This window comes from Lemur catta, chromosome X, assembly GCF_020740605.2.
Source record: "Lemur catta isolate mLemCat1 chromosome X, mLemCat1.pri, whole genome shotgun sequence".
NCBI lineage: Eukaryota > Metazoa > Chordata > Mammalia > Primates > Lemuridae > Lemur > Lemur catta.
The window spans coordinates 59307109-59365713 of NC_059155.1; the positions used below are offsets into that span (position 1 = coordinate 59307109).

The 58605-nt window shown below is 44.6% G+C and overlaps 3 protein-coding genes and 1 pseudogene across 9 annotated transcripts; 2 read left to right on the forward strand and 2 right to left on the reverse strand.

Moving 5' to 3' along the window:
* Positions 1-2086: 2086 nt before the first annotated feature.
* Positions 2087-6278, reverse strand: LOC123628260 (CXXC-type zinc finger protein 1-like). Its single transcript, XM_045537882.1, has 10 exons — positions 6114-6278; positions 5199-5378; positions 4953-5048; positions 4610-4809; positions 4084-4291; positions 3874-3984; positions 3510-3559; positions 3244-3340; positions 2311-2463; positions 2087-2233 (listed from the first exon to the last, which is right to left on the reverse strand). Exons 1-10 carry the CDS (start codon positions 6276-6278, stop codon positions 2087-2089), a joined length of 1407 nt encoding a protein of 468 aa, XP_045393838.1.
* A 792-nt stretch (positions 6279-7070) lies between these two features.
* On the reverse strand, positions 7071-32930 carry LOC123628261 (annotated as a pseudogene).
* On the forward strand, positions 32646-39666 carry UXT (ubiquitously expressed prefoldin like chaperone). Its single transcript, XM_045538477.1, has 7 exons — positions 32646-32744; positions 32923-33029; positions 34005-34086; positions 34221-34288; positions 34583-34690; positions 39323-39386; positions 39572-39666. Exons 2-7 carry the CDS (start codon positions 32929-32931, stop codon positions 39623-39625), a joined length of 477 nt encoding a protein of 158 aa, XP_045394433.1. The 5' UTR covers positions 32646-32744; positions 32923-32928; the 3' UTR covers positions 39626-39666.
* A 1234-nt stretch (positions 39667-40900) lies between these two features.
* On the forward strand, positions 40901-54690 carry ELK1 (ETS transcription factor ELK1). Of its 7 annotated transcripts, none has more exons than XM_045538485.1 (7): positions 40901-41032; positions 45449-45475; positions 48142-48385; positions 50908-51357; positions 52036-52467; positions 53122-53223; positions 53311-54690. In XM_045538485.1, exons 3-7 carry the CDS (start codon positions 48176-48178, stop codon positions 53407-53409), a joined length of 1293 nt encoding a protein of 430 aa, XP_045394441.1. In that variant the 5' UTR covers positions 40901-41032; positions 45449-45475; positions 48142-48175; the 3' UTR covers positions 53410-54690. The 7 variants fall into 7 exon arrangements, with proteins under 7 accessions (XP_045394441.1, XP_045394442.1, XP_045394436.1 ...); XM_045538480.1 differs by lacking the exon at positions 45449-45475 and adding an exon at positions 43058-43130 and having other exon boundaries at positions 40944-41032; positions 48112-48385; XM_045538482.1 differs by lacking the exon at positions 45449-45475 and adding an exon at positions 43058-43130 and having other exon boundaries at positions 40944-41032.
* Positions 54691-58605: the final 3915 nt, after the last annotated feature.

Below are 58605 nucleotides of genomic sequence, written 5' to 3' on the forward strand. Positions count from 1 at the left end.
TTATCAAAGTAAAATTCAAAGTCAAAAGCACTCGATAGACAAAAATAATATACTTTAGGATTCCCCTCCCCCAAAAAACACAGAACCACAAGGATAAATTTGTTTTAAAATATCACAACAGATTTATTCTACCTTTTGATAATATAGCAGCTGAAGTAGACAGAAAGACAAAAGAATGAAGAAACCTTAATCATCAAACTAGATTGAAAAGTTCTAATGAATAATCTGTACCTAACAAACATAATACAGTTTCGTCTTTCATATCCATAAATGTTTTATAAAATTCAGTTGAGTGTCTGAGCCACAGGGCAAATATTAAATCATGTTTACAAGCTCATATTCAACAGGCTACATGCTCTGATCATAGTTAAAAGTATAATTACATAAAAAGAAAGAAAAGACAACTAAACTACCTTAAGAAGTAAGAACCTAAGAAACTGTCCTCAATTCCTAGAATCAAAGTGAGAAGTCAATTCTGTAATTGCATATTTCATACCAGAGTGTTGGGGACACAGCTACACATAGAGGAACGTGTATAGCCTCAGTTCCTTTGCTATTTAAAAAAAGACTGAAAACCCAAAAATAATTGAGTTGGGACTCCGGAAATTAGAAAAAAGAACAAAAAAGTTAGTCAGAAACATGAAAATAAAAACAAAAAAGTAAGAAATGCTTATTAATAAAAATAAAAGTTTAAATAAATATATAAGTATAATATAAATATAAAAATAGGACAATAAGCTGATTCCTTCAAATGACCGATTAATTATATGGATTAACCTCTGGGAAATTTCATGAAATTGAAAGGAAACAAAAAACATACAACATTAGTAATAAGAAAGGAGATATTGCATCAGACAGGTAAGTAATATAAACTAGTCATAGTGGAAGGATATGTGTAAATCTAGAGCAACATACTTAAATATTCCGGGAAAACATGTGAGCTCTTAGGAAAAGAGTATGAAAATTCACCAAAAAATTCTTAAGGGATCAGTGAGCATAGGGAAAAACAGGAAAAGTAGTTCAAGTCTAGCATTTGAGACATACCAGTACCCACAGGCAGCCCTACTGCTCCACTGGCACAGGAGGCCTGGCCAGGGGCTGACAAAGGCAGATGTAGCAGAGGTCCCAGTCCTCTTCTACCAAGCTGATGGGTGTGAAATTAGCGTGACACGATGGGGAATCAATGAACAGGACAGGCCAGAGAGGACAAGGCAGACCCAGAGAAGGGTGGTGCAGGGAGGGAGCCAAGACGTGATGGGTAGATTAGACCTGGAAGCGACTGGAAGAGGCCAAGGCTGATGGACAGGGCTGGGACCTTCTGGGATGGCCACGGGTAGAGCAAAATGGCAGGGCAGGAAAAACGGTACCACTTTGAATTCTCTTCAGTGTCCCCAAGTGGAAACATCAGGGAGGACTATCCCATGCTCCTCTATCCCCAATCTAAGAGGTATCTAAAAGGGAAGATCAACCTTTTCAACATTTTTCCAACATCTCTGGCCTGGGGCATATTAACAATTACACAGGAGTGGGCAAATTGGCTGTGGAGTAATCATGTGTCAATTACATACCTGATGGCCCAGATGGTGGTCTGTGGGGAAAAAGGGTCACCGGCTCCCTTGACAGAGGAGGACCCACCGAGCACTAAGTAGGCATCAGCTCACACCCAGCCCTGCATGTGCACTGCAGCCCCTCCTAAGTACAACTGCACTGTCACCCGCCACTATTGGAGGTTTGGAATTGGGTTTACACCCAGAGAAACAGTTTTAGGGAACATCGAACGTATCAAAAACCTTATTCTTGCAAAATTCATTAACAACTATGGACAGTAGAGATGAGGGCAGGGCAGATCTCCTGGTCTCTCCCAGGATCAGGGAAGAAAGAGAAAGAGGGATGGAGGCAGGGACGGGAACAGGGAATTTTTGGACATCCCTCCTTCCAGGGCAGGTAGACAGAGGGACCGCAGACCAAGCGGTGGACAGAGAAGCACAGAGGGAAACTCCAAGATGCCCTGAGAAAAAGGTGGATGGAACAACAGGTGTGTGGGGCATTCTTGGGTGTGCAATACAAGACCTAGGTGAGGCAGGGCTCAGCTCTCTGGCCTGGAGCGCAGGTCAGTGGTGAGCGGGTCGTGCTGTACCGTCTGGTGAAGCATCAGGGCCAGCAGCCCCGCCCGGTTGGTCATAGCGTTGCGTATCTTGTTCTCCTCCTCACACAGCTCTTCCAGCTTGTGCAACTGTGGGAGGTGAGCATGAGAGGCGGATTCTAGGACCCTCTCCCGCATGCCACCCACCCCCTGGGCCTTGGGCCTACCGCACGCAGGCGCTCCAGGTCCACCTCAGCACGCCGCAGCTTCTCCCAGCAGTAGTGGCGGTCACACAGATGTTTGGGGAGGCAACAGAAATTACCCGTGAACTCAAAGACATTGTGCACTAGTGGGCAGCCGCATACCTCATCTTTTGATACCTGTGGGGAAGAATTAAGGGTAGTGAGCTATGGAGGAGGGTAGCCAGGGGTGTGATTGGGCAGGCATGGCGACAGCGACAGGGGAGAGGAGGGCAGGGTGGAGAAAAACTCAGAGGAGACGGATAAATAGGGCACGATCAGGCATGGAGGATGGAGGGGTGAGGTTGACCAAGTAGGGATGGACGGGTGGAGGGCTGGAGGTGATCGGGCAGGAAGGACAGACCCATGGAAAGAGATCAAAACAGGCAGGAGGGGCAGGAGGGCAGGGCTGAGGGGGGGCCCGGCAGGGGGAACAGAAGAGGGGGGTGTTGAGGCAGAGAGGAGGTGAGGACTGCAGCAGGGGTGTGGGGGTGGGGCTGAAGCAGGGAGGAAGAAAGGATGTAGGAGATGACAGGCAGAGAGAAGATAATTGGGGGCAGGAGACAGGGAGAATGATAAGAGTTGGAGAGTCAGAAAGTGGGGAAAGGAACTGAGGGTTCCATGCAGGGAGGAGGGGAGAGAAGTGGGTGGGACAGGAATAGAGGGTGCTCAGGCAGGGAGAGGAGAAGAATGTGGGGAGGTGTAGGCAGTGAGGACGGGTGGGACCACCCGGAAGAAATGCAGGAGGTCAGTTGGGAAGGTATGAATAAATATGCACAGCCAGGCAGAGGAACATGAGAACAGAGGGCAGTCAGGCCGGGAGGAGGGGACACCCAGGGCTGGTCAGGAGATAGGGAGAGAGGTCAGGCCGGGAGGACTGGAGGAGCAGAGGGGCATGAGGTGGGGAAGGAAAAGTCTCACCTTGGGGTCCCGAGAGTGCTCAGGGCACAGCACTTGAAGCCGCTTGCAGTACCTCTTGCCCTTTGGGTCATAGACATCACAGAAGAGCCGAGTGGTCCTGGGGGGGAGGTGGAAAGTGAGGCGCTGAGGGTCAAGGAGGCCTCACCTCAACCCTGCCGTACCCTGCCCCTAACCACACCCACCATTGCCCCTGAGCCCACCCACACCCTGCCCTGACCTTGCTCCCCCTTGCTCCCGAGCCTGTTGCACATAGCACCCAAACTCACCCCTCAATGGAAGTAGGGTACAGGGACCCAAAGGACGATTGGCACTCATACTGGGAAAAAGGAGCACAAATGTGGACATATGCTACATTCCCTCCCATGATAAAGCTCCAAACAACACATCTTTCCCCTGTGGACCTCTATGCTCCTGTCTGCACAGCCAACGTCCCCTACTCCCACCACTGCAGGCTAATGCCCCGACTTTGACTCTCATACTGGGGATGGAGGAAGAGCACAAATGGGTAGAGCCATGGACGTGTGCTGCGTTCCCTCCTGCCAGTACCCAGGCAGCAAACTTACCCCTGTGGACCCCGTGTCGCCCCTCCACCCCACCCAGCACCATCTGACCTCCAGTTGATGCTCCAACCTTGGCAAAACAGCGCTCCATGTGGCGCAGGGCCATGCGCATATTGATGGATTGCCCACAGGAGACACAGAAGATCTTCGGGTCTGCTCTGTCCTTGTTACCTTTGTTGCTCTGCACCAGGCAGTGGAGAGACCAGTGAAACAGTACAGGGTGGGAGGGGCGGGGCAAGATCCCAGGTACCCTTATTCTCCACCCACTCTGCCCTTTCACCTCCTCATCGTTGCACACAGCCTGTTGCTTGCCACGAAGAATGATGGCCTCAAGTTCATGGAACTGGCACTCCAGGCCTTTCAGGCGGGTGTAGGTGTCCTGCTTCTCACGGTGGATGCGCTCGAGCATTTTCTTGCCTTGCTCATTAGCAATGCAGGGGCTTGTCTGCCACTGCTGGATCCGCTGGGGGAGGATCTCATAGATACGGCTGGAAGGGGAGACAGCAAGAAATGAAATGGGTAGATGAGGGCATCAAAGGAAGAAGAAATCGATGACTTAGTGAATGGTGAATGTACAGAGTACTGAATGGTGGCTGAGAGAATGTTGGTGAGTGGGTGACTGAATGGTGGCTGGCTGGCTGGGTGGAAGTGCTGGTAGGTTAGTGACAATAAAGATGGATGAGCGGGTTGGTGGATGGAATGCAAATTCGTGGTTATGTGAGTCGGTGGTTGGGGGTCTGGAGTTACAGATGGCATAGATCCCACCCTACTTCACCTTATGTCCCTTAACCTCCAGATGCACTCACTCAGCTGCCAGCTTCATGCCACAGTCATCCGAGCAATACTTGGACCCTGGCCGGGTGGGATAGACACAGCCAGGGCCCAGGCACTGTGGTGGTGGGGCAGGGTCCTTGGCATGTGTCTTCTGCTCGAGTTTCCCCAAGTCTATGTGCTTCTGCTTCTGCTTCTGCTTCTGCATCTGCTTCTGCTTCTGCTTCTGCTTCTTCTCCATCTGGGGGGCAAGAGTGGCCAGGGCAGGCCCAGGAGAGTTGGTGTCAGCCCCTAGTTCTGCACCCCTGCCCTGCATTGCACCTCCAACCTCTGCCTCCATGCCCCCTCTCCCACCATTTCTGCCACCTTCCACTCCACCTTTTCCTTTAGATCCTCCATGTGCTTCGCACTCACTGCCTGCTCCTGCGGCATGGGATCCAGGAATGGGAGCTCCACAGTGTCACTCACCCAGGGCTGCAGACCAGGAAAATAATGACAAGCTCCCCACATCAGGTGTCTCAAAAAGGTCTTTGGACACTCCCTGCCCCCTCTCACCTCATTGCTGACCTTCACTGCCTTTGTTGTCTCCATCATTCCACCCCTGGGCCCTGTCACATGCTCAACAGGCTTTGATTGCCAAAAATCCCCTCTGCGAGAGTCCTGGTATAGGTCAGCATCCCAAGACATGTCCTCTTCAGACAACAACTGGGGTGTGGCAGTTGTCTCAGGTGCCTCCTTTGCTGCCAGCGGCACCTCTGCCATCTGGTGCTTCTGGGCCAGCCTGGACTTCTGAGGTTGGGGCAGCTGTAAAGTGGGGAGGGACCGTAGCAAGGTCTCTGAGGTGGTTACAGGCAAGATCTGAGGGGGTTACAGGTAATACCTGAGGGGCAGGCCGGGCACGGTGGCTTACTCTTGTAATCCTAGCTCTCTGGGAGCTCAGGAGTTTGAGACCAGCCTAAGCAAGAGCGAGACCCCGTCTCTACTGAAAAAAAAAATAGAAAGAAATTACCAAGACAACTGAAAATATATCTAGAAAAAACTAGCCAGGCATGGTGGCGCATGCCTGTAGTCCCAGCTACTCGGGAGGATGAGGCAGGAGGATCACCTGAGCCCAGGAGTTTGAGGTTGCTGTGAGCTAGGCTGACACCACGGCACTCTAGCCTGGGCAACAGAGTGAGACTCTGTCTCAAAAAAAAAAAGAGATCTGAGGGGCAGACCCTCAGCATGAGCCTCACTCCCCATCTACCCCGTGGCCTGGACTCACCAAAGACCAGAGATTACAAGTAGGATTCCCTTGCTGGTGGGAGGAGGGATCTTGGTCAGCCCTAAGTGGGTGGGGACAGGCCCACCCAGCCCCAACACTCCTGCTTTATCCTCTGGCCAACCTGGCCTGGGGCTACTGCACCTGCCTGGATACAGTAGACCCTGCCTGCCTGGGAATGACTGGTACCACCAGGTCCTGTGTGCCCACTATATCCAGACATACCTGGACACATCTGGCCCCACTCTGCCTACCTGCATGCATTAGGCCCTACTTACCTGCCCAGAAAAGCTAGACCTCACCCCTTCAGACTTGCTTAACTCAGCCTGCCACACCTCTTCCTCCAGGACACATATGCTACCCTGCTTGCCCTGCACCATGGACCCAGACAAGCCCACCTCTGCCAGCCTGCCCAAACACACTTGGGCCCACTCCTCAGGCATGTTCGGCCCACTCACCTGCCTTGCTCTAGTGTCTCTACAGGACCCCTGTCTGCCCAGCCCTGCCCTCCTAGACACAGTTGGTCTCACCTTACCCTCCCAGCCCTGTGGGCCCCATACATGGCACCAGGACATACCCAGCCCCACCCCCTGCCAGACTCTGCCCCCCACTGCCCCTGCCCACCCCACGCCACCCCTGCCTGCCCCTGCCTCCCACCCCCCAGACTCCTTCACCCCACATGCCCCTCCCCACTTCCCTGACATACCTGGCTCTGCCTCACCTCCCAACATTCTGAAATATGCCAGACCCTATACCCCCTCCCGAGCATATACCAGACCCAGCCCTGCCTGTCCTGACCTACCCACCTAGAATAATTTCACAATCTGTATTCTGGAAAATACTCCTACTTGGACCGAGTATCACTACTTAAAATATAGAAATATACAAATAAATATGTTTGTGTTCATACATAGACACACATGAGAACAAATCGCTACTATCAGTGATTAAGAGAGCATGAACACACAGAGGCAGAACATGCGTCTTGAACAAGATAATCATCAGTTGAAGAACTCATACTATCTTCAAGCCAGAGATGCAATTTTTTTTTTTTTTGGAAACACGGAGAAAGTCCCCTTCGTAAAACCAAAGACGCCTATTATCAACCCCAAAACCCTCTTCAATAACCCTACACCCACCCTCCAGTCACAAAACCCAAAGTCTGTCATCGAACCTCTTTCAAAATCGTAGCTCCGGCGGGCCAAGGGCGCTAACCCTTAGAGCCTGTGGCAGGTTTAGCTAACGACTAGGCAGTTCCAGCTCTGGTAACGACCCCGGCCACGCCCCTTGGCGCAAGTGTTGGCTTGGCGCTTGCTCAGGAGCCCCGTGGAGTGGCTGTACCTTCAGAGATTCGAAGTGTACAGTTAGAGAAATGATGCGAGACTACGTGCATGGCGCCATCCCTCGGAGCGCCGCCTCAGGCTCCCCTGTACACGCTTGTCTCTTCTGCCACCATTGTCACCCTGCTTTACATATTGGAAGTGATTGATCATTGCGTTGTTGCGCATAGCAGGAAAATTGCTTCCTTTATCATTTCCAATCATTTTCAATAATTTTTTTTATTTTTATTTTTCTCTTTTGAGACAGAGTCTCACTCTGTTGCCCGGGCTAGAGTGAGTGCCGTGGCGTCAGCCTAGCTCACAGCAACCTCAAACTCCTGGGCTTGAGTGATCCTCCCGCCTCAGCCTCCCGAGCCGCTGGGACTACAGGCATGCGCCACCATGCCCGGCTAATTTTTTCTATATATTCTTAGCTGTCCAGATCATTTCTTTCTATTTTTAGTAGAGACGGGGTCTCGCTTTTGCTCAGGCCGGTCTTGAACTCCTGACCTCTAGCGGCCCACCTGCCTCGGCCTCCCAGAGTGCTAGGATTACAGGCGTGAGCCACCGCGCCCGGCCTGGAGATACAATATTAATAAAACTGACCCTTGACTTAGCCTTAAAGAAAGTCTAAACACATTCCAATCAATAAGCATCGCACGCCGCACAGATAAATTGCATTAGAAATGAATGCAAGGCTTAAGTTTGGGAAAATAACAGGCGCGTCGAGATAACTTCCGGTAAACAGAAAAATAACTGAAATCAGAAAACACTTAGAACTTAATAATTACGAAAACAATACCTACCTAACTTGTATTCTCAAATTGGATCCTAACGCCAAGAATATGAGAAAATAAGAGAAAGGCAAGAAATGACCGATCGATCGATCGAAGCATTCAACTCGCAACATTGGACTCGGGGCATTCAACTCAAACTGAGAGAAAGTCCCCTTCGTAAAACCAAAGACCCCCATTATCAACCCCAAAACCCTCTTCAATAACCCTACACCCACCCTCCAGTCACAAAACCCAAAGTCTGTCATCGAACCTCTTTCAAAATCGTAGCTCCGGCGGGCCAAGGGCGCTAACCCTTAGAGCCTGTGGCAGGTTTAGCTAACGACTAGGCAGTTCCAGCTCTGGTAACGACCCCGGCCACGCCCCTTGGCGCAAGTGTTGGCTTGGCGCTTGCTCAGGAGCCCCGTGGAGTGGCTGTACCTTCAGAGATTCGAAGTGTACAGTTAGAGAAATGATGCGAGACTACGTGCATGGCGCCATCCCTCGGAGCGCCGCCTCAGGCTCCCCTGTACACGCTTGTCTCTTCTGCCACCATTGTCACCCTGCTTTACATATTGGAAGTGATTGATCATTGTGTTGTTGCGCATAGCAGGAAAATTGCTTCCTTTATCATTTCCAATCATTTTCAATAATTTTTTTTTTTTTATTTTTCTCTTTTGAGACAGAGTCTCACTCTGTTGCCCGGGCTAGAGTGCCGTGGCGTCAGCCTAGCTCACAGCAACCTCAAACTCCTGGGCTTGAGTGATCCTCCCGCCTCAGCCTCCCGAGCCGCTGGGACTACAGGCATGCGCCACCATGCCCGGCTAATTTTTTCTATATATTCTTAGCTGTCCAGATCATTTCTTTCTATTTTTAGTAGAGACGGGGTCTCCCTTTTGCTCAGGCCGGTCTTGAACTCCTGACCTCTAGCGACCCACCTGCCTCGGCCTCCCAGAGTGCTAGGATTACAGGCGTGAGCCACCGCGCCCGGCCTGGAGATACAATATTAATAAAACTGACCCTTGACTTAGCCTTAAAGAAAGTCTAAACACATTCCAATCAATAAGCATCGCACGCCGCACAGATAAATTGCATTAGAAATGAATGCAAGGCTTAAGTTTGGGAAAATAACAGGCGCGTCGAGATAACTTCCGGTAAACAGAAAAATAACTGAAATCAGAAAACACTTAGAACTTAATAATTACGAAAACAATACCTACCTAACTTGTATTCTCAAATTGGATCCTAACGCCAAGAATATGAGAAAATAAGAGAAAGGCAAGAAATGACCGATCGATCGATCGAAGCATTCAACTCGCAACATTGGACTCGGGGCATTCAACTCAAACTGAGAGAAAGTCCCCTTCGTAAAACCAAAGACCCCCATTATCAACCCCAAAACCCTCTTCAATAACCCTACACCCACCCTCCAGTCACAAAACCCAAAGTCTGTCATCGAACCTCTTTCAAAATCGTAGCTCCGGCGGGCCAAGGGCGCTAACCCTTAGAGCCTGTGGCAGGTTTAGCTAACGACTAGGCAGTTCCAGCTCTGGTAACGACCCCGGCCACGCCCCTTGGCGCAAGTGTTGGCTTGGCGCTTGCTCAGGAGCCCCGTGGAGTGGCTGTACCTTCAGAGATTCGAAGTGTACAGTTAGAGAAATGATGCGAGACTACGTGCATGGCGCCATCCCTCGGAGCGCCGCCTCAGGCTCCCCTGTACACGCTTGTCTCTTCTGCCACCATTGTCACCCTGCTTTACATATTGGAAGTGATTGATCATTGCGTTGTTGCGCATAGCAGGAAAATTGCTTCCTTTATCATTTCCAATCATTTTCAATAATTTTTTTTTTTTTATTTTTCTCTTTTGAGACAGAGTCTCACTCTGTTGCCCGGGCTAGAGTGCCGTGGCGTCAGCCTAGCTCACAGCAACCTCAAACTCCTGGGCTTGAGTGATCCTCCCGCCTCAGCCTCCCGAGCCGCTGGGACTACAGGCATGCGCCACCATGCCCGGCTAATTTTTTCTATATATTTTTAATTGTCCAGATAATTTCCTTCTATTTTTAGTATAGACAGTGTCTTGATCTTGCTCAGGCTGGTCTCGGACTCCTGACCTCATGCAATCCTCCCACCTCGGCCTCCCAGAGTGTTAATATTACATTCGTGAGCCACGGCACCCGGCCTAATATCTTTTTTGATTATACTTTTTTTAATTTCAGAATATATTACAGGTATACAAACTCTTTGGTTACATGAATTGCCTTTGCATCGCCAGAGGCAGAGGTACAAGCGTGCCCAACCCCCAGACAATTCGCACCGCACCCATCAGGTGTAAATTTACCCACTCCCTCATCCCCTTCCCACGTGCCCGATGCCCTACCAATGTTACTTCCACATGTGCAAGTAAGTGTTGATCAATTAGTACTAATTTAATGGTGAGTACATGTGGTGCTTGTTTTTCCATTCTTGTGATACTTCACTTAGAAGAATGGACTCCTGCTCCACCCAGGATAGTACACAGGTTATTAGTTCATCATTTTTTATGGCTGAGTAGTACTCCGTGGTATACATATACCGCATTTTATTAATCCATTCATGTACTGCTGGACACTTGGGTTATTTCCACATCTTTGCAATTGTGAATTATGCTGCTATGAACATCCGAGTGCAGATGTCTTTTTTATAGAATGCCTTTTTTTCCTTTGGGTAAATACCCAGTAGTGGGATTGCTGGATCAAATGGTAGTTGTACTTTCAGTACCTTGAGGTATCTCCATACTATTTTCCATAGAGGTTGTGCTAGTTTGCAGTCCCACCAGCAGTGTATGAGTGTTCACATCTCTCTGCATCCATGCCTACATTTGTTGTTTTGGGACATTTCCATAAAAGCCATTCTAACTAGAGTTCAGTGATATCTCAGTGTGGTTTCGATTTGCATATCCCTGATGATTAGAGATGTTGAGTATTTTTTCATATGTTTCTTGGCCATTAGTCCTGTCTTCTTTTGAAAAGTTTCTGTGCATGTCCTTTGCCCACTTTTTAATGGGGTTGTTTGATTTTTTCTTGCTGATTTTCCTGAGTTCTATATAGGTTCTCGTTATCAGATCTTTATCAGATGTATAGCATGTGAATATTTTCTCCCATGCTGTAGGTTGTCTATTCATTCTGATGACAATTTCCTTGGCTGTGCAGAAGCTTTTTAATTTGATCAGATCCCATTTATTTATTTTTGTTGTTGCTGTAATTGCTTTTGGGGTCTTCTTCATAAATTCTTTGCCTAGGCCAATATCTAGAAGAGTTTTTCCATCATTTTCTTCTAGAATTCTTATGGTTTCATGCCTTAGGTTTAAGTCTGTTATCCACTGTGAGTTGATTTTTGTCAGAGGTGAGAGGTATGGATCCTGTTTCAGTCTTCTACATGTGGCTATCCAATTTTCCCATATTATTACCATTTTGCTATCTGCTATTATTTTAATTATGAGGTAGGCAACAAGAAAAGCAAACAAAAAAACATAAATCAACTTTGAAAACTCAAGGAAGTAGAAAAAGATTTATAGAAAGGGCAGGAAAATAGAAAGCAAAATGTAAGAAGGTAGGAATAAATTGATATTTGAACTTCATACTTTACTATATAATCAGTAATTTTTAAAATGTTGTTAATGGCCTAAACTCTCCAGTTAAATATTGTCATTTTGGATGAAAATTAACAAATTCAGCCATATGCTGTGTATGTCAAACCTAGCAAATCATAAGGATACAGGGAAGTGTGAAATAAAGGGATAGAAGAAAATTCTCCAGGCACATGCTAATCAAAATAAAGCAAGGTCAGTTATATTAATATCAAACTGAAAAGACTAAGACAAAAAGTATGAACTGGGATTGAGAGGGTCATTTCATAATGATTTGATTCACAATGAGTATGTAAAAATTTCAATCTTATATATATTTAATAAAATGGTGTAAAATAAATATCAGGAAAGATATATAGGCTTCAGGATCACTTGAGGCCAGGAGTTTGAGATCAGCCTGAGCAAGTGCAAGACCCTTTTTCTACAAAAAACAGAAAAATTAGCCAAGCATAGTGGCGCAAGCCTTTAGTTCCAACTACAGGGGAGACTGAGGCAGGAGGATCGCTGGAGCCCAGGAGTTTGAGGTGGCAGTGAGCTATGAAGACACCACTGCACTCCAGTCGGGGTGACAGTGCGAGACTCTGTCTCAAAAATAATAAAAAAGGAGGGGAGGAGAGGGGAAGGGAAGGGAGAGGAAAGGAGGAAGGAAGGAAGGAGGGAAGGAAGGAAGGAAGGAAGGAAGGAAGGAAGGAAGGAAGGAAGGAAGGAAGGAAGGAAGGAAGGAAGGAAGGAAGGAAGGAAGGAGGAAAGAAAGAAAGAAAGAAAAGAACAAAAGGTAAAATGGGAAAGAAAAAGCCTATCATTGTAGAAGGTTACAGCCATACTGCTCTGCTAATTCCTGCTCACCCTTCAAGACTCACCTTTGGCATCACTGTGTGGGAAGCTCTCTTTCCTTTCTCTCCATCTGAGTGACCAGTCTTTCTTCCGAATGAATTTAGGGGCATAGAATTATAATAGCAAGTGCTGTTTCTTTTAATCTTGAAATTAAGAAGAAAATGTGGGTGTTGCCTGAACCTCTCACACCTGTTTTGTGTCTGTCTTCCTCACTAGAAATGAGAACAGGGACAATGTTAGTCTTGGTCACTGTTAAATGCCCAGTTTTCTGCCTGGCACACAGGAGGTGTCCAGTAGCCACTGGTGATTCAAGGAATGCATCAGGGGTCATGACACTTTGGTGCTGTTGCAAAATGGCTCCATATTGTTTCTTACAGATAAAAGCAAATACATGCTGTAATTTACACTAGAGTTACATTTAACTAACCATTGACAAAGAAAATCAAAGTTCAAAAAATGTTAAGGTCATTCTGTTAAAAAGGTATTTATTTTCCCTGATTCAAGCGTGGCATCTAATGACAATGTTCCCAACTAAATCTAAGTCTTCACAGCTTATATCAAACTCAGTTCAGGGATTGGAGCAGGACGTGAGAAATCCGAGCTGAACTCAGTACTCTGTGAGCTCTAAAGAATGTGTTACCTTGGCCCGGGGCAGTGGCTCATGCTTGTGATCTCAGCACTTTGAGAGGCTGAGGCAGGATTGCTTGAGGCCAGGAGTTCAAGATCAGCCTGAGCAACATAGTGAGACTCACTCCCCTAAACTTCGTCTCTACAAAAAATTTAAAAATTAGCCAGGTGTGGTGTGCACACCTGTAGTCCCAGCTACTCAGGAGGCTGAGGCAGAAGCATCACTTGAGCCCAGGAGTTTGAGGTTGCTGTGAGCTATGATGATGCCACTGCACTCCAGCCTGGGTTGCAGAGTGAGACCCTGTCTCAAAAAATAATAGTAATAATTTTAAAAAAAATTTTAAAAATATGTTATTTCTCTGTGGCTGTGAAAGTTGAAAAACACTACTTGCAGTGTCCAAGCTAATATAGGTTTTTAACTTTCCTCTGAATTATTTTTCATCACTGTGGCCCTCTCAGATGTGTCATCAACAGCTTTTGGCTCCTCTTCATCTCTGACTTCAGACCTGCTTCTCCAACACCTCCTGTCTCTTTACTGCTATTTTTCTTTCATTCCTAATTCCACAGCCCTAGCCCAGGTTTTCAACATTTTACAATGAACTCCCGCTTCCAAGATGTGACTGGCAAATCCAGTTTGCCTCCAGAATTTTCTTCCCAAAGGGCCACAGATTAAGAAATATGTCACCATCATCCTTTGGAATCTTCCCTGAATTTCCAGAATGTTCAGGATCAGGTCTCCACTCTATGATGTGTCTTTCAAAGTTCTCTATGACAGGGCCCTGCTTGCCTGTGCCAGACAAGCCTTGTTCCCAGGCCATCTAAATGTTGAACACTCAGGGAGTGTTCTCTCTGGTATCAATCCAGCATGGGCTTCCGTGTTCAGGGTCTTGGCTCAATCTCATTCATCCTCCTTTTTGCTAATTTCTGCTCAGCCTTCAAGACTCAGTTGGCATCATCATCCAGGAAGCCCCCTCTATTTCCTTTACAACTGGGTGATCTGCCTCTCTTCTGAATTATGTGAGCATAATTATAGCAGTGAGGGGTATTTCTTTTATTTTAATCTTGGAATTATAAAGGGTTGGGGAGTGTTGCCTGAACCTCTCACAGCTGTTTGTCTATTTTTACCTGTTGACATTCTGCTTATCTTTCAAGGCTGTTCGTAGCTGAACAAAAGGCGCTGGGAAGCCTTTTCCAGACCTTTTGCCCCTCCTTCCTCGGTCTTCCCACAGCACTTCTGTCATTATGCTCAGTGTGGCTGTGTGGTTTGCAGGTTTCTCTCCTCCACCAGACAGTTAAGGCAAAGCTAGAGTGTGAATGTACTTGCTCCCAGCCCAGTGTTCCTACAACAGTTGCTGGTGATTGCTAACTTACGGCTTTGTTCTCTCCTGACTGCCCCAATACGCTAACCGCTAAGTGCTTAGTCAGCAGAGGAACACGTCCTTAGAGGCCAATGCTAGATTGGCCACCCTGATGGGATGGAACAAGAACATGGAACCGTCCCAGGAGAAGATACTCTAACTTTAACCTTTCTCTGCAGACTTTCTGTATATATAATTTTGATTTTTATACTGTCCAATGTATCAGTATTTTTTTTAATGGATCATGCTTTGGGTACTGTTAGGGGGTGAAGTCCCTACGCAGGGGGAGAAAGAATTCACAGACAGTAATTAGGATATAAAAAAGTAAAAGCTTATTTATTTTCCCGAGAGAGAAAGAGAGAGAGGGAGAGTGGCCATGACACACAGAGGGGGCAAAGAAATGTCAGGTGGCAAGGAAAGTTGTTTGGTGCTTTTAAAGGGTAGAAATTTTTTTTTTCTTCTCTGTTTCAGGAGACTGATAACAAAAGCGGCTGTGAAGCTGCTGTGTTGGTTTTTTCTGTTTCTCACGTAGCAGATTGATAGCAGAAATTAGTTTCTTCTTTCTTTTTGATAGCGGGAGGCATCTGGTGCTGTCTCTACATGAGGAAGCAGAGGAAGCTCGCGGTCCCACTGTCCACTCAGGAACTTTTTCAAGGCTGAGAAAGAACTCAGAGATGACAAGTTAGGCCACACATGTTTTAACTAAACAAAGGGTAGTTGTGTTGTGAGTTTATTTATCTTACTTTCTGTTTGATACTTTATTTTCCTCTGTTACATAGGTTATCAGTAAGACCACCTTTCAGGTATCATATCTAAAACTCTTTGCCTAACCTAAAGTCACAGAGATTTTCTCCTATGTTTTCTTCTATAAGTTGTATATATATATTTTTTTATTTTACCTATAGGTCTATGATCTGTTTAAATAAATTTTTGTGCAAAGTGTGAGGTTGAGGTTTGTCCTTTTTTTGTTTATTTCTTTTTTGGTTGTGTATATGGACATCAAATCATTCTAGCATCATTTATTGAAAAGACAATCTTTTCTCCATTGAAATGACTTTGCACTTTATTTAAAAAGTTCCTTGACTAGAGGAAGATTCTGGGAAGATGGCAGAGTAGGAAGTACCAGGAATCTGTCTCTCCAGCTAGACAATAATTGCACTGGAAGAATCTGTCTGATATAACTATTTGGGAACTCTGGAGTCTATTGAAGGTCTGCAACTTCCAGGGGAAGTTTTCTTGACTATGATGGGTCATAGTGCACAAAAATTTCACTAAGTTCCATTCCAAAGAGTCTGGAGAAATCAAGCAACTATCTTGGTGTCTTCAAAACCCATCTGAGTGAAGAGCACATCCAGATTTCTCCCAATAATTTTTTTCAGAATCTGGTACTTGTGATTGTAATTTGCTTAACGTTTCATAGAAGTGATCCAGAGTTACCAAGTCATCTTTAATGTGGTGAACTAACTGAATTTGAGAGAAAGTCCATGGGGAGGAGAAAGACATCTAGAGAAGCTCAAATTTGCTCACTTTGCTTAATGAGAGTACCAGCAGAAGTTAGGAAATCCTATTGTTGCCATATCATGTGGAAATCATAAATCACATGAGGTATATCTGGGGTATATATGAGGTCTGTGTATATGTTAGATCTTCTATCCCTTGCTAACTTCCAGGTTTACATCAGGCCTATAATCTCACTTAGTTTTGCTGACTTGACTACAGGAAGGGGATTGAATTTAATAAGATCTTAGGAACTGATGACAGCAGACCCAGCTTGAAAATATCCTTGTTCCGTTGTAGATATTACTCACCTACAAAGAATGCTAAGTCTGGGTCTTGCAGGGTAGTCTCAAGGAGATCAGAATGAGTCATGGAAAGTTCTTTTATTACAGTTAAATGATTATGATGTTCTCCCCACTCTAGAGGAAGTAACGTAGCTGTATTAAGAGGTATGACACCTTTGTATGCTAATATGAGCTGGGAATAGAAGCAGCAATTCATAGATAGTGAGAATAACTTATTAATAAAATATAGAGAAAATATTTGAGGATATATTTCACCAAAGAAAATGTACAGATGGCAAATAAGCACATGAAAAGATGCTCAACATCATTAGTCATTAAGGAAATGCAAATTAAAACCACAATAACACTACACCTATTAGAATGACTAAAATTAAAAAGACCAACCACACCAAGTGTTGGCAAGAATGTAGAGGAGGTAGAAGTCACCTACACTGCTGGTGGGAATGTAAAATGGTACAATTTTGGAAAACAGTCTGGCAATTTCTTTAAAACCTTAACATATACCAACCACATCATTTAGTCATTTCACTCCTAAACATTTATCCAAGAGGAAAGGAAATATATATCCATACAAAGACATGTACACAAATGTTCATAGCAGCTTTATTTAGAATAGCCAAAAACTAGAAACAACCCAAACACCCATTAATAGGTGAATGGATAAACAAATTCTAGTATATCCATACAACGGAATACTATCCAGCAATAAAAAGGAATGAATTATTGGTATACACAACTTTGATGAATCTTCAAATAATTGCGCCAAGTGAAAGAAGCAGGTCTCAAAAGACTACATACTGTATGACTCCATTTTTACACTTTTCCAGAAAATGCAAACAAATCCATAGTGACAGAAAGCAGGGAAGTGGTTACCTGGATATGGGGAGATAGGAAGGATTAAGAAGGGGTATGAGGAAACTTTTTGGGTTGATGGATATGTTCTTATTTTCACTATTATTATGGTTCTACATGTATATACATATGAAAAAACTGATCAAATATACTTTAAATATGTGAAGTTTATTATATGTCAATTATATCTTTAGAAAGATATAGAGGTAGAGATACAGTCACTCCAATGGGATGGTAGGCCCTGTAAGGGAAACCACATCAAGGCATAGCATAATGAAATTGTAGAAACAAGTGATAAAAAAGGAACTCTTTAAAGAAACCAAAGCAAAAAGACCCATTATCTACAGAGGAACATAGATAAGAACAACAGGCTACCTATCAGAAAAAATGCAAGCCAGAGGACAATGGAGTGACATTTATAAAGTATTGGAAGAAAATAAAGCTAGAATTCTATACCTCAGAAAAATATCTGTCATAAATTAAGATAACCAGCATTATAAAAAATAATAAATGAAATCAGAAGCAGAAGAAAAATGTTAAATGGAAATATTAAATATGTGAGTATCTTAGCTCAGGTAGCTATAACAAAATACCACAGACTGGGTGGCTTAAATAACAAACACTTATTCCTCACAGTTCTGGATGCTGGGAAGTCCAAGATAAAGGCATTCCAGTAGATTCAGTGTCTTCCTGGTTTGTAGACAGCTGCCTTTTTGCTGTGTCCTAACACAGTGAAGAGGGAGAAGGGGAGAGGATGGGGAGAGAGAGAAGGAGGCGAGCAGAAAGTGGGAGAGGGAGGGAGAGGGGAAGGGGGAGCTCTCTTCTTATAAGGGCACTAATCTCATCATGAGGGCTCCACCCTCATAACCTATTATTACTTCTCAAAGGCCCCATCATCAAGTACCTTGAGGGTTAGGGCTTCAACATATGAATTTGGGGAGAACGCAATTCACTCCATAGCAATGGGTAAATATATAAGACATCTTTATCATTTTAAAAATTCCTTTAAAATAATTGATTGTTTAAATAAAAAATGGTAACCATGTTTTATGCAGAAATTACACTCCTGGGTTAAAAAGTTTATAAGTCTCCTGTCTCAGATTCAATAAGTAACACATGGACGTAGAAATAAAGAATCATCAGTCTACAAAAATAACCATGTATGTGAGCTTGGTGCCACAAGTTACCCACAAAATTGTCTTTAAAAATCCAGTTCATTACTAAATTCAATACAGACAATCCTCAACTTACAATGGCTTGACTTATGATTTTTCACCTTTACAATGGTGCAAAAAAGTGATACGCATTCAGTAGAAAGTATATTTCAAGTACCCATACAACGATTATGTTCTTCACTTTCAGTGCAATATTCAATAAATTGCATGAGATATTCAACACTTTATTATAAAATAGCCTTTGTGTTAGATGATTTAACCCAACTGTAACCTAATGTAAGTGTTCCGAACATGTATAAGGTAGGCTAGGCTAAGCTACAATGTTCAGTAGGTTAGGTGTAGTAAATGCATTTTTAACTTATGATATTTTCAACTTACTATGGGTTTATTGGGACATAACTTCCATGGTAAACTGAGGAGTATCTGTATTCAGTATATGTCCTCTTTCCCCATGAAGCTTGCATTTTTTTCTCTTATGTGTCAATATGTTTATATGTGCTTCATGGAGCACTGGTGTCCATTGCTCTAAAAACTAAATTCCAACCTCACTACATTTCTAGGAGATATAATTTGTGCATTAATTTCAAGTTTATGGAAAAGTAACGGCTGGGCGCAGTGGCTCACGCCTGTAATCCTAGCACTCTGGGAGGCAGAGGCGGGAGGATCACTCAAGGTCAGGAGTTCGAGACCAGCCTGAGCAAGAGTGAGACCTTGTCTCTACTAAAAAATAGAAAGAAATTAACCGGACAACTAAAAATATATAGAAAAAAATTACCCGGGCATGGTGGCACGTGCCTGTAGTCCCAGCTACTCGGGAGGCTGAGGCAGAAGGATTGCTTGAGCCCAGGAGTTTGAGGTTGCTGTGAGCTAGGCTGACGCCACGGCACTCTAGCCCAGGCAACAGAGTGAGACTCTGTCTCAAAAAAAAAAAAAAAGTAACAAGAGTAGTATATAAGACTATAATATATTCTTTACCTAAATTCACCAATAATATACATTGTGTACCATTTGCTTATATATATATAATTTTTTCTGAACCATGAAAGTAATATATTATTCCCTTTTATCATAAATATTTGAGTGTATATCTCCTAATAACAAGAATATTCTTTTAACATAAACACAGTAAAATTATCAAAATAGGGAAATTTAACACTGACACAACATTATTACTTAATCCATATCCCATAATCAAATTTTGCAAATGTCTCAAATTTTCCTTTATACCTATTTTTGTACTATTAAACTAGGCCTATTGTTAAATACCCAATGCCATAAAAACAAGCAAGAGAAAAATGAAGTTGATAAAGGTTAAGGCAGAAAATCAGAGAATGAAATTCCACACATAAAACTAAGGAAAATTCCTCCTGAATAACAATCATTAATCAGAAGAAAACTAGATCAACACAACAAACAGAATGAAACCATGGGTTTTGAGTCATGATGGGAAAGTTTGTAACTATAACTCAAAATCCAGAGATGAAGAAAGATTTATATATTTGACTACATAGAAACGTTTTAATGTGCATGGAAAAATACACTATAAACAAAGTCAAAAGACAACTGATTGGCCGGGTGAGGTGACTCACACCTGTAATCCTAGCACTCTGGGAGGCCGAGGTAGGGGGATCGCTTGAGCTCAGGAGTTCAAGTCCAGCCTTACCAAGAGTGAGACCCCGTCTCTACTGAAAATAGAGTCTCTACTAAAGAGACACCGTTTCTACTAAAAATGGTGTGGTGGCACAGGCCTGTAGTCCCAGCTACTCAGAAGGCTGAGGCAAGAGGATCACTTGAGCCCAGGCATTTGAGGTTGCAGTGAGCTATGATGATGCCACTGCACTCTAGCCCAGGCAACAGAGCGAGACTCTGTCTCAAAAAACAAAAACAAAGAAAACCTCTGTTTTCAATGGCCTGGGACACTCACAAGTCCCCCATAGAAAAGCAGAGACCTGCTGGGCACCTAGAAGGGTATGGAGACTTTCAAAGGGAGATTCCTCCTGAACCTTGTCTTCTGATCTAGGCAGAAGCAGCTAGGGAAGTGATGGGGGGAAGCCTTCCCCACTACATCCCCAAGGGGTAGGGATTTTTATTGCCATTTTACTGATTAGAAGACTGTGACTTAGAGAGTTTCATTCAACATGCCTGAGTTCATATAAATTCTGCAGTAGAGTCAAGTTTCCAACCCAGAGTTCTAGGCCCCAACTCATCTCTGACCCAACGATGGTATCTATAAGTGCTGTAGTGATACCTGAACGTGCTCACTAAAGACATAAAATCTGAGTTGTCCCTCTACATGCTAACAAGTGCAACGATATCTGAGAAGGGTCATATGTGGTGTCACAATAGATTTCTCATTTTTTCTCCTAGTAGTTCTATCAACTTTTGTCTTGTATGTTTTGAAGCCATTATATATTCCATGCATATGATCTTAGCACTAAAACTTCTTAATTAATCAAACTTTTTATTATGTATTCATTTTTCATATTTTTAACCTTAAAGTCTATTTTGTCTACTATTAATATAGCTACACCATCCTTTGACTTTCAACTTTTCTGTTCTTATCCTTTAGATGTCTCCTATAAACAGACTCTAATTTACATTTTTTAATCCAGTGACAATATTTTTCTTTTAGCTGATGAGTTTAGTCTATCATTTATTATGATTATTAACATATTTGGATTTACTTCTATTTTATTGCATGTTTTCTATTTGTCCTATTTTTTTTTCTATTTTTGTTTGTTTGTTTCTTCCTTTCTAGCCTTTTTGTTTCATTGGCCAAAAGTTTTTTTGTTCTTAATTTTCTCTCATTCCATTTTCCCCTGCTCTAACTTGTAAGTTGTTTGTTCTAGGTCTATTCTTGTAAAGGCTACTTGAACTTTTTCTTAATTTTTTTTATTTCAAGATATTACGAGGGTACTAATGTTTAGGTTATGTATAGTGCCCTTGCCCCACCCTTACCCAAGTCAGAGTTTCAAGTGTGTCCATCCCCCAGACCGTGCGCACCACACACATTAGGTGTGAATATACCCAACCCTTACTCCCCCCTGCCACCTGCCTGACACCCGATGAATGTTATTACTGTATGTGCACTTAAGTGTTAGTTAATACCAATTTGATGGTGAGTATATGTGGTACTTGTTTTTCCATTCTTGGGATACTTCAGTTAGTAGAATGGGTTCCAGCTCTATCCAGGATAATACAAGAGGTGCTAGATCATCATTGCTTTTTGTGGCTGAGTAATATTCCATGGTGTACATATACCACATTTTATTAATCCACTCATGTATTGATGGGCACTTGGGTTGTTTCCACATCTTTGCAATTGTGGATTGTGCTGATATAAACATTCGAGTGCAGAGGCTACTTGAACTTTTAAGCATCTATAACCACATAAACATTTGTGAATAATTTTGCCCATATCAAAATGGTACAAAGGACTAGAAAATCTTAAATTCTATGGTAACTTTTCACCTGTTTACAAAATGCACAACAAAACCTAAAGTCACAGAAAGATTGAAAGAATGAAAAAATGTAAATATGGTTAAATTGATAAATCTTGTTAGGTATATTTTACAATAAAAAAAAGAATCAATGGCTGGGTGTGGTGGTGCATGCCTGGAGTCTCAACTACTTGGGAGGCTGAGGCAGGGATTGCTTGAGCCCAGGAGTTGGAGGCTGCAGTGAGCTGTGATGACACCATTGCACTCTAGCCTGGCTGGGCAACAGAGTGAGACTCTGTCTCAGAAAAGAAATAAAATAAAAACATTGAAAAGATATACCAAATAAAAACTAACCCACAAAACTAATAGTTATGTTAATATTAGACAAAATGGGCTTTATGGGCAAAAAGAAATGGTGTTTATCCTCATTGTCTTCAATTCCTATCCTTCCACTTTCTCTCCAATCAAGATTTTGCCCCTCTCACTATTGAATCAGCCTTTCACAAAGTCACCAATGACCTTCATGATGTGAAATCCAAAGGTAACTCTTCATCTTACCTGACTTATCAGCATTTGATACAGTTGAACCCTCTCTCTTCCTTTTTTTTTTTTTTTTTAAGAAACGGGTCTCGGAGTCTCACTCTATCGTCCAGACTGGAATGCAGTATCGTGATCGTAACTCACTGCAACCTCCAACTTCTGGCCTCAAGTGATCCTCCAGCCTCAGACTCCTCAGTAGCTAGGATTACAGGCACATGCCACCACGTCTGCCTAATTGTTTTTTTTGTTTGTTTGTTTGTTTTTTGTAGAGTAAGACCCTGTCTCAAAAAAATTCTAAATATTATAGCCATAATAATGATCCTTTAAAAATATAAGTGATATCACTGATATCTCTTCTCAAAGCCCTCTAATGCATCCCACCTCATTGAAAGTAAAAGACAAAGTACTTACAATGACCTTTAAGGACTTACATGATCAGGACCCGCTACATCTCTGATTTTACCTTCATCCATTCTTGCCTCTGTTTCCTCAACTTCAGGCTCACTGGCCTCCCTGCAGTTGCTGGAATACCCCACGCACAGCTTCAGAGCCTTTGCTCTCTCTCAACTCATTTGGGTCTCTTTTCAAATATTCCTTAACTGAGAGGTTTTCCTTATCCACCCTCTACAGAATAGAAACCCTATCCTCCACACTCTATCTCCTTGTGCATGGTCTCCCATCACACTTGCTCAATGGTTTACCATCGATCTTCTCCCACCCCACCCCACCCCGCCGCACTCCAGCCACTAGAACGTAAGCACCATGAGGACAAGGACTTTGTCTGTTTCACTACTGTAGACCCACTGCTTTGAACAGTGCCAGGCACAAAGGGATTGTTCAACAAACTGCACACTGGTTAAGAGTATGGACTATGGGGCTAGAAATCCAGCTAGGATCCAAATCTGAGATCAACTACTTAGTAGATTGGCCTCGGTCAAGTTGCCTGAACTTTCTCAGCCTCATTTTCCTCATCTGTAAAATGAGGATCACAATAGTACTTACAAGGGTTTTTTGAGAAGATTCAATGAAATAATATATAGAAAGCTCCTGGAACAGTACCTGGCAAATGCTTTGTTTTTATAAATGAATGAAAAGTTATTGTTAGTGCAAAAAGATGATTGCTATATAAGAATAAAAGGAACATTAATCAGAAAGAAATACAATCTCTAAATTTCTATGTACTTAGTAATATCACCTCAAAAAATAAAGAAAAATATGTCAGGATTATTTAAAGGAGGATTATTTAAAGGAGAATTTAACCATCCACAATCATTTGAGAAGATTTTAACGTATGCCTAGAAGTAAATGACAGGTTGAAATAAAAATTCAATAGTACATAGGACACTTGAAAATAGATTTAATAAGCACAAATGAATCCACATATATATGAAACCTTGTACTAACAATTATAGAATATACCTTTTTATCCAACCACACATGGAAAATTTTTCAGTTTTATTTTATTTTTGATTGACACATTTTGACATGTATTAATTGTATATATTTATGGGGTACAGTGTGATGTTTTGATACATATATGCCTCGTGTAATGATCAAATCAGGGTAGTTAGCATATCTATCACCTAAAAAAGTTATTATTTCTTTGTAGTGAGAACATTCAAAATGCTCTCTTCCAGCTCTGGGGAGGAGCCACAAAGTAGCCGGGTGTGGTGGTGCATGCCTGCAATCCCAGCCACTCAGGAGGCTGAGGCAGGAAGGAGGATTGCTTGAGCCCAGGAGTTCAAGACTAGGAGCATTTCTGTGTAGTCCCTTCCTACCCACAATCAGCCCAGAGACTTGGCATAATTGAATATTGATCCTTACCTTAATTACATCTTAAAAGACCCTTCTTCCAAATATGATTACATGCTGAGATTCCAGGTGCTCATATATTTTGGAAGCCGCTATTCACACCCACTACACAGATATAAGATAATAAGGACATTGACCTAAATTTGAATCAGAAGTATCAATTATAAAGATGTATTCATAACTTAGTTTGAAAAGCAGAAAATCAGCAGACTGATTAATAAGCATACATTTCTGCTATGCAATAAACCCTATGGTTTTTACACTATATGTCCTGGGTTCTAAATTATCCCATTTATATTATCCATTAACAAATTTGCTTTCAAAGAATGTTTGCCAGTAATCTGAAATATTTTACTTTATAAAGTCAAATGATCACTATTTTTATGTTTGTAAAAAAACTGAATTTTAAAAATAACTTGACAAAGTCAAATTTTCAAATGAGAATACTGGCAGACATTTTAAAAAAGCAATTTTTGATGGATTGTTAATTTTTCTACAGTGCTTAGTCTCAAACATAACTAACAAAAATATAAATAAAAATAACAAATCAAAAAAAGTATTTGTGCATAACCATTACAGAGGGCAAAATAACAAAAAGGAAAACAAATCACAATTCATTTTTAAGATCATAAACTGAGATTTTATCCACAAATAATGTTCATCAAGGTATTTTCAGAACTTAAACATGTTGAATAAATATTATAGAATCTTAAAGGAAAACAGAACTTAAGGTTCTTAAATTAGTTAACTCTGAATTTAAAATATTCTAAGATAGATAAGAAAAATCTGAGTCCGATACTTACGGTAACAGGAATAACATTTCCCTTCTATAAAAACAAAACTTATTTTCATTCTATATTACTAGGAAAATCATTTTAGACTAAATCATCTTAGAACAAGTTTTAACATTAAAGCCTTAAAATTTTCAAAATATACAATTAATGGAATGTCACACTGATTATTCTTACAATTTACAGAAAAATAAAACCACAAAATTATTCCTGGTACCTAACCTAAGGTATGTAGTGCAGGAAGCTTAAAGTGATGTCTAGTTTCTTTATGTAAGTATGAATATATTTCAAACACTCTTTGACTGTGATTAAGTCTGTCAAGTTACATCAATGGATTAACCACAGATGTCTATGATAAGGAGGCAATATTTCGTCTGCAATGAGGGACGTTAAAGAAGAAATACATTTTTTTCTAGAAGTGAGAAAAGAACATTAAACAGAAATGACACATGAAAAAAAAAAAGACAAAGAACCTGGTCCCTGAAATAAAGGCATGATTAATAGGGAGAACAATAGTATTACTCATTCATTGCTGCTTCAAGCTGTTATCTTCTACTGTTGGAAATAATGCAATACCACTTCTTTCTTATATGTCACGATCATCACATATATATGAACACACACATAAAAATACAGATACTGTGGGTTGACTAAGCATTTTTGGAACAAATCAAGAGTCTAAGTCATAGCATGCATAAATCATTTCTATCTAAACTGCTAATTTATACTGGTACAAATTTTCATTGAGCATACTAACACTTTTTAAATGATGCAATCAAAACTTGAGTTGTGGCCAGGCACGGTGGCTCACGCCTGTAATCCTAGCACTCTGGGAGGCCGAGGCAGGAGGATAGCTCAAGGTCAGAAGTTCGAGACCACCCTGAGCAAGAGCGAGACCCCGTCTTTACTAAAAATAGAAAGAAATTAACTGGACAACCAAAAATATATAGAAAAAATTAGCTGGGCATGGGTGGCGCATGCCTGCAGTCCCAGCTACTTGGGAGGCTGAGGCAGGAGGATTGCTTGAGCCCAGGAGTTTGAGGTTGCTGTGAGCTAGGCTGACGCCACGGCACTCTAGCCAGGGCAAAAAAGCTAGACTGTGTCTCCAGGAAAAAAAAAAAAAAAAAAACAACTTTAGTTGCAAGGAAGGGAGAGACTTCAGAAATGGCTGAGGAAAGGAGCTTGGCAAATCCTCTCCCCAAAAAGCAATGACAAAAGTGGACAAAACTGCCAAAAACAACCAGTTAAAGACTCTGGAAATTGTACTCAGCTGATGGACACCCTAAATACCCTGACTTGATCCCTATGCATTATAGACATGTAACAAAATTTTACACATACCCAATAAAATTGTACAATTTTTTTTAAATGGGAAATTAAAAAAAAAAAAACCTCTGGAGGTTGATCAAGGTTATATAACAAATTGAGAATTGCTTGTTCAAGAAAATCTACTGAATTCCAGTAAGAATGGTAGGAGTCTATGGTGTTTTAACCTGGAGTTGTTACTATCCCCTCCATCTCTAAGGCACAGAAGTTCCACCAGGAAAGGGCAAGCCCAAAGGACCAGCAGCTCTGCTTGCTGTAGGAGGGCGCTGACTTGATTTAGAGCAGAGCGAGGGAAATTCTATGCCTAGGGGCATCATCTAAAACAACAGTGATCTCCTAACAACAAGGAAAGTGCAACATCATAGACATTCTGATGTCTTGATACTGATTGGGGTAGGAAGGCAATAAACCAAAAGGTCAGTAATGAATTGAACAAGGAGACCCAGGGAATGAGACAGACAAAAAAGGGCCTTGACAAGATCCTATGTATCCCTAGTGGTCTGGAAGACTGTGTAAATGAGCAAATCTGCATGCACGTTCAGGAGAAACTGCAGAGGGCCTGCCATGGTCTTAATGTGTCCCCCAAAATTCACATGTTGGAACTTAATCTCTAATGCAACAGTATTAAGAAGTGTGGCCTTTGGGGGGTAGTTAGTTCATGAGGGCTCTGCAGTACAATAACTGATTGAGTTATTCCAAAACTCAATGGATGGGTTCAAAAGCTGAATGGAGAGGAAACAAGAAAGAATCTGTGAATATGAAGGCAGAACAATAGAAGTTAATCTGAACAACAGAAAAAAACAGACTGAAAAACAATAAATAGAGACTCAGGGACAAGTGGAACCAAAAATTCTATCATTTATATCATCAAAGTCCAGGAAAGAGAGGAGAAAGAGGGCAGGGCTGGAAAATTATTTAAAGAAATAATGTGTAAATTTTCACCATATTTGGCAAAAATATGAACCTACAAATTCAAGAAGCTGAGCAAACCCTAAACAGGATAAACCTAAAGAAACCCATGCCAAGACACATCATAGTCAAACTTCTGAAAACTAAAGACAAAGAAAAATTCTTGAAAGCAGACAGAGAGAAATAACATCTTATTTACATAGGAAAAATAATTTGAATGACAGTGACTTTCTCATCAGAAGCCATGAAGGACAAAAGGAAGTGGGCATATCTCAAGTGACAAGATTTTTTTAAAAAATGCCAACCAGGCCGGGTGCAGTGGCTCATGCCTGTAATCCTAGCACTCTGGGAGACCGAGGCAGGTGGATCATTTGAGCTCAGGAGTTCGAGACCAACCTGAGCAAGAGCAAGACCCCGTCTCTATTAAAAATAGAAAGAAATTAGCTGGACAACTAAAAATATATAGAAAAAATTAGCCGGGCATGGTGGCACATGCCTGTAGTGCCAGATACTCGAGAGGTTGAGGCAGGAGGATCACTTGAGCCCAGGAGTTTGAGGTTGCTGTGAGCTAGGCTGATGCCACGGCACTCTAGCCTGGGCAACAGAGTGAGACTCTGTCTCAAAAAAAAAATGCCAACCAATTCTTCTTTTAACCAGCAAAAATGTCCTTTAGGAATGAAGGGAAAATCAAGACATTCTCAGATGAAAGAAAATGAAGAGAATTTTTTACCAGCAGTCCTGCCTGGAAAAAACAGCTAAAGAACACTGTCTCGGGGGTAGACACGCTTGAAGCTCTGACTCAGGTGGGACAAGGGCAATGTATGTAACCTAAACATTTGTACCCCCATAATATGCTGAAATAAAAAAGAAAAAAAAGAAAAAGAAAAACCTACAGCTTAACATCATACTGAATGGAGAAAAGTTAAAAGCCTTTCCTCTAAGAACTGGAACAAGACCAGGATGCCAACCTTCACCACTCCTATTCAATATAGTACTGGAAGTCCTAGCCAGAGCAATCAGGCAAGAGAAATAAATAAAAGGCATGCAACCTGGAAAAGAGGAAGTTAAACTGTCCCTCTTTGCTGATGATATGATCTTTTTTTTTTTTTTTTTTTTAAGACAGAGTCTCACTCCGTTACCCTGAGTAGAGTGCTATGGCATCAGCCTAACTCACAGCAACCTCAAACTCCTGGGCTCAAGAGATCCTCCTGCCTCAGCCTCCCTGGGACTACAGGCACGCACCACAATGCCCAGCTAACTTTTCTATTTTTAGTAGAGACAGGGTCTCGGCTCTTGCTCAGGCTGGTCTTGAACTCCCGAGCTCAAGCAATCCTCCCACCTCGGCCTCCCAGAGTGTTAGGATTACAGGTGTGAGCCACCGCAGCTGGCCCTGATGATATGGTCTTATAGCTAGAAAAACCTAAAGACTCCATCAAAAAACTCTCAGATTTGAGAAACAAATTTAGTAAAGTTGCAGGATACAAAATCAATGTACAAAAGTCAGTAGCATTTCTATACACCAATAATGATCTAGCCAAGAAAAATCAAGAAGACAATCCCATTTACAATAGCTACCAAAAATAAATAAATAAAATACCTAGGAATACATTTAACAGAGGAGGTGAAAGATCTCTACAAGAAAAACTACAAAACGCTGATGAAAGAAACTGAAGATGACACAAACAAATAGAAAAACATCCCATGCTCATGGATCAGAAGAAATAAAATCATTAAAATGACCATATTGCCCAAAGCAATCTACAGATTCAGTGCAATCCCTATCAAAATACCAACGTTGTTCTTCACAGAATTAGAAAAAACAGTCCTAAAATTTACATGAAAGCAAAAAAGAGCCCAAATAGCCAAAGCAATCCTGAGAAAAAAGAACAAATCCGGAGGCATCACATTACTTGACTTCAAAATATATTACAAGGCAAAAAAAGAATGGCCAAAGGAAATCCTTGTAACAGAAAGGCAATGATACAAGGAGTCTTAGAACATTAGAAAGGAAGACAAAACAACAGGAGTAAACATAGGAGTAAATAAAATAGACTTTACTTCTTGATTTTTCTAAATGGTGCTTAACAGTTGAAGCAAAAATAATAACATTGATGTGCTTTTCAATGTATATATAGGAAACATTTAAGAGTTAATATTTAATATTATAAGAGGGGGAGGACAGAGGGACTTAAAAGGAGGTAAGGACTATTACATTTTACTCAAACTGGTAAAATGGATAAACAAAATGTGGTATATATGCAAATGGAATATTAATCATCCATAAAAAGGAATAAAGTACTGATGAATGTTATAACATGGATAAATGAACCTTGAAAACATTATGCTAAGTGAAAGAAGCCAGACACAAAAGGCCATATGGTATATGATTCTATTTATATAAAATGTCTAGAGTACACCAATCTACACAGATGAAAAGTAAATTTGTGGTTGCTTAGGGCTGGGGGAGGGGAGTGGATTGAGGAGTGGACATGGGAGTTCTATTTGGGGTGATGAAAATGTTCTAAAATTAGATTGTGATGATGTTTGCACAACTCTGAATATACTAAAACCACTGCATTATATACTTCAAATGTTTGAATCTTACATGAATTATATCCCAATAAAGCTGTTTTAAAAACAGATGGATTTAAATGTAAAACATAAAACTACAAAACTTTTAAAATAAAATATAGGAGAAAGTCTTTGGGAGCTAGGGCTTGTGAAGAGTTAGTTCTTAGACATGGCACCAAAAACATGATTCAAAGAATTTTAAAAAGTATACTAGACTTCAAAATTAAAAGTGTTTGCTCTACAAAAGACCCTGTTAAGAGGACAAAAAGACAAGCTATACACTGGAAAAAAGATTTGCAAACCACACATCTGACAAAGAACTCATATGTACAGTATGTAAGGAACTCTCAAAACTCAGCAGTTAAAAAAGCAAATAATCCATTAGGAAAATGAACAAAGAATATGAAGACATTTCACCGAAAAGGATATACAGATGACAAATAAGTACATGACAAGATGTTCTATAACATTAGCTACCAGGGAAATACAGACTCACCTGGGCCTCAATCGTTTCTTGCTGTTCTTGGGAAAAGGCAAAGACAGAGATACATAAGCCAGAGCAGGGGGAGGCAGGGGGGTAGGAAGTTGGATGGGAGGGAGAGAAGATACAAATGGAGATATGAGAGACAGAGTCCATTTTGCATCTTGGGCTGAGTCTGGAGACAGGTTGACTGTGTCTCTGTATCTTCCCAAAGCACCAACCTGAAAATAGCCACCCATAAGCCAGGTAAGAGGTCACCAGTGGAAGCTAGGGAGGCCCATGTGGTTATAGCTCCAACATTAGTATTGGTGACTGACATTGTGTAGAGTTGGAATTGGCAAACTTTTTCTGCAAAAGGCCAGACAGTAAATACTTTAGGATTTCCAGGCCATATGGTCTCTTTGGCAACTACTCAACTCTGCCATTGTGGTGTGAAAGCAGTCACAGACAATACGCAAATGAGTAAATGAAGGCATGGCTGTGTGCCAATAAAACTTTATTACTGGACACTGAAATGTGAATTTCATATAAGTTTCACATGTCACAAAATATTTTTTCTTCGTTTTACTTTTTTCAAGCACTTAAAAAAATGTGAATAGTATTCCTAGCTCACAGGCCATAAGAAAACATCAAGGGTCAACAAACCAAGGGCTATAACTTGCTGATCCCTGATGTAGAGCTTAGATGAGGTTTGTTTTGGGGAGTATGTGCACGATTCTCATTTAATAGTTGATCTACAATGCAGAGACTTCCCTTAGATCCATAAATTCTACTTCTAGGAATTCATCAAAAGGAAATAATCATGGTTGTGCACAAAAATTTGAAAGCAAAGACTGTTATCCCATCCTGGACTATAACAATGAAAAAAACTTGACATATTCAAACATTCACTGAGGCTATCCAAAGCATGGAATGCTATGCAGCCATGTCAACAACTATCCCGTCGTCTGGAAAGAGAGAAAGCAAATGTGGTCAAATATTAATAATTGGTGAATCTAAGTGAAGGCTATATGGGTGTTCACTGTCAACTTTTCTGTAGGTTTGAAATATAAAAATAAAGTTAGAAGCATATTTTTAAAAGTAAAATTTTTTGTGAAATGTAAGTTAACAGACTTGCACAGATCCACCTCTAGCCCATCAGAACTATGTTCTTCCTGTTAACGAAGATAAGTGTTTTCTCTCTTTTCACAGGAAAACGGTATGGTATAGATTAACTAGGTAATATTTATCTAACTACCTAGTGCCTGTTTCAATCACACTAAATGTAATTTTAACTATATTTATCATGAGATTTGCAAAAATATGTTTTTAAAAAAATCAGTGTTTCCTTTACAATCATCTTGTTCTAAGGGCAAAGAAAAGCTTAACTTGCTTCAGTTTTGAGCATTAAAAAAAACCAAAAAACTTGCTTTCAGGGGCCAGGGCCACGTGAGGTGGCTTATGCCTGTAATCCTGGCACTTTAGGAGGCCAAGGTGGAGGATGCTGGAGTTTGAGACCAGCCTGGACAACATACTTATTTTTTTTCTCAACAAAAAAATTAAAAATTAGCCAGGCATAGTGGTGCTGACTTGTAATCCTAGCTACTTCAGAGGCTGAGGCAAGAGGATTGCTTGAGCCCAGGAGTTCCAGGATACAGTGAGCTATGATTGTACCACTGCACTCCAGCCTGGGAAACAGAGTGAGAACCTGTCTCTTAAAAAAAAAAAAAAAAGCCTGCTTCTACACATGAAAAACACAAGTCATCTAGGAAGACTTCCCCGGTAGGGGTAGATACTCTCTAGGCTCTACAGGTGGAAACAGCATTTGGAGGATCCAGGTGTCTGGGATCTCCTTCAGGGTCAGGCCTGGGCTTGCTGGGTTAGATGCTCTTGTTTGAAAATCTAACAAGGGAAATAAGTTCACTCAGTCACTCAAGTGCATAAAAATAAATTCACAAAAAGCTTACACATTTAAATAAAAACATAGGAATTATTCCTAACTACAGGATAGCCAATCTTTTGCAGTAGACTTCAGGGACTCTCCATTTGACTATTAAATGAGGTGATTAAACAACAGCGCGTTGTCAATCTCCGCTTGAGCCCCAGTTATGCATTGCGGGTCACAGAGCTGAAGTCATCAAAGAATTTTAGAAAATCTGTCTCCGTTTAAAAATGTTTAAATGCTCACAGCATTCCCATTACCAAGAGTGAAATCCAAACCTCCCGTGTGAAAAATCAATATCTAGGCAGACAGATCACACGGGATATACTCCCTTCCTCACAGACCAGAACCATAATCAATTCTTGCCCGTCTGCTTCCGAGGCCCTACCTTTTAAATACTTTACCTCTACCTGTGGGTCTTGGCTACCCCAGCACCTGCCAAATCCCATTAAACCCCACCCCCACTAGCTACGCACGGTCATCATAGGCTCTGCGTGCCGCTTTCGCAGTCCCCCATTGGCTATTTATTGCCAGATAGTCCCTGCTCCTACATTCCGCTGTCTTCCGCGATCTCCTGGGATTCCGCAAAGCCCCGCCCTTCTCTTCTCCCCTTTGGCCCATCTTCTTTCATTCAGGACTGCCCCTCCCCACCTGGCTATTTGGTTGGCCAGCGCGCTTGGTACTACGTCATTCACCCGCGCCACCCGGAAGCCGCAATTCATACCAACCGTTCTTTTTGCCGGCGGCCCTGAGGTAAGGGCCGTGTTTGGGTGTCCCTGGGTGGCCAGGTCCCCGAGTTGGGAGGGGCGGAAAACTGAACCCCCATCATGAGCCGGATGAGCCCATTTCCAACGTTGAGAAAGTGGAGATGAACTCTGCATGAGGCCAAACTGGAGTGGTCAACGTGGTCTTCCCCTTCCCCACTCCCCAGGAGCCCATGATGGCGACGCCCCCTAAACGGCGGGCGGTGGAGGCCACGGGGGAGAAAGTGCTGCGCTACGAGACCTTCATCAGTGATGTGTTGCAGCGGGACTTGCGGTGAGTGACAGCGCAGGGGGCGGGACGTTTGGAATATTCACGTGGTGGGTGGGGTGTTCGGAGTCAGAGCCAAACCTTCGGATTGGTGGGCAAGTTCGGAGTCCAGCCCAGCGTTCGAGCGTGAAGTTGGGGGCGGGGGGCGACATCGGCCGTGCGATTTGGCTGAGACGTGGCGTTGGTTGCAGAGGATGTGTCCGCGCATGCGCGGCCTTAATGTTTAATGGATTAGCGCTAGATTTCTGAAGCCCTGGTTCTTGAGTTCGCATCCTGCCTCAGCCACTTCGCCATCCTTATGAACACGTTGTACCTTGCCTCGCCTTTCTGTGCCTTATAAACTTATCTGTGAGATGGGGAAGTTTATGGAACCTTCCTCACGTGGTGGTTTTGAGTTTTCAACGTGTTCAATTTAGCATGTAAAGAATTTAGCATGGATGCCTGAAACATACTAGAGGCTCAATGAGTATGAAGAGCTATTATTATTATCATTATTAATCCAAGCAGAAAGTAAGGTGTTCAGAACTAAGACTATTCCAAAAGGGATAGAAGATTTTGTAGAGTGAAGATGGAACATTCTGATTGGAGGGAGGCACTGGTAGTAGAGTGTAATAATAGTAATAAACAATAGCTAACACATATAGAGAGAGCTTACCATTTAGCAGGCATTATTCTAAGTGCTTTGTAGTAAGTATTTATACAATCCTAAGGACTCTATGAGGTAATATTATCATTCCTATTTTATAGTTGGGGAAACTGAGTCCCAAACAGGTTACTTACTTGCCAAAGTCACACAGCTAGTAAAAAGTAGAGCCCAGATTCAAACCCAGACAATCTGACCTAGAGTCCAAAATTTTAACTTCTGTACTGACATGTCTTTTTAGGGCATGATGAAGTGAGGGTCGCAGAGGGTCATGATATGAGGTATCCCAGAAGGGACAGGGCTGCCTATTGGTCACCATTGTACTTTCGTCCCATCAGAAAGGTGCTGGACCATCGAGACAAGGTATATGAGCAGCTGGCCAAATACCTTCAATTGAGAAATGTCATTGAGCGACTCCAGGTAAAGACTTCAGGGTTAGGTACCTTTTTTGTGTGGACAAGGGTGGGAGATGGGAAGAGACCCCAGACCAAAACCTGTCACCTGACCTAAAAGTTGACCACTGACCCCCTACCTCTTTTTCCCTGGCCCCACAGGAAGCTAAGCACTCGGAGTTATATATGCAGGTGGATTTGGGCTGTAACTTCTTCGTTGACACAGTGGTGTGAGTGTCTACCCACCCCTCTGAGCCCACAGGGTTCAGCTCCCTCCTTCCTTCATGCAACAGATATTTTTTTTAGTATCTTCTATGTACCAGACACTGTACTAGGTTTTATATCCCAGTAGGATTTATAAGCTAGGTGCTGGGGATATGACAGTGAATAAAATAGGACAAAATCCCTGCCCTCCCAGAGCCTTAATTTGGGGAAGGGGCGGTTGTAAAAAAAATCTTAAACTGTATGGTATGCTAAACAGTGATAAGGACCATTCCCACTTCCTCTAACCTCTCTTTCCTCAGCCCAGATACTTCACGAATCTACGTGGCCCTGGGATATGGTTTTTTCCTGGAGTTGACGCTGGCAGAAGCTCTTAAGTTCATTGACCGTAAGAGCTCTCTCCTCACAGAGTAAGTCCATTCCATGAGGATAGTGTCTTAAAAACACCACCATTTTCAACACTCTTCTCCCTTCTCCCATGGTTGCCTGGGATGATACTTTTAGAGATCCATCTCCCCTCCTCCTCAGAGCTGGGGCTGAAGAAGTGGGGAGGCAAGACTCAGCTCCCAGTGTAGCACATAATAAGCACCCAAGTGGTCTTTGTATTGTTGATTCACACAAACATTTGGGGGGCATCTTTTGCATGCCAGGTAGTGTGCTTGGTGATGGGTGTGCAGCAGTGAACAAGACAGAAGAGTTCCTTGAAGACTTACACACCTAGAGGGACTGTACTATAGACATAAATACAATTATGACCAAATCAGTGCAGTCTCATCCTGGAAATCAGTAATAAAACAAGTTACCTCTGACTTCACCTCCTGCTAGTTTTCCTGTCGATTCACTGTGCTCTCACCACACTGACCTTCACATGCTTCTTTCAACACCCCAGGAATGGTCCCCCTCAGGGCAGTTGCAGTGGCTGTTCTCCCTGCATTATTTTCCCCCCAGTACTCATGTGGCTTCCTTTCTCCTCGCTCATTGTCCTGCTTAAGTGTCACTTCCTCAGCAAGGTCTTCCGTAACCTAACTTTAAAATTGCTCCCCCTAGCACTCTTGATTCCCTTCCCTTATTCTACTTTTTCTTTTTTTCCCTAGCACTTATCAGCCCCTAATATTTACTGTGTAATTTATTTCTTTCTCATATTAATTGTCTCCTCCAATTAGGATATAAGCTTTACCACGACACTCTGTGTTTGTTGAGTGAATTTAAAATGGTATGCTGGAAGAAAATTGAAGTGGATTGAAGCAGATCTATGTTGGTGGTGATGGGGAGAGAAAGTGGGCTCCAGTTGAGTTGAAGGTTTTGTTCAGAGAAGGGCAATTGGGAGTGTAGATGAGGGGTTTGACATTTGAGCTATTTGATTGAACAAGCCATGGGGCTATCTGGGGAAGAGCCTTCCTGGCAAGGGAAACAGTGCCAGCCATATTAGAGAAACTGCCAAGAGAGGCAAGCATGGCACGGATGGAATGAGTGTGGAGGCACTGAACCATACACTTAGATTAACATCTCACAAGTGTGAATACCACTGATCTAAACTTCCTTCTTGGTTATGTTTATGTTTATTCCTACTTTCATTACTTCCAAAGTTGCCTCCCTAAAGGCTTCAGTAATTTTTCTGTCTTCAAACCTGTCCAGGATCTCAGTGTTAGTAGACCCAAAAGAACTCACACCTACTGAGATTTCTAAATCTTGGTCTACAAACCAATTAGCAAATAGTTTGATCGAGTGGCCTGCGTTCATGGTCAATACAATTATGAACTGGTGTGGATTTAGACCAAGTTCAGTTTTTAGAAGAAAGCTTTTCTTTTTTTTTTTTCCTAATTTTTTCCCCAAAATTCATATGTTAAAAAAAAGCTTTTCTTATGTCACAGGATTCCCAGGACTTTCAAATAGATTTTTACTTTTTGGGACTGATGTCTTTCCCCAAAATAGGTTTTTAAAAGTTGTCAGGCTGGGCACAGTGGCTCACGCCTGTAATCCTAGCACTCTGGGAGGCTGAGCTGGGAGGATCACTTGAGCTCAGGAGTTTGAGACCGGCCTGAGCAAGAGTGAAACCCCGTCTCTACTAAAATAGAAAGAATTAGCCGGGCATGGTGATGTGTGCCTGTAGTCCCAGCTACTTGGGAGGCTGAGGCAGGAGGATTGCCTGAGCCCAGGAGTTTGAGGTTGCTGTGAGCTAGGCTGATGCCACGGCACTCTACCCAGGGTGACAGAGTGAGACTGTGTCTCAAAAAAAAAAAATGTTGTCAGTGCCTGGCCCCTTGCCTGGTCTTTTGGATATATTGACCTGGTCTATTAATGTGATGAAAATGAGGTTGACTTCTATTGCTTTTTTGTAATTAGTAGGACTGTTGAGAAGTTTAATCCTTCTAGGAGATGAGGATGTGAGTCTGTGTAGCTGGCTCTCCGGCTCTCCTCTTTAAAATACTTGGTTAATTGGGACACACTTTGAACTAACTTTCCGGTAGTTTTTTTTTAGAGACAGGGTCTCACTCTGTCACTCAGGCTGGAGTGCAGTGGCCCAATCATGGCTTACTATAACCTTGAATTCCTAGGCTCAAGCTATCCTCCTGTCTTAGCTTCGTGAGTAGGCCACTGCACTCCAGCCTGGCAAGAGTAAGACTCCACCTCAAAAAAAAAAATAAAAGATAAAATAAATAAATTGTCCCTTAGGAACTGATTGGAGTTCATTCTTCTGTTCTTTGAGCACTATCCCAGAATATTTTTTAATGTATTCTTGATCTCTGGCAACAACACCATGTTTCATTTATTTCCTATCCCTGAACATAGACTAGACCATCTTTTGAGGACTTCCTTGGAGTGGAGTAGTCATTCACTTATTCATTCCTACTCTGTGCCATACACTGCTGTAGTTCCTGGGGATACAGCAGGGAACAAAAAGACCAAAATCTCTGCCCTCACACAGCTGACATTCTAGTCAGCGGAGACAAACAATAAACAAGTGAATAAATGATGTAGTATGTCAGGTGTTGCCAGTGCTGTGGAGAAAGACCATATAATGGAGATCAGAAGCATTGCCTGGGGTGTAGTTATGGTTTTAAATAGAAGGGTTGATTGGATGTGAAGTGTGAGGAAAAGAGAGGAGTCCAGGTTTTTGGCTGAGCAACTGGAAGGATGGAGTTGCCATTATCTGAGATGGAGAAAATAGGGAGGAGCAGATTTGGAGGGGAAGATCAGGAGTTTCATCTGGAACCTGTTAAGTGTGAGGAGCTTATTAGATAACACTGACGTGGATTTTTTGAAGATGTAATTAAAACTCCCAAGTCAAGTTCAGGAGAGAGTTCTGGGCTAAAAATATAAATTTGGGAGATGTTGGTACATAGATGGGTTCATGCTACTTGTTTTTTTTTTTTTCCAATTTAGCATCCTGTCTGATTGCCATCTACTTTTCATGTAGTACTTAGTTTCATTTACCCCTCAGGCTGACTTCTACAATGACAGCTCAGCACAAAAATCCACATTCTCTGTCATGATACCAAGACCTGCATGATCTAGCCCCTTCCTACCTCTTGAACCTTATTGTACACCACTTTCCTTCACTATTCACTTAATTTCTAATACTTTGAGCTGACTGCTCCTCAAACAGCTCTCTCTTGCCTCTTGGGCTTTTTGTGCAAAAGGCCCTCCTGCTTAACTCTTACTCATTCTTCAGTTCTTTCTCATTCTTCATTCTTCAGCAAGGCCTCCCTGGACCCTTTGTATCAATTAGGATTCTTTGGGTGAGACCTGATCCAAACTGCCTTAGATAAAAGGAATTGAGTAGTTTATCCAACTAACAGGCCAGGGCCAGGGTGGATTCAGGCAACTCCAGCTTTCCATCTGTGGCGTCTTCCTTGAGTCCTCTCTCTCACCCCCAAATCCAACCTTTTGGTAAATCCTATTGGCTCTGCCTTCAAAATATATCCCAAATCCAGTCCTTTCTCATCACCTCACCTGCTGCCACTGCAGTCCAGGCCTCCATCTCCCTGAACTATCACAGTAGCCTCCTCACTGGACTTGCTGCTTGCACACTGGCTCTCCTTGTCGCTAGTCACACTTGACCCAGTAGCCAGGTAGAGCCTCTTAAATCCTGTTAAGTCACCTTCCTCCTCTGCTCATGCCCCTCCTCCCCTGGCTCCATCTCACTTAGAGTCAAAGCCAGGGTCCTTACGGTGGCTTTATAGTCTTTACACATCTGCCTCCCCCCTTACCTCTCTGACCTCACGTCTTCCAGTCCACCTTGGCTTATTCTTCTCCAGCCACACTGGCTTCTTTGCTGTGCCTCAAACATGCCAGGCGTGCCGCCACCTCAGCACCTTTGTGTTTGCTGCCCTTTGTATGTGGAACTCTCATCTTCCATGTAGCCACACTACTTGCTTCTTCGCTTTAAGTCTACTCAAATGCTTCTCAGTGAAGCCATCCCTGAGCACTCCGTTTAAAATTATGGTCCCCATTCCCATACTCCTTATCCTCCCTCATTGTTTTAATTTTTTTCATTGTACAGTTGACACTTGAACAGCATGGGTTTGAACTGCATGGGTCCACTTATACATGGATTTTTTTCAACCAAATTTGGATAGAAAATACAGTATTTGTAGGATGTGAGGAGGTGAAACCCTCATATATGAAGGGCCAACTGCCAGACTTGAATATGCATGGATTTTGGTATACATGGGGGTCCTGGAACCAATCCCCTGTGTATACTGAGGGACAACTGTACTTACCAACCATCTGACATACCGTATCTTTTACTCCATCATTTTTTTTGTCTGTCTCTTAACAAGAATTTGAGCTCCATGAGGCTTGAATTTTTGTTTGTTATGCTTGCTGCTATCTCCCCAGTACCTAAAACTGCCTGGCATACAGTAGGCAATCAGTAATCTTTGAATCAGTGAAGTCCAGGTGGTGGCTAGGCATCTCCGCACAGGAGCAAGTGGGTGGAGGTCATCCAGGATGTAGGTAGTTATTGAAGTGATGAGGAAGGGTCATCCTCGTAATCATAAGTGGTGCCCACTTTGCCCTTTCTTGTTTCTTTTCTCCAGGCTCAGCGACATCCTCACCAAGGATTCCATGAATATTAAAGCCCATATCCACATGTTGCTAGAGGTGAGAGCAGCTCACCCTACTCCCAGATTCTGTGTTTAGGGTGATGACCTGAAAAGGGGAGACAGCCAAAGAAGGGAACAACCATCTTTCCCTCTAAACGGGAGCCAAGGGAGGGGAGGTCAGAGCAACCGTGGGGCATGGCCTGGACCCAGTCTTTGTTCAGTCTCTTCTGTCTTCTTTTTTAGGGGCTTAGAGAACTACAAGGCCTGCAGAATTTCCCAGAGAAGCCTCACCATTGACTTCTTGCCTCCATTCTCCAACATTAAAGAGCCTGAATGCCTTTGCGTCACATGGCCCTTCTTTTCCCCTATAATCCCTGCTGATTACCCAGGTGCCCTGTTTCTAGAGCACAAAGTTACTGGGAGACTCAGAGATCCAGTCTGCGTGGAACCTCTAAAGCACCCCAGAAGTCCTGCCTCCAGCCTGTTATCTGGCAGCTACTTGACTTTATGCTCTGCCCTCTCTTCTGTCACCTTGGCAACCTGGGCTCCCACCTCACCCTTCCTTCCATTCCTTTTCCTAGACACCACCCTTTTAATTGCCATAGAGAATGGGCCGCTTCATGGTGGAAGTTTGTTCCCACAGCAATCAGCATTTCATTCCTGCCCCTAAGGTTTACCCCAACCATTCCTCAAGTACCCTAAAGTACACCCACGCCTGTCTCAGCCCAACCTTGGCCTCGCCTCTGCTTCTAAATGCTTCCAGCTTCCACCAATAGGCGCAGAGCTGGATCCCGCCCTCCCTGGTCCAGCCCCAGGCTAGGTTGAGTCCAACTGCGTCCAATCAACGCAAAGCCAGGTTCCGCCCCTTTATAACTGGCCGCAGCTCAACCCAGCCCTTCTTGTAGGCATTTAGTTACTGCCACTCAACGCTCCTTTGCGTGTCTGGCAGCCATCCTGCCCTTCTACCTCCGCTCCGTTCTAAATTCGTCTTTTCTAGCCAGTCACCATAGAGTTACCCTGACCGCCTACGCAGAGCCCGGCCCGACCCCCTCCCTGCCCGCTGCTACGCCCATTTCTATATAAGTCCTGCTTCCGCTGAGCAGCATGGCGTGCAGCACTGCCCCCTTGGTGTTTTGGCAGCTGTCTAGGAGTCCCTCATCCGCCAATCAGGAAAACAGGACCACCCGCCCCCATTCTTGGAGGCAGTCTGTCTTCCCTCAATCCCATTTAGGCCAATCAGTGTGAGGCAGGCGCCCCCGAACCTTGTCAATCGCCCACGGCCTGTCCTTGAGCCAATCAGCGTGCAGCACCGGCGAGGCCAAGTACGTCTCCTTAGGGCTTGAGCGGCCATCCGCGGTCCATCATTTTCCCTTGGGCCAATCATGGCATAGTTCTTTGGGGCAGAGCCCGCCCCGCCAACCCCTCGAAGCCTTACGGTCGATCCGTGGCGCTTTGGCCAATCAGCGAGCGGTGGGACGCTCGACTCCTCCCCCACGGGCCCACGTGAGCGGTGGGGAAACGCAGGGGCGGCTTCTAGGTGCTGCTGCTGCTGCTGCCGCCGCCGCCGCCGCCGCTGTCGCCGCCGCCACCACCACCGCCGCCGCCGCCTCGGAACCCGGGCCTGGGGGGCGGTGGGGCCGCGTATGGAGCCCCCGCCCCCCGGAGCTGCCAACATTGCCAACGCTGCCGCTGCGCTACGCACAGGTGAGCCCCGGGCCTGGAGGGTGGAGGGCCCCGTCCGTGACCCCACGTATCCTTCCCGCCCCCGCGCGCGGGATGTGGCTTGGCTGGTGGCCTGCTGGTGTTCAACTCCCCACCGCCACCACCATGGCTAGTGGACCTGCGTGTGGCAATGCCCACTCCCTTCGCCCCCGTTTAATGGATCTGACCGTGGCCTAACCTCCCCCTCCCGTTGTGTAATGGATCGGTCTGCATGCTTATATTTCTCCCCACCCCAGCTTACTGTGGACTCGTCCATGGTCTTGCCCCCACCCCCACTTACAGGGCACCAGTCTGTGTCAGTGTCCAATCCCTTTAATATGCATCTAAATGTTTGTATTTCTTGTAGCCTCAACTTTCAAGGGACCCGTCTGTGGCCTTGTTTATTCCACCCCTCCTGTTCCTTGTAGGCAATCAATTCATGGTGCCGTACCCCTCCACACACACACACACACCCCTCTTTAACAGTGAGTGATTCTGAGTTTGTATTCCTGCCTTCTCCTGTCCCCCAATGCATCAGTCCGTGGCTTTATCAAACCCCCCCATTTTATAGTGGATCAGTCTACATGTCTGAATTCACATTCCCGTAGTTATCAGTCCACTGCCCTATCTCGCCTCCCTTTTTTATAGACTGCCCAGACCTTGAGCTTCTCCCTGTTGATACTGGGTCAGTTTAGTGCTTTATATCTCCCTATTTTGAATAGCGCAGTTCATGGCCTTGTCCCTCTCTCCTTTAAATCAGACTATGTGATGGCTTTTCTCCCCCCTCACTATGGTGCAGGAGTCGAGAAGCTTTTCTGTTCCCCTTCCCCCGAGTACATGAGCCTTATCCCCACTCTTTGTAGTAGATATGTTCACTGGCCTTCCTGCTAGCCGTATGCTTGCATTCACACCCCCCACACATGCCTTCCCGTGAGTCCAGTGCTTTATGACCCCTCCCCCAGGAGGGTCAGCCTGTGTACTTTTTTTTGGTCCTGTTTTTCTCATGGTAGATCAGTCCATGCCCTTCCCTGTCCCCCACCTCAATAGTGGGTCAGCCTGTGTGCTTGTTGAACCCAGGGCTTTTATACTTTAGAATACACTCCCTTCCTCATATACTCTTAACCACCAAGACGTCATCCCTCACTACAATAAGTGAATATATTAGTGCTAGTGATTATGGTAATGCCAATAGGAGCTAACACTTATTGAGCACGTGCTATATAGCAGGCAAAGTGTTTTATATTAATGAGTTTGTTTAATTCTCACCACAACCCTATGACACAGGTACTGAGGAAGCTGGAGCATAGGGAGGTTAAATACCTTACTTAAAGGTGGCCCAGTCAGTACTCAGGGCAAAGGATAATTTTTTAGCCTCCCCCCTTACCCCCTATCCCACTCCACGATAGGCTCTACTCCTTAAAAACCAAATTAGGGCCAGGTATGCCTGTAATCCCAGCACTTTGGGAGTGTGAGACAAGAGGATCGCTTGAGCCCACGAGTTAGAGACCAGCATGAGCAACATAGTGAGACCCTGCCTCTACAAAAAAAGAAAAGAAAAAAGAAAGAAAGAAAAATCAGCCGGGCATGGTGATGTCTATAGTCCCAGCCACCAGGAAGGCTGAGGCAGAAGGATTGCTTGAGCCCAGGAGTTTGAGGCCAGCCTGGGCAATATAGTAAGACCCACATCTCTTAAAAAAAAAAACTGCTGTGTGTAATACACTCTCCTAAAGGCACAGATATAACAGATGTTTCCAGGAGTGCCTTAATTTCATTGCACCTGGGTAGTGCTATTTCAGTAAAGAATGTGTTTGTCACGCTGTGATGCTTGGAATACGCTATATAAGGGCATATGTATAAAAAATGTTTCCAAGAATGCTATTTGTAAAAACAAAAGTCACCCCCTCTCTGACTCCCTGAACCTGCACACCTCACAGGGCTCAGGCCCTTACCCTGTGTTGTTTGTCCCTCTGCCCTTTGTCACTGATGCTTGTAGAGTTTACTTGTTTATTGTCTGCCTCTCTCCATTAGAATGGGAGTCCCATGAGTACTCAGTTTTTGTCTGCTTATTCACTGCTGTCTCCAGCACCTGAAAACGTACCAGGTATACAGTAGATGCTTAATAAGAATTTATTGCATGAATAAATGGGAAAAAATGTCATTTCAGATGTCAGTGTGAGGGACCACTCTGGAAGACGAAAGACTGTGAGAGCTAGTTAAGAGGCTACTTATTTGGGACTATTGCTTCCACAAACCTTTACTGAGCACCTAGTGAATACCAGGTACTGTTCTAGGTGCTGGGGATATGGGAGGGAACAAAACAGGCAGAAATACCTGTCCCTTGTGGAGCAGACATTTATTAAAAGTGGGGGAGATGGACTACATAAACAAAACAAGTAGTTAGATAGTATGTTAGACAAGTGCTAAGGAGAAAAAATTAAGTAGGGCAGGTAGGAGTAGAGTGTTGGAGTAGTTGAAATCTTAGGCACCAGGCAGGTCACACTTGTGACTTTTGAATGAAGAGCCTAAAGGAGGTGAGGGAGGGAGCCATAATGTCTAAGGGAAGAGTGGACCAGGCAGAAGGAACAACCAGTACAAAGGCCCTGAAGTGGGATTGTGCCTGCCACGTTCAAGGAACATCAAGGGGCCAGGGTGGCTGGAGCAGGGTGGTGGGAGGGGTAGAAGGCAGGGTCAGAGAGGTGATGGGAGCCAGATGGCGTAGGTAGGCCATGGTCACACACAGGCTTGAGAGGGAGAGAGAATGACACATTAGCTGATGGCTAACATTTGCTGAGTGTCTGCCATGTGCCAGAGATACTTTCCTAAGTCCTTTACATATATTGACACCCTTAATCCTCACAGAAGCCTTTGGGGGTAGGTGTATTTGTGAGAATATTCGATTTTGAGAGGTAAAAATATTCCCATTTTACAGATGAGGAAACAGGCACAGAGAAGTTGGGTAACTTGCTCAAGGTCACACAGCCAGAACAGGGGCAGAGGAGTATGAGGCTGAAGACCCAGAGAGAACAGATTGGCAAGGGCAGACAGGTTATTCAGTGCATCAGATTGCACAGAAGAATTCTTCCTAGGGGGTACTGGGAACTTGATGATCGTGTAATAAAGAATCAGTCATGTGAGAGAAAAGCTCTCCTGGCAGGGAGAATAGTACGTGCATACCTTCAGAGGTAGGGATTGTCCTGGGAACCACAGATAGTTCAGTGTGGCTGCCTCAGAGCCTTTGTACGTGCTGTTCCCTCTGCCTGATGTCAGCATGACTTGCTACCTCCCCTCCTTCAGGTCAAATGTCACCTAGGGAAGACCTCCCTGCTCACCCTGTGTATAGTAGCATTCCTGTCCCCCTCTAAGATCTTACCCTTCTATGTTTCTCTTCCTAGAGAAGTGGTGGTATAAGGTGGCTAGGATTGCTGACCAGAGCCAGACCACTTAGGTTTGAATCCTGGCTCTGCCAGCTCCCAGCTGTGACCTTCAGCAAGTTACTTCTACGGTACTGCCATTGCCTCATCTGAAAAATAGGGGGAATAATAAGACCTACCCTTTAGTGTTGGTTTGAGGATTCAATGAGTTAAATGATTCAAACAGGGTGCAGCACATGGTAAAGGCTCTATGCCTTGTTTGTGTTTTTTAAATTACTATTCATAGCACACGTGTAGGTGTCCAACAGGGCTCTGAAACTGACCATCTCAAAACTGGCCTCTTGATCACCCCTCAAAACCCATTCTGCCATTTCAGTTGATCACAACGCCATCCTTCCAGGTGATCAAGCCACAAACCTAGAATCACCCTTAGCTCCCCTCTCTCACCCTCCCATGTTATCTGTCAGCAAGTCCTCTTCTGTCTTCAGACATTGTCCAGCACCCAAACACTTCTCACCAGTTCCACTGCCACCACCATCGCGTGTCACTTGGACTATCGCAGTAGCCTCTTCAACCCCAAAGTCTGTTCTCTCAACACCCAGAGGAATCCTATTAAAATCTAAGTCCCAGGCTGTCACCCCTCTGTTCACTATCCTCTCGTGGCTCCTGTCTCACTCAAAGTCCTGACAGTGCCCAAAAAAGCCTCACTCGATCTGGCCCCTCTTGCCCCTCTGTTCTCTCTCTCACCTGCCCAGCACTCTCCAGTCTCAGAGCCTCTCACACCAGCTGCTCCCTTGGCCTGGCTCACTGCTCTCAGATACTCACAAGCTCCATTCCTTCACCTCCTTTAGGTCTTGCTCAGTCGTCACGTCCTCAGTGACTACTCCTGCTCCGACTATCCTTGTAAAAATAACAGCATCTTCTCTGCTTTTTTTCCCATAGCCCTTATCACCATCTGACATGCTCTTTACGTGTCTGGTTTGTTTCTTGTCTGTCTTCACTAAATGTGAATTCCGCTGGAGCAGGGATTTTTGTCTGTTTTTTTCAGGGCTGTATCCCCAGCACCTGGCCCTGAGTAAGTACTCAATAAATGCTTGCTAAATGAGTGAGCTGAAAGAAGTAAACACATCTGAGTAAGGCAGATTACTAGAACTCTTATTAGGGGTCAAGTGGGTGAAGTGGTAATAAACAAAATACAAAACACCCTGTGTGCTGTTGAGGCTAGAAGCCAACTGTCAGATTTTTGACTTAGCTGATGGGTTCTGTTGCAGCTGAGAAAGGAGCTGGTACAGTTGCCTATCTTCGCCACCAGGAGTCACACTGAACCCTTTGGGTCTCTGAAACAAGCCTGCCTTCAAAATAAATTCAGTGAGGTCTCTGATGACAGGACCCTCTAACGGACACTTCATGGCACTGTGACTTGTATAATAGCCTCAAACCGTGTCTGCTGAATGAACTTTGAAGCAGCTCAGTCATGAGAGGATCATACTGCGTGTTTCATTGCAGATGAAAGAATCAAGCCATAAATAATAGAGGTTCTTCAAAACCTTTTGATTTAGGTTTTATTCTTAACCCAAGGATCCCAGCCAGGTGAACAGTTGCTTGATTAAAGTTCATTCTCTTAAGGAACAGGAAGCTCGTGTTTATTTCCAATCTGCTCTCAGGAAAGAGCAATTATGGGGCAAGAAGGAGGATCCTGTTCTCTGAGGGACATGCTGAGAGGGAGCACGTCACTGTGAGGGCCAGTTTAGCCTAATGGTTAAAAGCTTAGACAGCTGGAACCTGGCTGCCTGGGTCCAAATGCTGGCTCTGCCACTTTACAGCTATGTGGCCTGTGGAAATTACTTAGACACCTTGTGCCTCAGCTTCCTCATCTATAAATTGGTGATAGTAAGAGTGCCTACTTCCCAGAGTCTTGCTGAGGGATAAATGAGTCAATGCCTATAAAAGCAACAGTACAGGTGTATATGCCCTTATCCAAAACCCCTGGGGCCAGATATGTTTCAGAATTTCGAATTTTTCAGATTTTAGAAAGGTAACATGGTGCATATATGACGTGTTACATAACACCCTTAGTAAGCTCTATAATCAGCTACGTTCATGTTTCTGCAGCAAAATGTTTGAACATTCACGCTAAGTGAGAATCAATAAAGACCAGAAAGGGCCTTGTTTTGTTTCAAAGCGGGTTTTGCTGCCAAAAATGTTACAAAGAAGTTTTCTGTTTTTAGAGCTTTTTGGATTTTGGAATAGCAGATAAGGAATTACGAACAAACGAGAAACTAATATTTATTTAGAACTTATCATACCCCAGGCATATTATATTTAATCCACACAAAAGCTCTATGAACTAGGTATTATTATTGTCCCTATTTTACAGATGGGCATACCATTCTCTCTTTTTTATAGGTGAGAAAATTGAGACACAAAGAGTTTAAAGAATGTGGCCAGGGTCACAGCTAATACATGGCAGAACCAGGATTCAAACCCTGGCAGTCTGGCTCTAGAGCTTGGGTAGTTGTCCAGCAGGCCATATTGCCTCTCTGCTTAAAACAGTGCCTGGCGTGTATTAAGCACACAACACATGTTAGTTATTACTGTTACCAAGAAGGAGAATGTTCAAGGACAGTAACAGGGCAGAGAAAGTAGGCCTTCAGTTTCAGGAAGGCATCATAAAGGAAAGGACCTTTGGGCTGAGACTTGAAAGGAAGGCTGCTGGGCAGAGGAAGGGAGCCCCATGGGGACTGAACAGGCTTTGTAAGGGTCTGACAAAAGGAACCTCCAGAAAAAAATGCCATTGATATGGTAGAAGATACAGATGATAACATTCAAATGCACTAGTGTTCTACTCCTGCTGTAATTATCACAAACTTAACTGCTTAAAACAAATTTATTACCTATATATTTATCATCTATTTTATTTATTTATTATTATTACATAATCTATATATTAACTATGGTTCTGTAGGTCAGAAGTCCAACACTGGTCTCACTGGGCTAAAATCAGGGTGTTCACAGGGTTGTATTCCTTCTGGAGGTTCTAGGGGAGAATCTGTTTCCTGCTCATTCAGATTGGCAGAATTCAGTTCCTTGAAGTTGTAGGACTGAGATCCCTGTTTCCCTACTGGCTGTCAGCTGAGGGCCATCCCCAGTTTTAAGAGGCTGCCAGCAGTCCTTGGCTCAGAGCCCCCTTCATCTTCAAAGCCAGCAATAGCAGGTCAAGTCCCTCTCACACTTTGAATTTCTCCTGACTCTTCTGTCATCACATCTCTGAGCTACCTTTCAGTCTCCTGATCTGCTTTTAAGAGCTCATATGATTAGATTGAGTTCACTCGAATAATCCAGAACAGTCTCCCTATCTTGAAGTCTGTAACTTGAATATCATCTGCAAAGGTCCCCTTTGCTACGTAGCATAACATACTCACAGGTTCCAGGGATTAGGGTGCGGACATCTTTGGGGCAGAAGTGGCATTCTGCCTTCCACAGTCTGCCTTCTGACCCCCAAAATTCACATTTGTCCCACATGCAAAATACATTCACACCACCCTAAGATCTCCACAAGTCTCATGCCATCACAGGCGGCATCCAAAGCTAGATTGGGGAGTTTAGAAGTTAGTCTGAGAGTGTTTAGGGAATGATGGTGGGGTTTGGGGACACAGGTGGAGGAAAAGGAATCCTCCTCCTGTTGACCTCTGCTCCCTCCTATGTCCGAAGCCTCTCAGCTCTGAGCTGTATGCCCTCCAGGTTCCCCTGGGATGACGTGAGCGCTCCCCCAGCGATGGACCCATCTGTGACACTGTGGCAGTTTCTGCTGCAGCTGCTGAGAGAGCAAGGCAATGGCCACATCATCTCCTGGACCTCACGGGATGGTGGTGAGTTCAAGTTGGTGGATGCAGAGGAGGTGGCCCGGCTGTGGGGGCTGCGCAAGAACAAGACCAACATGAATTACGACAAGCTCAGCCGGGCTTTGCGGTACTACTATGACAAGGTATGGCCTCTAAAACCCGGGACCCCCTGACATTTATATCAGAAATGTCATTTGCTTGTTTTAATTGCTATAGTTATAACTTTGAAAACAGTATTAATTATTTCTTAACTCATCCTCTTGGTACCCTCAGACCAGTGTTGGGCCCCCAAACATCTCACTTATTTTCTTGTGTTACTGCCTCAGCTAAAATATTCATTGCATTATTAATTCTGACTCTTCCTCACCCCACTTTCTGAGATCCCCAAAGTGATACTGTCCTGTCATGCCCCACACGACATTTCATTTTTGTGCCTTATTCCTATAGCTAGAACTTTGAAAAAACTGTTAATAACGACTGGTCCTCATTCTGTCCTCTGGAAGCCCTGAAGATTATTTCATAATCTTCTCTTATTCTATAATATTTCATATTATTATTCCTAGAATCAAAACCTCCCTGCCAATATTATACTAACCTTTGCTTACTTCATCCCCTGGGACCCCCAACATTTATTCTTTTTTTTTTTTTGAGACAGAGTCTCACTCTGTTGCCTGGGCTAGAGTGCCATGGCGTCAGCCTAGCTCACAGCAACCTCAAACTCCTGGGCTCAAGCGATCCTCCTGCCTCAGCCTCCCGAGTAGCTGGGACTACAGGCATGTGCCACCATGCCCAGCTAATTATATATATAAATTAACTGGACAACTAAATATATATATATTTAGTTGTCCAGTTAATTTCTTTCTATTTTTTTAGTGGAGACGGGGTCTCATTCTTGCTCAGGCTGGTCTCGAACTCCTGAGCTCAAACAATCTGCCTGCCTTAGCCTCCCAGAGTGCTAGGATTATAGGCGTGAGCCACGGCGCCCAGCCAGTTTTTTAATTTATGTTTTAAGAGACGGAGTCTTACTCTGTGGCCCAGGCTGGAGTGCAGTGGTGCAGTCATAGCTCACTCCAGCCTCAAATTCCTGGGCTCAAGCAATCCTCCTGCCTCAGCCTTCTGAGTACAGGCGCACGCCACCATGCCTGGCTAATTTTTCTTATTTTTTTGCGGAGAGGGGGGTCTCGCTTTGTTGCCCAGGCTGGCCTCAAACTCCTCCCCAACATTTTTTATCAATTACTTTCTTTTCTTCTTTTATCCCTTTAGCTACAACCTCCAAAACATGTTTAATGCCAGTTCCACATCCCATCTTCTTGGATTCCCAGAGTAGCACTGGTCTACCCCAATATTTATACAATTGTTTTATTTTATTGTCTTACTCCCATAGCTAAAATTTAAAATTTTCCTCTTCCTGTCCTCTCAGACTCCCAGACCAGCACTGGACTTCCCCTTCGTCCCTATAGTTATACCAGTTATTTCATTTATTTCTTTAGCTGAAATTTCCAAAACAGTATTAATGACTGTTCCTTTTCATTCCTCTTCTGAGAAACACAAGCCCATCCTGTGACATACCTGACCAGCATTAAGACCCCTCAAGAATGCCCTAGTGCTCCCCAGATACCTCTTGCCCCCCAGAACAGCCCTAGACCTGTGCTGCACACCCTTAATAATTTATGGCATTTATTCCATTTTCATATTTTATTCATTTAGCTCAAACATCTAAAACAATATTAATAATGAGGCCACCTCACTCTGCCCTCTGGGGCCACCAGAACATCCCTGAGACCCTCCAGACCACTTATCCTGAAATACCCCAAACATGCTCTGTGACCCACCCAAGCCAGCCTGGAGATCTTGTATTTTAATGTTCTTGTCTAACTGCTAGCAGTTACTTCATTTTCTTATTGCTTCAGCTTAAACCTCCACAACAGTATTAATAATGAGGCCTTTCACCCTGTCCTCTGTGGTGACCTTGCCCGGTTCCACTTCTATGTCAATAGCTTTAAATAATCCTCTATATTAATAATTCATCTACCCCATTCGTCTACATTAATTTATTCTCTTCCAATATTTATATCAGTTACTTCATTTTCTTGTCCTATTGGATTAGCTAGTCTCCAAAACTGTGTCCTGGCGGCCACCCCCAAGGCCTGACCCTGTTAACCCTGGTTCTTGGAGCCAGGAAGAAAACCTGCTCCTGTGCCTATTTCCTTTGATGGGCTCCATTGTAAAGAGGAGCAGTGGGGGTGGGGGAATCACACAGATGGAGATGAAGAGTGACAGGGAGGGAGATGGATGGGAAGGAGACTAAAGAAGGAATTGTGGAGGGGAGAATAGAGAAGGGGGAGAAGCTGGGGAGGGATACAGAGAGGGCAGTCTAGGGAGGGGAAGGAAAGAGAGGTGGAAATTGACAGGAAAAGCATGGAGCCCACAAATTGAGAAAGAGATGGGTGAAATGGGCTGGGAGGGGGAACCACATGGAGGAGGGACAGTGTATATGTTAAAAGACAGAGGGACAAGGGGGAAGAAAGTTGCTAGAAGAGAAGTAGGCTCTGGGAAGTAGGCACTCTCACTATCACTCCTCTACCCTACACCTCTCCCATCAGCATCCTCCCTCTACCCTGCCCCTTTCCTCTAAGGCCCTCTGTTCCGTCTCCTCCCTTCCCAGAACATCATCCGCAAGGTGAGTGGCCAGAAGTTCGTCTACAAGTTTGTGTCCTACCCCGAGGTCGCAGGGTGTTCCACTGAGGACTGCCCACCCCAGCCTGAGGTGTCTGTCACCTCCACCGTGGCAAATGTGGCCCCTGCTGCTGTACATGCCACCCTGGGAGACAATGCCTCTGGAAAGCCAGGCACACCCAAGGGTGCAGGAATGGCCGGGCCAGGCGGTTTGGCGCGCAGCAGCCGTAACGAGTACATGCGCTCGGGCCTCTATTCCACCTTCACCATCCAGTCCCTGCAGCCACAGCCACAGCCACCCCCTCATCCTCGGCCTGCCTCGGTGCTCCCCAACACTGCTCCTGCAGGAGCAGCAGCGCCCCCCTCGGGGAGCAGGAGCACCAGTCCAAGCCCCTTGGAGGCCTGCCTGGAGGCTGAGGAGGCTGGCCTGCCTCTGCAGGTAAGGACTGGAGTATAGAAATTCAGTAAGAGGAGGGGAAGAACAGGAGGGATGGGGAGAGAGGGGCTGGTAGGAGAAGAGACATAGCAGTCCCTTTAAAGGAGATAATGGAGGAAGGAGGAACAAAGTCCCCTTGGAGAAAGGTGTGGGGAGGTCAGCTGTGCAAATCCTGAGAACGGGGAGAATAAGTGTGCTACAATTAGTAGTTACCCAACATGTAGTAAGTGCCCTGAATGTGTGTGTTTAACTCACTGGTTGGTTCTCACACTTTAGCAGTCATCAGAATCAGCCGAAGGGCTTGTTGAATACAGATTGCTGGGGTCCACTCCAGAGTTTCTGATTATGTGGGTCTGGGGAGGGACCCAATAATTTGCATTTTTAACGATTTTCCAAATAAGGCAGCTAAAGTAAATTTTTGAGAACCACAGTTTTAATGAATGAGGGTGGTATCCCCTAGAGTCCCACACCCATCAGGTTGTCGCACCCATTAGGAGGACCTGCCCTAGAAGCCCCACTTCCTTGAAAAAGTCCCATGTCCTGTTGGAGGACCTGCCGTGATGTGCAGTCGTGCCCACAATACCAAGTGCCGCCTTCCCAGGGGATTCATTGGGTGGCCCCCAGGAGAAAGCATTTCTACCCTAACAATCCTTACCTCCTCTGCACCCTCTCCTCTCCCAGGTCATCCTGACCCCGCCTGAGGCCCAGAACCTGAAATCAGAAGAGCTGAATGTGGAGCCAGGTTTGGGCCGCCCATTGCCTCCAGAAGTGAAAGTGGAAGAGCCCAAGGAAGAGTTGGACGTCGCGGCAGAGGCGGGGTTTGTGCCGGAAGCTGTTAAGGCTGAGCCGGAAGTCCCTCCTGCGGAGGCCGTGCCAGCGCGGCTGCCTGCCGTCGTGATGGAGACCACAGCGCAGGTGGGGGGTCCCGCGGCTTCCAGCACTGAGGTCGCCCAGCCGCAGAAGGGCCGAAAGCCCCGGGACCTGGAGCTTCCACTCAGCCCGAGCCTACTGGGTGGGCCGGGACCTGAACGGACTCCAGGGTCGGGAACTGGCACCGGTCTGCAGGCGCCTGGGCCGGCACTGACGCCGTCCCTACTGCCGACGCATACATTGGTGAGTGCTTGCGAAGGGGCGGGGCTGGCAGCCAGGGCGAATGGAATTGGCGTGTGGCGAGTGACTGACAGGAATTAGATGAGGGCGAATGCGGCTGTCGCTGAAGACGGTGGAGCCTTCTAGTGTGATTGGCTGTGCCGAGGCTTGGGCTGGAGGGTTGGGGCTGGATTGATGAAGGGCAGGTCTGGGGATTCATGGGTGGGACTGAGGGGCTGAGAGGTTTTCTGTGGGACTGTTTCTGGGTTAGGGCGTGGCTTAAGGAATCTGAGCAGGGCTTTTTGGTCTGGGATTTGCTTATTGGGTTTCCTGTGAGGTACAAGGATGGGAGGTAAGAGTTGGGGGCTGACCCTGAGCTATTGGGATGGTGACTTGAGACGTTTGAGAGAAGCATGTGAATAGGGTCTTGTGGGTGGTCTTGACCAATGAGGTCTCAGCACCTGGGGGTGGGCTCTCAAGAGTTGGGAGGGGGTGTCTGTAGAATTTGGGAGAGATTGAGGGCATGTCCTCAGTAGTTACGGTCTGGGTCTGTGAACTTTTGGGGAGCGACGTTGGGGGTCTTGAGTGGGAAATCTGGTAGGGCTGGGACCAAGTTCCTTCCATCTTCCCATACCTGTCCTCTGCTCACTTGAGCTCCACCCACCACTTTACCCTCAGACCCCGGTGCTGCTGACGCCCAGCTCGCTGCCTCCCAGCATTCACTTCTGGAGCACCCTGAGTCCCATTGCACCCCGTAGCCCGGCCAAGCTCTCCTTCCAGGTAGGATCTCCTTCCCCCATCTTGGAGAGGACAAGAAACCCTCTAGCATGGCCCCCATGTGTGACCTTTCCCTATTTCTGCTTCCAGTTTCCATCCAGCGGCAGCGCCCAGGTGCACATCCCTTCCATCAGCGTGGATGGCCTCTCGACCCCCGTGGTGCTCTCCCCAGGGCCCCAGAAGCCATGACTACCACCACCATCCCCTTCTGGGGTCACTCCATCCATGCCCCTGAACTTCTCTCCAGCCAGCCATCTCAAGGAGAAACACAGTTCAACTGACAAACTCATGCTCTAGTTGTGGTGGGGTGGGGATTCTTGGAAAGAAGGATCTCTCAATAACTCCTCCACGGAAAACACACAACTTCTGTCTTCTTCATCAGTCCCCCAGTGGCCGCCTTCACACGTCTCCTACTTCAGTGGTAGGGGCGGTTTATTTATTTATTTTTTGAAGGCCACTGGGAGGAGCCTGGCCCAACCCTTTTAGGGGGGTTGGTTAGGAAATCTCCCCCACCTCCCTACTTTTTTCCCCAAGACAAGACAATCTGGGTCTGGCTTGAGAAGGATCTTTCTTTATTTATTTCTCAGCCTGCCCTTGGGGAGATGAGGAAGCCCTGTCTGCATTTTGGGATGTGGGTAGAAGAGTTAGAATGTTTCGTTTCATCATTCCTGGCCATATCAAGGGTCTAGGAGGAATTTGTACCATTTAATAGGTTGGGAGTCTTGGCCAAGAAGAATGACACCCTTGGAATAGGAATTTCCACCTCCTCAACCTTTCTCTCAGACAGCTTGTCCTTCTTTCAATCAAGTTTTTGGCCAGGGAGGAATGCTCCTTTGTTCTCCCCCCTGAGAAGCCATTCGTTTGTCTGCCAAATTCCCTGGGGTCCTGCCTGTTACCTCCCAATGGAGGGTTTTCTTGGGGGATGGTCCCCGTCTGGGGGGCCCCTCCATCCAGTACTCCAGGTCTTCCTGTCTCTCACTCCCTGCCATTTTGATAGTATAATCTATTTTTAAATGGAACTTTTCAATAGGGGAGAGGGGGGCATCTCTTCCTATATCTGATGGGGTGGGTGGGAAGGAAGGGATTTGAGGGGAATCCTCCTGCCACCCCCAAGTGTTTATTTTTGATACCAAACGTGTATTTTCAGCTCCCTCCCTCCCAGCCCCCCAATTTCCTGCAGGCGGGTACAAAGGACCCTTTAAGTGTCCCTGGAGTTGGGAGGGAGGAATGGGGATATAAAGCCTGTCCTGTCTCAATTCCAGGCCAGAGAGAGTGGGTTCAGAAGACTCCTGGGCACACCTCCTGTCAGCACTGGCCCAGCCCAGGCCTGGGGACCTGGGGGTTGGTGATTTGGGGGACGGTGCTACACTCGTCTCCACCATTTGTTTTACGTCCCCAAAATGGACCTTTTTTTTCTAAGAGTCCCAGAGAATGGGGAATTGTTCCTGTAAATATATATTTTTAAAGGTGGTGCTGGAGTGGCATTTTTTTCCTCCTGTTGTCAGGACTAGCTGAGTGGGACAGGCATGGCTGTGTGTGAAGGGCAATGAGAGTGTGAGGCAGAGGTTGATTGTGAGAGAAGTAGTGTGATGCTGTGTGTCAGCAATAGTAGTAGAGACTGCAGATCAGTAACCGTGTGTGTGTGAGAGACAAACTGCAAAGCTGTGATTGTGTGTGTGTGAAAGCGCAGAAGCTGTGACCACAGACTTTTGACAGCGTGGCTACGTGAGAAATTGTGGCTGTGTTTCGGAAAATCACCGAGACTGAATGAGTGGTTAAGATATGGTACAAGAACCTGCGATGTTATGTATGAAATAATGTTTGTGAGAAGGAAACAAGGACTGCAACTCTGTCACTGTCTGACAGGCTGATGGTGAGCAGGACAGACCGAGTGACCAAAACCACACGTGAGAGACAACGTGGGCACAAAACTGTGGTAGATTTGTTGGGGATTGTGTGAGAAACCTCACTGTAGGTGACTCAGTGTTTGAGAAATGGACTGTGTGTGAAACTTTATGTGAGGCTGTAGCGTCAACTAAAGTCTTCGGAGTGTGTGTGTGAGAAGTTTGTGTCATGTGTCTGAAAACGGGTCGTAAGAGACTGTAGTGAAGGAACAGAACGAAAGGCTGCACCTGGGAGAACATGAGAGGCTGTACGTGTGTGAGCCCAAGACCAGTGGCAGATAGATTAATGGGTACTACAGTCTGTCCCCCAGGCTCAGGGCCTGTGAGAAAGTGTGAGAGAAAGTGGTGGTGAGGCGGCGACTAAAATGATGGGAGAGACCACCTGACCAGGATTGGGAGGGAGAAAGTGGCAGTAGCAATAACTGGAAGTCAGAGACCGTGGGAGACAAACTTGACAACTGAGCAGCTTCTGGGGGTGGGGGTGTCTGTGAAATATAAGACACTGTAAGTCGGGGACTGTATGTTTGTGAAAAAGCTGTGCAAATGTGATGCTGAGCGACCCCATGGTGTGGCATGTGAGAAACTTGCAAGGCAGTAATTGTGCGTGTGACTGTGTGAAGAAAGTGACGGTGTGCACAACCAAGATGGGGCATGGGAGACTGATTGTGTGTGACTTATCAAGGTTCTAGTAACCATTGTGACTTGGTGACCACATATGTCATAAGTAGACTGAACGACAATGATGGTGAGACTGAATGGGCGACTGTGCCTGTGTGTAACACTCTTTGCAAGAGACTTTATTAAAGGATGTAAATCAAGGACTGGGTGTGTTGGAAGCTGGTTGAGAGGAAATGTGAGACTAGATGACAATGTCTGCAACATGGTGTGATCGTGTATGCATGTGAAACTCTTCATAGGAGACCATAGAGGAGGCTATAATTGGGGACCATGGTGTGTGAAAAAGTGAAGGAGTAGGAGAGGTGGTGATTTTGTGTGTGTGTGTGAGAGAGAGAGAGAAACTTCATGAGAGACTAGCTAGCAGTGACTGTAAATCAGTGACTATTTGAGTATGTGAGAAAATGACAGGCCAAATGAGTGTCTGAAAGGTTCTGAGATGAGATGGTGTGACTGGGTGTGTGTGTGTGAAACTGGTGAGGAAATACTGGCGATATTGACTAAGGCTGTAAGACATGACTGTGTATGTGAAACTGTAGGAGGCTGGGGATCAGTGACAGAAAATGAGTGACAGAATGTCTGAGTATGTCAGAGCTGTGTGATTATGTATGTGAACCTGTTTGTGAGAGACTATAGTAGAGGCTGTGAATCCAGAGCTGTGTGTATGTAGGTAAAAAATAATAAAATGTGAGAGAAAAAGACCAAATGAGACACTATGGGAGACCACAGATTGAATGTGCTGGGCCTAGGAGAAAAACCCTCTTGTGTTTGTCCTCTTGCTCTGTGGACACTTCCTGCTCAGTCTCCTGGGCTGGCTCTTCCCAGTTCTCCAAAACTTGAAATGCTGGGGTTCCCCGGGGCTTTGTCTGGGGCTCTCTTCTCACGCATCTTCTCTAGGTGGTCTTACCCAGTTCCAAGACTTGAAATACTACTTATCCCCCCAGGTGATGCCCAAATTTTTACCTCCAACTCAGACTGTTCCTTTTAGCACTTCCCAGAATCTCCAAAGTTTTGTTTATTTCATTTACTGATTCATTCAGCAGGTGTTTATTGAGCACGTGCTGTTTGCTGGTGCCCATCTAATGCCCCGCAGATCCAGCAGTTAGCAGACCAGATAAAAATCCCTGCCCTCACGGGGCTGATATTTAATGAAGGAGATGACAAGAAACAAGTACATAGTATCAAGTAGAGATGTAATAATTAAAACAGACAAGAGTCTCTCACTCTGCTTAAATAAAGAATCTGCAGACTCATTTGATTGCCCTAAATGTGCGTGGGAGAAGATGAACATGCTGATGATTCTCTTCCACAGGGAATCCTGGCAGTACTTATGCAGTTTAGGAACAAAGGAAATGCCGATTATGACATTATTACCAGGGCAACAGGTGATTAAATAAAGCATTCAGCCAGAATTTCAGGTTTCTGGGGGGGTTTGTTTTCACAGGATAAGGCAACACTGATGTCTGAAGTCTTAGAATCTTAACAAGACCCTTTGTTCCAAAGCACACTTTCAAAGACAGGCTTGTATTACCAGAGAACAGAGTACATCTGGAATGGTTACAAATATTAACACACACCTAATCGCCCATAAACAAGACCAGTATTCTTGAAGAACTTCTGTTTTAACACCTGACCAAATTCTTTTATCTTGTTTAAATTTGCAGGATAGTATTTCTCCCTCCCTGAATGCAAGGGAAATGGAGCATTGCCTTCCTATCTTTCTTAGGCTCCTTTTTTTTTTTTTTTTTTTTTTGAGACAGAGTCTCACTCTGTTGCCCCGGCTAGAGTGCCGTGGCGTCGGCCTAGCTCACAGCAACCTCAAAATCCTGGGCTTAAGCAATCCTCCTGCCTCAGCCTCCCAAGTAGCTGGGACTACAGGCATGCGCCACCATGCCCAGCTAATTTTTTCTATATATATTTTTAGTTGTCCATATAATTTCTTTCTATTTTTAGTAGAGACGGGGTCTCGCTCTTGCTCAGGCTGGTCTTGAACTCCTGACCTCGAGCGATCCTCCCGCCTTGGCCTCCCAGAGTGCTAGGATTACAGGCGTGAGCCACCGCACCCGGCCCCTTAGGCTCATTTTTGTTAATTAAAAAACTCCTGTTTTTAAAGTGGACTCTGGAGTTTTGCTAGGATTTCTTAAAGAAAAGAAAAGAAAATAGATTTGAGAGCCACTGGGCTAGAGAGTGACAGGGATGCCAGACAAAAAAGGTAGCTCAGAAAGGCCTCTGTGGGGTGGCAGGTAGGCAGGTGACATTTATTGTTCATCTCCTCCTTTAGAATGTAAGTCCTTTGAGGGTCAAGATTTTTGTCCTGTTCTCTAATGCTGAGAACCACATCTGGGATCCAGTAGGTGCCCAATAAACATGGAATACATTTATTTAACGAACACGGAGCACCTACTGGATGCCAAGCACTGTTCTAAGAACTTTAAAAAAGCTAAATCCCAATCTCTGCAAGAAAGCCTACCTATGTTGTAAGTGCTGTCTGTGAGCACATTTTACAGATGAGGAAACAGGCTTGGGGAGGGGGGTGTTACCTGCCCAAGGGTTCTCTGATGGAACATGGCCAAGCTGGTTCCCTCCTAACTGTGCCCAGGCTCCTCCCACTTCTCTTTCTCACTTCCCCTGTGCTGAGCACCGCCCCCCATGCTGACCACAGGGAAACTCGCTTTCAGGAAAGAGGAGGGTGGAGGTCAAGTCAGGATGGAGGATGAAGCAATTACCTCAATGTCCCTCCACCCCATGAGGAAGGACACACTGAGCACACCACACTCATTTCACCCTTGTTCAACACCCCCATGAG

Coding starts and splice junctions, on each gene's coding strand:
- LOC123628260 (XM_045537882.1), bottom strand. CDS start 6,278: ATGCCTGAGGAGTGGGCCCAAGTGTGTTTGGGCAGGCTGGCAGAGGTG. Junction 5,049..5,198: donor ATTTTTGGCAATCAAAGCCT/GTTGAGCATGTG, acceptor CCTGGTCTGCAG/CCCTGGGTGAGTGACACTGT. Junction 3,985..4,083: donor CTGTGTGCAACGATGAGGAG/GTGAAAGGGCAG, acceptor TGCCTGGTGCAG/AGCAACAAAGGTAACAAGGA.
- UXT (XM_045538477.1), top strand. CDS start 32,929: ATGATGGCGACGCCCCCTAAACGGCGGGCGGTGGAGGCCACGGGGGAG. Junction 33,030..34,004: donor GTGTTGCAGCGGGACTTGCG/GTGAGTGACAGC, acceptor TCGTCCCATCAG/AAAGGTGCTGGACCATCGAG. Junction 34,289..34,582: donor TTCTTCGTTGACACAGTGGT/GTGAGTGTCTAC, acceptor CTCTTTCCTCAG/CCCAGATACTTCACGAATCT.
- ELK1 (XM_045538479.1), top strand. CDS start 48,032: ATGATGGTGGGGTTTGGGGACACAGGTGGAGGAAAAGGAATCCTCCTC. Junction 48,386..50,907: donor TGCGGTACTACTATGACAAG/GTATGGCCTCTA, acceptor CTCCCTTCCCAG/AACATCATCCGCAAGGTGAG. Junction 53,224..53,310: donor CGGCCAAGCTCTCCTTCCAG/GTAGGATCTCCT, acceptor TTCTGCTTCCAG/TTTCCATCCAGCGGCAGCGC.